General features: G+C 43.5%; 2 protein-coding genes across 4 annotated transcripts; one reads left to right on the top strand and one right to left on the bottom strand.

The window, feature by feature from the left end:
* Window positions 1-18765: 18765 nt before the first annotated feature.
* On the top strand, window positions 18766-44086 carry LOC114060874 (hepatocyte nuclear factor 4-beta-like). Its single transcript, XM_027890729.1, has 10 exons — window positions 18766-19067; window positions 25276-25447; window positions 27360-27454; window positions 34851-34957; window positions 36405-36560; window positions 37056-37143; window positions 37957-38109; window positions 39929-40165; window positions 40985-41098; window positions 42138-44086. The coding sequence occupies exons 1-10, from the start codon at window positions 18953-18955 to the stop codon at window positions 42272-42274; spliced, it is 1374 nt and encodes a 457-aa protein (XP_027746530.1). The 5' UTR covers window positions 18766-18952; the 3' UTR covers window positions 42275-44086.
* A 2050-nt stretch (window positions 44087-46136) lies between these two features.
* Window positions 46137-66102, bottom strand: ZDHHC7 (zinc finger DHHC-type containing 7). 3 transcript variants are annotated; one of them, XM_027890718.1, is made up of 8 exons: window positions 66085-66102; window positions 60363-60452; window positions 57792-58114; window positions 54643-54767; window positions 50974-51070; window positions 50607-50688; window positions 49295-49425; window positions 46137-48304 (listed from the first exon to the last, which is right to left on the bottom strand). In XM_027890718.1, the coding sequence occupies exons 3-8, from the start codon at window positions 58095-58097 to the stop codon at window positions 48128-48130; spliced, it is 918 nt and encodes a 305-aa protein (XP_027746519.1). In that variant the 5' UTR covers window positions 58098-58114; window positions 60363-60452; window positions 66085-66102; the 3' UTR covers window positions 46137-48127. The 3 variants fall into 3 exon arrangements, with proteins under 3 accessions (XP_027746519.1, XP_027746497.1, XP_027746508.1); XM_027890696.1 differs by lacking the exon at window positions 66085-66102 and adding an exon at window positions 65628-65766; XM_027890707.1 differs by lacking the exon at window positions 66085-66102 and adding an exon at window positions 65090-65164.
* Window positions 66103-71283: the final 5181 nt, after the last annotated feature.

Genomic DNA, 71283 nt, shown 5'->3' with positions numbered 1-71283 from the left:
GGGTTACCTTCCCTTATAGGAATAATGTTTTTGGAATCCTCCTCGTTTCACCTGTAATAAATCACACTTGTCTGAAGAAAACGAGCGGGGGCTCTCTGTCATTTTTCTTTGCTTTTCCTGCATTGGCAAGAGAAGGAAGTGCCTCAAGAAGAGTAATTTATTATGAGCTTGCTTTTGACATTGTTGGCAAGTCCTTGGCATGTGGCTACATAAATTACTGCCCTATCTCTGGGCAGGCAGAGCACAAAGGCACGGCTCTCTTGTTTCCAATTGTAGGTTGGCAGGACCTCTGCTATCAGGCAACACAGAGAATAAAGAGGAGAAGAAGAAGAAAGGCTCACAGCTGGATCTGAGCTCGGGTGGCAGGGCTGGAGGGAGGGGACCCCAGGTCCTGTTATGACTTCAAGCCATATTTTGTCCCAGCAGTTGCCAACAACCACACAGACAAAGTTTTCTTGCTGGTTTTGTGGCTTCTCACGAATCACGGGCTTCGTTTCCCAGAGTGGGGGAGCAACAATGCAAAGCTGCACCCAGGGCTCTTTAATTCTCTGTGAGGGGATGGCATTTGGGCTGAGGCACAGCAGAGTGACCTCAGGGAAGAGCAGGCTGATGGCAAAGAACTGAGACTTCAAAGAAGTTCTGAAATGGTTCTGAATCTTCTCATCCTTTCTTTTTTTGATCAGCTTTTCATTGAGATTTGCTGCTGTGGGCTAAATTGCTTGGAAGTGCTTGGCTGATAGAACAGCTGGAACTGGTAATGTCCAGCATCTAACAGGCTCTGTTATGATGTTGTTTTCCTTGGTTTTCCCCATGAAGTTCCGAAAAGCTTCTACAAAGAATGACTATTCTTTGCATAATCGTGACCGTGTACAGCTGGAGAAACTGAGGTTATACAAGCAGGACAGGATGAGATGATGCATCAACAAGTGGGCAATAGGAGAAGGAGAAAATAGTGTGAAAAGCTTGGAACTTTTAAGTGCAATTTCCTAGGGAAATTGTTTTTACAGTACCCTTCTCTGCTGGGAAATGAGACACAGCTACAAACAAATAGCTGCAAGGTGGCAGAAATGAAGATGTTTCTTAGGAAAAACACCTTCCCAGCACTGATCACTGTTAGTGTGGTAGAAATGCCTTCACTGGGGAACCTGGCAGGTTACTACTTGATTTATTTGAGCTGAGTTCTTTCTGCTGGGTAGTTTTGTTTCAGTTTCTTCTGTTTAAGCCCAATATTATCAGATTTTTCTGAGTATCCTGGTGTAAAGGTGTTGTGCTTTGAATTACATTTTTTCTATCATTTCTGAAAGTTATGCATATTCTGCTTTTTCTTGAGCAAGCTTTGAATGCAGTTGTGCTGCAGAGCTGACAATATATACTCCAGAAAATAAAAATGGCACAGTTATTTTAGGCTTTACAAGGCAGGAAACAGGGAAAGTTGTCTTTATTTTCAGTCTCTATCTCTCCTTAGTGAGGTTTAGGATTTACAAGAACTTGGAGGGTGTATAGTTCAGCAAAAGCACTTCCCCAGATTAGGTGATGCTCATTCTTTGGTCTCTTTTAAAAATATTGAAAGAAATTTCATCAGACCATGAAACTCAGACTGTCAAAGGAGAGCCTTACACAAATAATCCAGGTTTTGGGGATCTTATCATGCTAAGTGGGTTCTTTGGCATCGCCTGGTTTTATTATGGATGGAGCCACAGCAGAACCACATTAGAAAAGGATATTGTTACAACACTTTCAGTATCAACAATGTTACTTGAAGAGGGATAATCTATTCCAGATGGCTATTAAGAGCGCCTGTCCTTTCATTTTTAGAAGGGATTTTTTCTATTTTTTTGTTTAGTTGATTTGTTCTAATAAAATTGGGATCATTTAGATGTCTGTCAAATAGTCAGCAAACACAAAGATAATGTGATTCACAGAACGGGCGGTCTGAGAGGCTACTTCCATTTAATTCAATTAGCTGGGATTTCATATTGGGTTTATTTTATTTTGAGTATTATAGCAATTCCTTTGTGAAAGAGAAGGCAGAGCACACTTACTGCAGACATCGAAACTGCTGGGTTGATTCCAGGGGTTTTCCATGCCTTGGGCAAGTAATGGGACTGCACTTACCTACATGGGTGTAACAGCAGCCACTGATATAACAGGTGAGATTTGGAGGATCTTGGAGAATAAAAATCTATTTGTTACATACATCACACCAGCATTTCTCACAAGACCCATGGGTAAGTCAGGCATCAAACTGGATCTGAACTGTTTGAAATTAAACAAAAAAGATATGAATTTGCTCGTGCGCTGAACACAACTGAGGAAAGTGTAGATGCTGATAGGTCAAACTAAGGTTCCTGTGAGCTTACAGGTGTGAACAGGCTCTGACCCACCCTATCTCTGTGTGCTCCTCCTTTGGCTGGTCCTCTAACAACACCCATGGTCTGTATAACACTGAAGAGGACACTCTTAGTATCTCTTTTCCTGCACTGATGTCCCTCTGGACCAAATCATCCTGCACACAAGGAGCAGGAGGCAGCACAAGGCTGAGACCATCCCTGGGTAGTGTTTGGGAGCAACACCGCATGTAAAATATTCCCTGAGCAGTCTTGCATGGGACAGTATTTTCATCTCACTCCGTCTCTCTGGTTTGGCAGGGACTTCCACTCGTGGTTTCATGCCTGTCCCCAGGCACAGCAGTGTGAACAAAGGCTGTGGTGATGTGCCTCAGCTTTTTATTGTCTCTCCTTCTTAAGACTTGCTGTATCTGGGCTGTCTCCCAGCTTCTCCTTAGGCCCCTGCTTAGGCCCTTTGGATCAGGTATTCACAGGCCCCCAGAGCTCAGGGACAGCAGTGGGGTTTGGACTGGCTGCATCCAGATGCAAAGCCCTTGGTGACAAGCAGTGATAACACTCAACTCACACCCCTGCTCTCTGCATTCCCAGCAGCACCCACACATCTCTCCAACCACTGGATTTTCCCTCTGAAGAATTCATTTTGCTTTTGAGTGTTTCTCCAGAAGGCAGTAGTTAAGCCTGAAAGGCTTTTGAAGATGTTCCCCAGAGCTGAGGGCTGCTGAGCATCGAGCAGTGGAAGAGCTTGAGGAGGTTTGTTAGTCCTGGATGACCAGATTCCTGTTTCATTTCTGAAATAGATCTGCACCGGGTTGGTTAACAAAATATTATGCTCAGGATAACTACCTGAGCCACCTTGCCAAGCCAAAGAGTCTTAGTAAGGTGCCAGAAAAGCCAGTATTAAATCCAGAGGCATCAACATTAGTGAAGTAGGACTAAATTATCTCCAGCTGGTGCTGGCTCTTGCCTGAGGCACAGAAATAAGTAGCTCCCTTGAAAAGAAGAGAAGAAGAAGGCTGTGCTAATGAGGACCATAACAAAGCTTGGACCTCAGGTCACATTCTGTTTCCAGTCCCATCAAGTTCAGTGAATGACAATTTCTCATCTCCCATCATTTGCCCATCAGTCCCTCCACCAAAGCCAAATTCCTTTGGCAGGGAGGAAGAAAACCAGTCCCACTGCTGGAGCATTGGAGACATGAGGTGACCCTGCTTCTGAGCCTTGGTGTAGGTGACAAGCAGAGATCCCTTGGAACTTCTGTTGTTCATGATTAAATTAGCTGGTTGGAACGGTTAATTGCATGTTTATCATGATCAGAACTCGCTACCAAGTGCTTCTGTCCTCACTGACCAGCACAACTGACGGCAAGTCCTTACATTTTTGGGGAAAATGATGACTAAACATGGACCACTGCTCTGTGCTAAATGTGGCTTAGAATAGTGACATATGAGCAGATTAAAAATCAGCATTAACATAACCTGGATATTCAGAAACCTTCACTGTGTTTTTCTGATCAGTTCTTATGACAAAAGTGAAATGGGAAATTCAGACATGAACTATTTACTATTTATTGCTGTGACTTATAAGCTCTGGTCTCGCATGTTCCATCCAGATGCCACTGTTATTTTGAATTAAGATCCCTGGATTCTCTGGAAAACCCCACCTGTCATATGAACCTTTGTATCTGAGCAACCACGTTGAAAATACCTGTGTTTACTCTTACCAATTTACTGTTACTTCACTTATGATTAGAAACCTTTTTTTTTTTTTTTTCTCTGAAAGATTCATGAGCCCAAAAGGTCCAACCAGGGGATTGCCTCGGGGGAAGAGCTGTGTGAGAGGTTTTAGTCCTGAATGGAGGAACGAAGACAGCTAAGAAAACTTCCTGACTGTACCTAGAGGTGCAGAATCATAAAATGGTTTGGGTTGGAAGGGACCTTAAAAATCATCTTGTTCTGTTCCACCTTCCACTATCCCAGGTTGCTCCAAGCCCCGTCCAACCTGTCCTTGAACTCTTCCAAGGATGGGGCATCCACAGTTTCTCTGGGAAAGAGAGACATAGGGATTTACAGAAGTATTGCACTTGTGCAGCACTTTGAGGCCTTTTGTTGGGCAGAGCAGAGCTGGGTATAATTGAGGCATGGAAAGCATAAATCCAGTTGGCTGGGATCACAGGGTGAGTAATTATCCCTATGGGAAGACAGCAGGTGGATTAGTTACCGGGCTGCATCTGCAATGAGCAATTAAAGAGAAACATCTGTTTCACATCATCCATTTCTTCTTTTCCAGGATACTCCTCCAGTTTGTCTCTCTGATACTGCAACCTGGAGACAAGTCATTTCTCTAACGAGGCTGTGCAAACATCATGTGTTCCTCTGTGGAAAGAAGGGGAGACGCCAGGAGCAACAGGACACAGTAAGTAACATCCGGAATCATCTCCCCACTCTCTTGTTTTATTTTCTGTTCGGTTCTGCCTCCTTCCAATCCCAAATGTTTCCAGCGACTGAGAACAGTCCTATTAGAGGTGCAGAAAATACAACCAGGAGCCAGCTCTGCTCGGTGACTCATAATATCTCTGCTGCCATCTTGAGTAAGAGGAAAGTCTGAGCATCAGAGCAACCTTTTCCTGTTTGATCAAGTTGCTTCGAGTGGATTCAGTTCAATTAGCCAGGCCAGGCTGATATCTGGTGTGCAGTGTGTTGGAAAGGCTCTGTTTGCCCCAGGAAAGGTCTCCATGCTCAGCAGTGCTCCGGGGTATCCGTGGCTGATCCTGAGTGTCCTTGTGCTCGTCAAAACTGACAGTAAATGACATGAAATGGGGTTTGTGTTACCAGCGTGATTCCTTTATGTTTTAGGTGGATTTAATTGGGTTGGATTCAGTTCAAAACGGGGGTAAAGCCAGAATAACCCAGCTTTAGGTGAACTGGTGTAGATTTACATGTATATAGGTAAGGGAATGGTTTCCCCCCTAGTTTTGGGTGTTTCTCACTGGGGTGAGTCAGCCAGTAGCTGAATCTGGTTGTCTATAACTTATCACAATGTGCAGGGATCTGACTGCTAACAGAACATAGACAAAAATGTAAATTTTGAAGGTGAGGACTTCATTATTTAATTCATCCATCTTATCTTTGATTTGTCCATCTTGCCTGAGTAAGTATTGCTTTCTCTGAGAGCCTCTTTTCCTTTTTGTTCTTGTCTGGGATTTAGTTTTCAAGCAGGGATTAGAATAAACTTCTGTAAAAAGATTTAATGTACTTGATCAGAAGTGTGGTGTTTAGCCATGCATGAGTGACATTCAGTGTGCACACAGCAAGTGGTGGGTGGTTTCTTAATACCTTGATCTACACTCATTAATACACAACTGGAATATACATTTGGTGAAGAAATGAATCCACCATTCTTTACTATGACACAAAAGTAACAAATCACATATTTTCTTTAATTTACAGTGCAGCGAAATTGGTGCTTGGCATGAAGTGCTTAAATAATATTAGAAACTTCTGCCTAATCTCTCTTTTATAGATTCAAATACAAATATTTCCAGTGCAACAAGAATTTATTAAAGCAGGCTATTACCTAGGGAAATATGCCTTTGGATGTGTTTCTATCTACTCTCCTGGATAAAAAATGAATGTAATTAGTGTTGCATGATCTTCTAAGGAGAAAAATGGTCCAGAAACTAAGTGCATAAAGAGAATATTGCAACTATGGAGTGTAAAATGCTTATGGCTCTCAGGTTGGTTATTCCTGGGGGCCAGTGCAAGTTGGAAAGTCCTAAATGGAATCAAGCAGTGGGGCTGGAGATGCCCTGGAGAAAGATGTGATGACCTGTTGTATAAAATTGGGAAAGCAGAGTGCTAGAGTGACCATAAATTTCTTTTACAAACATCACACATCAATGAAATTCAGGCCAAACAGGATTGATTCCCTTCCCTGGGGATGGTGTTTCACCCTAAAGTCGTGGACAATCTCTTGGCTTGTAAGATGTTGCTAAATAACTTCCAGTAATTGCCACGTTTTTTCTTCTTTTGCATAGAGGAATCAGTTCTGTGGATCAGCTCCTTGGTGCCTCTTGAAATTAAACCAATTAGATGCATAATTAAAATCTCTCCCACGCAGTGAGATTGGTTTTGGGTGCATCTCACAATGCAGTGACTTGGTCTGGTGGGAAAGATGTGCATCTAAGACTGAGCAGATCTGTTTTCCCTCCTCATTTTTTCCCTCTTACCTCTTTTCTACTGCATTTATGATCAGCAGGGATGGCTCTTTCTGCCTTTCTGAACAGCACCTGGTCTAGAAGCATCCACCCCCTAAGTGCAGTTGAGTATAAATAAGAGCAATAAAGAGCCTTCTCCCTCTGCTAATATTTCATTGGTGTTTTTATGCAGAATTCTGGCCTGGAGCAAAATATAATTGGCAGCTTTTAACAGGGGAGGCCACAGTGACCTATTTCAGCAAGAGGCCACGGAATAACAAACCCATGTTGTGCTCTAAACAGAACTGAAATCAGAAACACAGCTTGGGTTTGAGGGCTCCTCCAGGATTTAAGGCTGGTTCCCCCATCCCTTCCCTGAAATATTAGGGAAGAAAAACAACAACAAACAAACAGGAGGACAGAGATTAGGTTATTCCGTATGGCAGTGGAAAAATAGCTGTAGTTTGAGCATATTATCTCATATTGCACTTCAGCTGTGCCCCTACAGATCATTCTCTTAGCACAGATGCTGCCCCTCCTTCTCTCCTGAAAATGATAATTATTAGTGCTGAGAAAGACCTTCCATTTGTCTTTCATTTCTTTTTCCTCTGTTAAATCTTTCCTTCACTCTTTCAAAATCTGGTGTAACCTAAGGAGGCAGGTTAGATAGAAAACCAAGGACTTTTGTATTAAGCATGTATACAAGATATATACACAATGTATATTCTATAAAATATATACAAACATCCATATAAGCCAGTAGCTAATTCTCAAAGCATTGTAAAATCCTAATTCCCCAACATGGAATATGCTCTTTTCTCTCTAAAAATATGTTGTAAATGCCACTGCCTTTTTTTATTTTAAATTTCTTTTTCTTTTTCCCCTTCAGATTTACAGCAGGTGAACCGGTGACACTGTTTCTGTGAGATTGGTGGGATTTTTCCACTGGAATTAAATTTGCACAAGCAGAACCACCAGCTAAAGTGTGACCTCTCTGACTGTCCAGGTAAGCAAGTCAAGATTTCTAGGATATTTTCCTTACAGTGAGTGAGTGCAGGACCAAAGCTGGAGAGGGGAAAAGAGGAAAGTATAAAAAATGGTGGGGTTTTTTTGTATCTTGCTGTTCACTGTTAAGCAGCATCAACTGCAGAGTTGTTGGTGTTCAGAAATTGCCTGAGACATAATTTTTAAATCCTCCTGTTACTTTTGGGCAAAGGCAAATGATAATGCAATGATTTACAGAAGAAATTCCCTTCCCTGTGAGGGTGGTGAGGCCCTGGCACAGGTTGCCCAGAGAAGCTGTGGCTGCCCCATCCCTGGAAGTGTCCAAGGCCAGATTGGATGGGGCTTGGAGAAATCTGGGATCATGGAAGGTATCCCTGCCCATGGCAGGGGCTGGAACAGAATGATCTTTAAGGTCCCTTCCAACCCAAACCTTTCTGTGATTCTATGACTCAGTTTGAGAATGGCTTTGGCATCTGGACACTTGCAGATGGTTATTTTTGAGCAGAGATCTGGCAGGAGGGGGCTGCAGGCTGTGCTATATTTCATTCAGTTCATCATTGTGGTTGCATTCATTGCCATAATAAAAAAAAAATAAAAAAAATCCCTTTCCAAAGAGGTCTGTGAAGAACAGAGATGAGCTTCCTCCTTTGTTACCCCCTTCTCAAACTGCCTCCCAAAACTCTGGGAGCCATTAGGGTAAATATGGACCTCTGGATGGGTTCAGGTCTCCAGGTTAGGTAGGGTCCTGTGTGTCAGAGGATGGCACAGGACTGAGATGTGAATGATGGAGGTGCTTGGTTCATGTCCATGAGGTAATTTTGATAAAATGAATATTTTTGTGCAACTTGCCAACTAGATTTAGGCCAGATCCTAATACATTCTGAATCCATATAATCTTACTGAAATAAGTGGATCAGATTACAATCTTCAAACCCTCCTATTCCCTAAATAAGAGGAGTGTTACAGTGTGACCTCAGGTCATGTAAATTGGTATATGGTGTAAAAATGCATATCATCTGTCCCTGAGACTGTAACATTTACTACACATTTAGGTTCAGCTGATTTGCTAAAACCTCTGCCCTGAGGGAATTTTGGCACTGTGGCAACCCACGAATGAAAAAAAAAAAAGGAGTTTACAGTTTGCTGGTTAACTGCAATTTCTCAATGATTCATTTGATGTCACATACTCTCTAAGATATGAAATAGTTCTGATTAAAGACAGGCAGGCAAAATACAGCCTATATGATGGATATAAGGAAAACATACTTTTCCATGTGAGTGGTAAAACCCACAGCCACAAATACCTCTCCAACTTGGTAGCCTCAAAAATGTATCCACAAATATTAGTCATCTCAGTGGCTCTGCTAGGATTTATCAGGGGTTTCAGCTTCCTGAAGACATCTGTGAAACCCAGAGGTTTGTATATGTGTGTATTTGGCACTTGGCAAACAGTCACTTACTTTACCTATACCCACTAAGAGAGCAGCAATTATGAGGAAGGTAGTCTGGAAGGGACTGAAGTGTTCAAAAAGGGATATTATGAGGAAAATATAGCTTGATGTTTACAATCATTTCTCCAATTTAAAGCAATAAAAAGCATCTTTCCACATGTCAATACATCTGCTTACCACTGGTTTTTTTCTTTTTTTTTCTTTTTGTGTGTGGGAGAATCTTTTAGAACGAAAAATCTGTCTGAATTTGCCCCAAATACTTTAAAAATAGCTTACCATTTTGGATGATGAAAGATGGTCTAGGTTGGAAGTGGTCTTAAAGATCATCTCATTCCCACCCCCTGCCATGGGCAGGGACACCTTTTACTATCCCAGGTTGCTCCAAGCCCCGTCCAACCTGGCCTTGGACATTTCCAGGGATGGGGCAGCCTGTGCCAGCTTCTCTGGGCAACCTGTGCCAGGGCCTCACCAACCTCACAGGGAAGGATTTCTTCCTGATATCCAATGTAAATCTACACTTTTGCAGTATAAAACCATTCCTCTGGTCCAATCACTACACGCCCCCTCCAATAGATGAACTCAACAATCCTGAAGCTCCAGGACTTGAGTAAGAGGCATCTTATTGATGAAAAACCACCACTTGCTTTATGGACATTGTCAAATCACTGTGTTATATCTATGATTCCATTATTTTTTTATGGTCACTTAGGTATTTTTAAAAGATATCCCTACTAGGATTAACAAAAAAATGAAAATCCCCCATGGGATATAGGATTGACAGCTTGTTAGAGATGGGAATTACATAAGAGTGTGCTGAACACTTTAAGGGTACAAATATGCACCCAAAAAACACCAGCATTTCTTTCCCACATTATCAGAGACTGGGGTGCCATTAATGTTCTTCAGAGCTTTGCTTTGTGAAGGAACACTGGGAGAAGTTACTGAACAACAGTTCTGGATTAAGTATTTGCAAATGATTCTCATTTTCCATCTTTTAATGTCCAGCTGAGATGGGTATTTTTTAATAATTACTTCTGGGTACAGAGCTGTAAAGCAGAGATGAGCAGTAATTCCCAAAATTGCTGGGTTTTCTCATCTCCTATTTTAAAAACAGATAAAATGGGGGCTGCTTCTGTTCCTCAGTTCTCCAGACTAAACTATTGGACTCAATGATCCTTGTGGGTCCTTTCCAATTCAGGATGTTCTGTTATTCTTTATTCTATGATTTTATGATCTTTTCCTATTGATTTTCTCATTTTTCTTTTTGACTTTACTCCTTTGATGTTATTATGACTCACAGATATTTTCTCCAAAGCCTCATCCATTTCGACACAATAAACATTTCAGATAATCCATCATTTAAAAGAAAAATTTAAAAATCAATATTTCTTTAGATTTGTGCCTGTTTCAGCTTTCCAGTCCCCCGCATAAATGGAAGATATTTCTCCAGAGCACTCAACACATGTTGGTGAAGATATTTCCTTCTTTTTGTGTGTGTGTGTGCAAGAGCTGCAAGGTCAGTTGTGCAAATTTATAGTGGATTATTGCAGCTAAAATGGACTTGACCTGGGATTTTTCTGAAGTGTCTTCTTTCTGAGCTTTTTATATTTGCCCTTGATTTACTTAGAAGACAACAGTGGAAGGAGTAATTTGGAGGAATCCCATTTTGTCCTGAAATTTGAAGGAATCCCCTATTTATCTGGAGAATGGCAAAGCTGGAAAATCTCAGGGATTAAAAAACAGAAACTGAAACTACCAAACAAAATGCTGCCTTCTTTTACTGGTAGGAACATTGCTTTCATCTTCTCACTTTACTGTAAAGCAGATGATGATTCGTGTGATGACAGCCAAAGGTCGACTCATTCTTGGTGCTTCTCTGAAACTGAGATAAAATCTGTTGTTTTTTCTCATATAACAAAATCAAACTGTGAAGACACAGAACAGAAAGTCTTACAAAAGCTTACAACAAGCAAAGGTGGATTTAGGTGAAATTTGAATCGTCATAGTGGTAAAGCTGGATCTTGATTCCACCACTGATGTCTTAAAATACAGAAAAAAACCTCAAGGAATAAGGTAAATGCTTTTGGACCCAGAACTAGGAATTTGTAAGAAACAAATCAAAATCTAGATCCTGGGTTAATTTTTGGGAATGCTGGAGATTACGGTTGAAGATATAAGAGCATGGATTTGATAGAATCCCTTAAAAGTGGTCTTTTATGTGATAGAAAAGGGCTTGTAAAATAACAAAGGCATCCCCTAAAATAGAAAGCCCAACATCAACACAAAACGTTCATCGTGCTTTCAGTGTGAAGTGAGACTTTGCACTCCCAACCTCCCACGTTGGAGCTGGGTCTTGAATAGCTTTTCTGTTTCCTCCTCAGCTGAGCTAATGACAGATCTGCAGAAGTGTCAACACTGCAGCCGAGCCAGCTTGAGGTGGCAGGATCGTTGTTCAGGGGAGAGGGGAGTCACAGCAAACACTCCTTCCAAGGTTGGTGACTGCTGACTAAACAGCGTCTCATTTTCAGCAAGAAAAGCCAAAAACTTGCCCACAGGCAGTGGAGGGTTCCAGATGAGCCCCATGTCTCCTCCAGGCAGCAGTGGGTGAGGTAATGCTGCTCCCTTCTCCCTGGCTCCTCTCTCCTCTCCCGCTGCCAGCCCTGCTTCAGGCTGGAGTATTTGCTTTAGTCAGGGTCAAGAAATCCAGCCTAATTCTTGCTGGCTCTGTGGGTCATTTTCATTCTTGGCGGGGGGAATTTGTCTTATGTGACTTCACCTTCCATAAAGTTTGCAGGTGGAGTGTAACTCACCTCCACTCCCCACGAGCTCTGTTTAGAGAGACTGGCCTTGCTCTGCAGTTCCTCCCTTGAGTCTGGGATGAATCACCCTCTGGACACAGCATGAGAGGAAACGGCCTCAAGTGAAGCCAGTGGAGGTTTAGATTGGATAGTAGGAAAAATTTCTTCATGGAAAGGGTTATCAAGCACTGGAACAGGCTGCCCAGGGAAGTGGTGAAGTCACCATCCCTGGAGAGTTTTAAAAGACCTGTAGATGTGGCACTTGGGGACACAGTTTAGTGGTGGGCTTGGCAGTGCTGGTTAATGGTTGGACTTGATCTTAGAGGTCTTTTCCAGTCTTCATAATTCTGTAATTCTATGACATGCCAGTTTTTCTTTAGTGGCTGCAGGGATACTGACCTTTCCAATCCATATATGAAGTTTTAGTTTGGGATGGTGTAAAGCAGAAGAACTGAGTTGCCCATTGTGGCAGACACTGGATGATTTGAAGCAAACCCACATTTCTCTGGCTGGTATAAATCTGGATTAATACGTGGGGAACCTCTCAACCAGAGGGCAATGGGAGATGGGAGGATGAGGAAAGAACTGGAATTTCTTCATTGATTTTCTCCATGTGTTTTGGTTCTCTGGACAGCACGATCCAATGTGTGTGTTCCACTTTATGCTGAGTGTTGAATGTTTTGACAGTTTGGAGGATTTTGGGCTGCATTTCTGTAAGACAAAGTAACACTCAACCCAAACTCTTGCAATTATTTGAGTCTGGATTTTCTGGTCTAAGCCTGGCCTAGGAAAAACTCACATGGAAAGAAGGAGATATCATCTTTGTAGGAAATTACTGGAGACAGAGCATTTCCCTGCCAGAGAGTGAAACGTTGCAAAAGTCTCACCTATGAAAAAGTAAAAGAAGTTCACTGAAACAAATCACATATTAATTTTGGTTGGTGAGGTGGAGCTTCACAAACGTGTTGATGCTTTCACAAGTTGATGGTACCAGATATGACCTCCACTGAAATTTTTGTATTTTGAGATAAAATGTGTTGCTCCCCCAGATTTGTCAGTTTTGCTGCCTGGGACATAACTTTCCTCTTAGTTCCAGAAGTTAAAATACAGCTGATTAGGATGTTTGAAATCTCAGCCACATGCGCTGAGCAGAAAGCAAAATGCCAGAGATCTCAAATTTAAGTCAGAAGCTGGTACCATGAATAACGTTTGTCAACAAAAATAAGAACTAAAATATTTTCTTTCTGTCTTTTTGGTACTTTAAATTTTGTTCATTATTGAATATTTTAATGTCTTTCCTTTTGGTGGCTTGCGAAGTTCAATTACAAATGAGAAATAATTTTGAAACCAGCAAATATTTTTTTCCCAAAAAAGTATTAAATGAAGCTTGTTCCTTTTCTTTTTCTTTTCCATAATTATTTCAAGTGTTGATCAACTCATCTCTTTCGAGAAAGGAGGAGAGACAAGAAGTCCTCTGAAACATCCCCGGGGAATACCCACTGATAGAGGTATTTGTTGATGTGAGGGAAAAATATGCTCTTTCAAAAATATTGCAGACATTTCTTATTTCTGAGAACTTATTCCTGCTTATGGAAAAGAAGAGAAATTCCAAGTGGTGCACAGAGGCATCGGGGGTTTGCCAGGCAGGAACAGGTTTGTAAAGGGAATTGGATCTTGTGTAGGGGGAAATGAGGTTTTTCACTCAAGTGTCCAAAAAAAAGGGGATTTATTTCTAAACTACTGGTAACTTGTAGTTACCAGTATCTATGCAAATCCAGTATCTTTGCAAATCCAGTTGATATTCCCAGTGGGAGCTCCTGTTTCTCAACAGATCTGAAATCAAAAGGAGCTCTTGGAGCTTCCGAAATTCCGGCCTCGGCCAAACGCTGCAGCCAAGAACAAAAGTTATGTGAACTCAGAAAGAACAAGTCATCAGGCTGCCCTTTGGTCATCAGAAGAATGTGAAACATCTCAGATTTGTTCCCCAAATCCAATTCAGGTTTTGTCTGTGCTGAACAGTCAGCACACCAGTGAAATAACTGGGAATTTCACAGATTAGTCAACCTGAAGTCACTATTTCCAGTAGGGTCTTTGTGTGATCTGTACCTGACAATTCATAAAGACCAGAGTCCCTCATTCCAACTTGGCAGGAAAAGCTTTTTGGTGTCTTTTTTTCATTTTTTGGTTGGTTGGTTGGTTGGTTTGTTTAGGAGTTACTTTTTTCAGCATGGTGACTGGAGCTTGTTTAACTTTCTATTTACTCCAAAGGGTTTTTATGGAAGATTGAACCTAATTACTCTAGAGCCAAATGAGGAAATGATAAATGAACGCTTTTGGCAGTAGTAAAGCAAAATAAGTTTGGAGAGAAAGGAGGTGAAAGTCTGATCTCCTGCTTTTTCTCCTCTCCATCCCCCTGTATGGTGGGCGATGTCCTCCCATGCCCATCACTTCATTGTCCACCTCAATGGGGACTTGAAGGATTCCTTGAACTACTTTTGTTCCATGAATAACCACCACAGAGACAAAATGTTTGGTGGAGACAACAGAAGAAAGAGCCCCTTACTGTGCTGTGAAAGTTACAGCATGTGGAAATGTTTATTTTAATAAGAAATACCTGAAAATTTGAAGAGGGGTTTTGTTGCTGTGTCACAAATGTCAAACTGCACCCAGGAAAAGAGGGAACTGATTTAATAACATCTGGTCTTGATAACTTTGAAATATCTGCCACTGTGATTACATGCTAATGATATGATTTCACACTGCTTATAATCTCAGAAGCAAACTGTTTCTAATTATACATTACCCAGAAAAGGGGCCTTGCTGCCTTCTGTCTTTAAATTATTGTTTTTATCCAGACACCATCTCTCCAAGTAGGTAATTCAATGGCTACTGCTGCTTCTGGTACCTGAGAACCACCTGAACACTGAGAGGTTTATGCTAATTGCTTAAAAATCCATTTTCTGAACCCTGCAAGTTCAGGAAAAAGTATAATTATTGCTGTATTTCAGTCAGAGAAAATCTTCAGAACAGTGGTAGGGCTTTTAAATGTGCTTCTATGAATAAAAGAAAAGTTATGTGCCAAAAATACAGCTAGAAGCTTAAGTCTACCTCGTCATTTTGCATAGCAACAAGTCTTTGTTAAGTTTTAGTGTCTCAGACACCTCTCCCCATATGCAGCATTGAGTTACTTTCCTTTAAAAACCTTTCCAACCTCCAGAGATGGATGTGCAGCTTCCATAGCTTGCAAACATCTTCTCCCACTGCTTACCTCGCCAAGGAAATGTTGTTTCTGATGCCTTGCCCACAGTACTTTGTGTTCTCTCTTAATTAATCAAAGTGCTCTTATCTTATCTGCACTTCATCTTGTCCAACAGGCATTCCCAAAAGCATCCCAATTTTATTTCTAGGAATAAGTGTGTTGTCTTATTGGGAGCATGTGTTGGTCAGAGCCTGCCCTGTGTCCTCTCTGCAGCACATCTGAGAATCCACATTGATTCATTCCCAGAGCACAAACTTTGAACATTCATACTATTTTTATTAAATATAACTCTGCTTTTTTTTTCTTCTTTCTCCCCTTTCCCCTGTACCCTCCAGCAATATCCAGCCTCACTGAGTCAACACAGGGATAAATGGAAAACACATTAAAGAGAGGATTGTGTCCATATGGAGGAAGGTTGACATCTGTGTCCACACTGAGCAGACTGTGCTGTACCGTTCAGTTTTGCCTTTGGTCATCCACACCCTTCAGATGCCTGTGCAGGTGAGTCAGTCACTGAACACCCAAGAGAAGGAGAGACACCCTCAGTCCTGTCCCCTCAGTGGAAAACCAATAAGGTGTTTTGCAAAAAATATGCAGCTCTGTCTCATTGCAGTGAATTGTGCTCAACTCACCTCCAAAAGCATCAGTTCTGCAGCCCAGAGGGAGCTCTCCAGTAGAAGTTAATTCCCTCTTGTAAGGCTGCTTGGTAAGATTGGGATGTAGGACCCTGTGGGGGGAATGTTTGCTGCTGTTGCCAGTGGGGTTTCTCATCTCAGTGGGATTTCTCATCTGCTGAGCTCCCCCCTTGCATCTCCAGTAGTGGCATCAACATCTATGCTATCCCCCCTCTCCCCCTGCTCCTCCTCTGGGTGAGAAAAAGGAGAAATAGGGGACAGGAAGAGGCTTTTTTGCTTTCCTGGTTCATTCTAGTGAAAGCTCTGGAAACCCATACTGGGGTTAATATCTCTGAATCCTGGTGGAACTACCTTTGCCTGTGGTCAGTGCTTGCCTTATGAAAGGACCTGAGAGGTCCCATCTCTTTTCTGCACTCAGAGAAGGGTAGAGATGGATGATGGAAAAAGATCAGATCCTGGCTTTGGGCCCACCAGGTCTCCTCTCACCCCAGAAGCCAGAAATTTCTCCCAGAGCCACCTACATTTAATTTAGAAGTCCTTGTTTGACCTGGTTGGCTCTTCTCAGCACTGGCATATTGCAGGGATGGCCTGTTTCCCACATCAAAGAGAGATTTGTAAGGGCAGATCTTTAATGCTTGAGGTCAACCAGAGAGATGTCTCTCCCTGGTCTGCTCTGTCAGACTCAAGTTTCACAAGGTAATGATGAAGACCCCTAGAAATTCCTGGCTGTTGGCTGGGACAGATGTCCCTTCATTGTAACAAGGAACAGTGGAGAGTAGGTGTGAGGGCACCTCCAAGGATTCCTCCTGATGCTCATAAAGCTCAGCCCCAGCTTTATTAAACTGCAGCTGTGACCCAGAAGGTGATGTAAGAAAGCAGGGAGAGGAAAAAGAAGAAACTGTTCAACCCTCAGTGAAGCTCTGTCACTCCTCAGGGATGATTTTGTGCTGGAGTGGTTTGGAACAGGGCGCTGACATCTGTTTGAAATACAAATGCCATGTGCTATCACTCCAACACCACCTTCCATAGCAAATCAGTCCTGATTAGCAATGTGGATGTGGTGCTGAAATCTGGTCCTGAACTGTGACATTTGCTCTGTAACCTTTTCTCATTCCCAGAATGAAAGTTTTCCAAGCACAGCCTCGTCGTCCAGATTCCCTTGGAAATGAGCCTTAGCCCTCCGATTGTACTGAGGGATTGAAAACACTGAGCGATCTCCAAAGCCAGCAATATCAGGGCAGGAGCCCAGATTTCTTCTCTGTGGGCCACAGCTACCCAAAAACCTGGTAAATACCAATACATGACCATTTTAACAGTGAAAAATGAATTTTAAAAAAGTTGGAATTTTAGCAAGGTGAAAACTCAGCTGCAATAGTAGCAGAGTGCGGGGGATCAGGCAGGATTGTGCCTGTAGCTCAATTTAAAAAAAAAAAAAAAAGTGCCAGATTAATGGGCACAATCAAGGCTGACATTGAGTAAGAGACAAGAAGGACTAATCAGATGTGAACTTAGCTGATGCTGGCACTACTGAGGGCCTGGGGGCACAGTCCAAGGATAAAAACATAACATCTTATCTAACCAAGGAGTCATTTGTGCACCACCAGTTACAGCACGTCCTTAAAAAAGGAAAGGAGGAAAAAGAAAATATCTATGGCACGCAAAATTATTTTATGCCCCACAAATGATAAGAAAGCTAAGTGTCCCTGCACCCAACCTTTATAAAGGAAAAGCCTATCTCGAGTTAACTCATTGCAACGTCCGCTGTAAACCCCCAGGATATGAAAAAATACTTTAAAAAGTAAAAGCGAATTAAATCAAAATTAGTATAAATAAGATTCTTAAAACCTCAGTTTAGGCATATTTCTTGCTGTTTTGAGCTTTATAGGATACATGGGCCTGGGCTGCTCTTCGGTTCAGTGAGAGTTCAGGCAGTCTGGCAATCCTCTTCTTTTGGCCAAGGCTCCTTTTCTGGCAATGCATTCCCCTGTTTCTCAAGACTCTTCTTTTCCTCCAGATTCAACAAGACATTGACCTGGATCTCACACAACAGCTCACAGAAAGGAAAGACCCTCTGACACAGAACAACGTCACTGGAGGGGGAACTGTAGTGTCAGGGAAGGCATCTGGAAGATGAATCTGGGAATAAACCAGTGACTCCAAGCTATATCACTTTAAGTGGCTGAATTTTGTTTCCAGTCATTTTCAGTAGAGCTGATGAGTCTTAATAGGGAAAAAACTTCTATGTAGAATTCAGTAAATTAAAAACCAAACAAAAAAAAAAACAAACAAAACCACCACAGTTCTGAGGTGGAAAAACTGGAATTGTGTTTCCATAATACGGATCTTTCCCAGAAAAGCCAGGCGTGGGTCAGCGTGAAATGCAACACCACCCATCTGCAGGGGAATTTGCCCAGTTCAACACCACACATTCGCAAGGGAGTGTGCCCAGTTCCTCCCAGCCTTTTCCATTTTCATCATTTGCCATTGCTTGAAACCTTCTACCGTGACAACTCACAGCCACAACCTGGTTCCTACTCAATAGGAGCTCTGGGAGTTGGGAGGGAGAAGACACAGGTGGCAGGGGCAGTGGGTAATGGGTAGGAGAAGCCACCTCCTCCACCTCCCATCTGTGAAACCACGTGTACAGCTGGAATGAAGCCTCATTTTTCCCTCCCAGCAGCAACTCAAGGTGCGATCCATGTGCGGCATCGTTGGGATCTTAGGGCGCTGCCTCGGATTCTCAGTGCTGGCCTGTCTTGACGGCCTTCAGCCAGTGGTAACATTGACTTATTATCCTCACAAGCCTCAAGTGACATCATTTGCCCTTTCCCCAGGGGCTGGGAGCCCAGCGAGGTGCCATCGGCAAGGGTGTGATTTGACGTGACCACCGCTCTGCCCTGGGAGAGCGACACATGTGTGTGAACACCTCTGCACAGCCCTTCTCCAAATGTTTGTGCAGGAAGAGCCATAAACTGGGGCTGTGTTGATCCCAAGATGCAATCCAAGTGTTTGAGTCTAGGCCTTATCTGCACTACCTTATCAGGAGGAGGGAGCACTGATGCACCCCGGGAAGGGAGGGGACTGTGCACACCAGAGGGAACGGCCTCGTCCCTTCTCCCCTGGCACGGGGAGGGGACTGTGGGCAGAGCTGGGTAATGATTTGTCATCGCAAGGGCTGGGGTGTCTCTCTTTGCAGAGGAAACCTTGGCCGTGATTGACAGCAGGGCTGTTTTCTGCCACTTCCCTAGCTGTTGTCAAGTAATAATGAAGCTTTGTCAGTCCATCATGGACATGGATATGCCAGATTATGTCGACTCCTTGGACTCTTCTTACACCATGCTGGAATTCGACAACCTGCGGGTGCTCCCCAATAACACCGGTGAGATTTTTATTCGTTTCCTTTTGAATAACCTTCACTACAAAGCTGAGATCCTGGGAAAGACAGGTGGGAGGTGTGGGGCAAAGGGTGGAAGGGGTAATATTTAAGCAGCTGATCTGTCAACCTGTTGCATCCGTGGTTGTGTTTGGGCTGAAATGCGACTCTTTCGCTTGCTGGTTCCATTTTGAGTTGTTCTTTTCCTTGGTGGGCTGAGCGCCATGTCCTGAAGAGTTTGGCAAATGCTGGTAGAGGTTTTCATGGCACTCCTCAGGTCTGTCCTCCTGTGTGGCTTATGAGAGGAGTTAATGCCAATATTTCCTCCTTAAAATGCGTGTTTCGTTTCCATCTATGACTTAGGTCGACATTTAATCCTCGGGAAAACACGTCATCCCAAACGACATTTGTCTATGACCGTGTGTCCCGTTCAAGTTGTTCCTAAGGACTTGGTCGGAGAAACGACATCCAAATCATTACCTTCCTTATATTTTTAAGGGTTGCCAAGATGGTCCAACCGTTTTTACAGCACAAAAGAGCTTGGCTGTGAGGTGGGAGTGTTTATGGTCAGGGACTTCCGCTTCATTCACAGAAATAAAGCGCATTGTGTGGCGTTTAGTTTTTTTTATTTAGTTTTTGAGCAGCCAAAACTACTCTGACATAAAGTGAATGCTATTCTGTGGAATTAACTGCTCACTGTGTAAAAATAAAGGGCTTTTTGGTCATACTGCATGAAACCACCGTGTAACTGAATGAGATCCCAATGTTAGCAAAGCCTTTGGAGAGTTTTGGCTGCATTTCATTTGTTAAGGAGCTTAGTGAAATTAAGATGGGATTTTCATGTTTGCTCATTAGCTGGCTCATCAAAAGAAATAAGTTTCAGTAGGGTTATTGTCCACGATGTAAAATGATTAGACTTATTATTGTGGGACATGGAGGGATAGTAAAGTTAAAAGGCCCATAGAAATCTGAATTTAAGGCTGACTTCAATAAAGCTCTGGCTGTCCCCAGCTAAATATATATTTTTTGCCAGCTGCAGATAGACTGCCTCTTATTTTTCTACGTCCTATCCTACTCCAGAAATGTTATTTACCACAGATGTTTCTCTTTGTCACTTGGTGCCAAACAACAAGGTATTTTTCACTTTTTGAAGTGGCACAGAGTTCCTCAAAATTCAAAATTGTTTCACAAATGAACCACGAAAGCCTGTTTGGGGTTCTCTGGTGATTTGTGCAGTGGAACTGACAGGTTGAGTCTTTTCTGAACTTTATCGACATTGGGGTTGTGTTATTTGTTGAGCTGTTAATGAGTAACTGGTTCTCTCGGGAACGAGCTGTTTTGAAATTAGCTTGTTTGTCTTGGGTAAGTGTCCTCTTCTACAGTAACTTCAAAATAGACCTGAAATGTCCATGCATGGAAATATATTGCCAACCAGATGAATTCAGTTCCCAGAGGTAACTCTAAATCACACTTCCCTCTGTAGCTTCAGAAATATTTCAAAATTTGTTAGAATCAAGAAATAATCTAATTTTAGGTACTTTTAGAATTATACTGGATTGTCTCAAGTCATATTTTTCCCAACACTTGTGTGTATTTTTTCTGTCCTAAATCTAATGGCAGCTTTGCCCTCTATAAACATGAACAGGAAGGGATGTAATATTTATTTTAATGGATTCTGGGCAGTCTCTTACGGTATGAACAATTTCAAAAGTGAAAATTAGAATATTTTCATCTAAACCCATGCTTTCTTGAAACTCTTGAAACTGATTAGTGCTGTGAAGCCCTTTGGGTGCTGTTGGTCTGAGACTTGCCTAGATATGTATTTTGGATTTTCCACCTTGAAGTAGCCCAGAATTTGCCAAATATTTTGAGACTAATTCAAAATAAAGAATAGAATCCATTATGGGAGGACTAGAACAAATTGTCTGGTTTAAATAGAAAGAATGGCAAAAGGAAAGGAACAAAAATCAGCTCTAATTCCCTCTTTCCTTTATAAAATACGTGTTGCACCAGCAGAAATTTTCCCATTCTGTACAAACTTGTTTTCTTTACTTTGGCTGGTGTTACAAGCCATATTCTCACTTAGTTTTTATGTGCTGTTAATACCCCTTTCCTCATGCTATTGTCAGAGTTGTCTCATTTTGCTTAAAATATGAAGCATTACTACAATTCTGCACTGATTCTTTAGTTGAGGGAGTGTTTTCTCCCATGGTGGTGCTCGTCCTCCTGTCTCAACGCTCAACCACCACACTGATCCTCAGGACTTTGGCAGAAGGTTGGTGAAACACCTTTCCCAGCCCCGCTGCTGACCCGATTCAGACCATGATAAAGCCCCCAGGGATGTTTTGGCCATCCCTCAGGCTGCAGGTTGTGCCTGGGAGGAGCTCTGGCCTTTCTGGTTGGCCTCTTCATCACTGTTCCTGTAGGATTTGGGAACACTAAATCAAAGCTATGTTTTAGACCTCAACCCCCCCTTGTATTTGCTAAAAGCTGCTGTAGAAAGCAGCTGACCTGCCTGTGGCCTGGGTTTCAGTGCTAACCCCCATCCTGCCCTACATTTGTGTGCACAGGTTTTGCAATGCTGGTTTTGGCCACCAGCTTTGACTGTCTGAGTGCAAACCCAGATTCGAGATCTCTTTAACATTTTAGCCCAGTACATGGAATTTCTTGGCTGCAAATTATCTGCACCAAGACTGGCTTGGATTCCTGGGTAGATCAAAGCAAAAGCCATTCTGGAAAGTACTGCAAGACCATTCTCTTTATATGATGTGCATCTAGAAGATGTAACCAGTAATACAGCTGAAAGGAAAAGCAGGAATTGTTCAGGTATCATGAGAACATCCTCACTGTCATTTCCTATCACTGCAAGACTGGCATCACGATTTCAGCCCTGGTTAGGTAATGACTTGTATACAGAGGCAGCAGGTACCAGAAATTGGGATATATTTCAGTTATGAGCTTGGCTGACCCCAAAGCTGGTGAAGCTACCTTAATACTCTCATCAGCATTAGGGATGTAACCGACAGCCTGCACACTGAGCATATATAACTCACAAAAAGTGGTTGAAATTCAGATTTTTCTGTCAGTGACCCTTGGGAACAGTCCTAGTCAGAAGTCTGGACACAACCACCGGTCCTCAGCTCAGCCTGAGGCCCACACAAGGTCAAGAGGAGTTATGGCCTTTTCATGGAGAACATAATTGCATCTCTCCAGTGGAAATTCCAGAGGCATCGTGGCATGGCTTAGGAACTGTTCTATTTACCATGGTGATGAGCATCTATAACCAATACATAACTCTCAGCAACCCTTTCTAGGGTGGTGAGGACAGTTGTGAGCTTGGCACAGTTGTTGTGAGCCGGCTGGATCCTGGCCAGATCCATCCCAGCAGCCCTCCAGCCCAGCTCTGGGTGGTGCTGAGCTCCGAGTAGCAAAGAGACACAGTGTGGGAAATGAAGCCCTGAGTGGGTTATCACCTAGTGTCAGGCAGGGATGGAGTAAAGAAGCAGATTTTACAGGCACTGGGCTGTGCTGGCAAGGATCCTGACCTTCCTCTGCCTTTCCTCACAGTGATCAGGCAGGTTTGAAAGCTGCATCAAAATATTCTTCTGGTGTGTGCGATACCAGTTGTGCCTTTGCTGTTCTCAGAGCTAATTCTCATGTGGAACTCATCATTAGTTGGTGACAGGATTTTGTAATTAAAATGTATTGTCATAATTAACATGAGCATTCTGGCTTAGGGATTTCCTTTTCTTTATTGTGGTTTTTTTTAAAAATTATTATTATTATTATTATTTCTGGTCACATTCAGCCAAGTTGGAAAGGACACGTGGCTCCTGAGCAGGGACTGAACTTTTAGCTGTGTAACACCCAACTCACTTGTAGTTTGTCTGTGCCTCCATGGGTACAAGTGAGGGCAAAATTTGGTTTACTAATTTCCATGAGCCCTCACACACACAGTGCTGATGGTCCTTCCTCAAGTAATACTTGGTTTAAGGCCAGATTTTTGATTTCTTCCTTCTATCAGCCAGCAGCTCCTCACATGTCCTACTCACATAAAGGAAAAAAAAAGTCTTTTCTTGTGAGTGAATCCTTTCCAGCATCAGGAACATTTTGCAGTCCGGACCTAACTGAAGGTCCATTGGAGACCCAAACTGGATGACCTTGGCTTGATTCCTCCGAAATCACTAGAGAAAGCACGAGTGGAGCAAAGAGGAAATTGGCCTTCTTATCTTTATTTTTGTTGTGCAATTTTTTTAATGGAACCCAGCAGACTCAGCACGTTTGTTTATGGTCATGTGCTCCTTCAAAAAATAGATGGAGCAACAGATGCACAAATGTTTAGCAGTACAGTTATCCTCAAGGGAATATTCTAGTACAGCTCATTTAATACTGAGTTATTATGTAAAATAAAATGAGGAATAATTAAAAAAAAACACCTAAAAGTCAGTGTAAATTACCATTAAACAGCTCTGACATAGACAGTATTCCCAAAGGACCCAAGTGTCACTTGCTGACAAATGTCAGAGCTGGGACCATCTTACACAGATTTTGGGAACTGGCAAATCTCAGTTTCTGTCATTATGACCTAAGAATTATTTTAATGCTGTCATTCTTTCTTGTAATGTTCCTCCCATAACGCTTCAACCTACTTATTTATTCATCCATATATCAGAAGATGAATAAAGACCAAAAGGGGTTTTTTTAGAAAGTGAAGGGAATTCTGACCTTTGCATTTGTGAAGTCTTAGCTAAAAATGTCTTAGTCTGAGCCTTAGCTAAAAAACTTTCCAATTTTTGAAAAACTAAAGCTTTATTGGCTGGATTATTTTGGGGGGGCTTTTGATTACAATTTTCATTGCATAGCAAATATTTTCACTATAAATTTTTGATGTGTATTCATACACTAAAATAGCCTTCTCTCACTCTCTGTATATACACATGTTGTGTGTGGATTACCCAGGGCTATTTTTATGCCTTATGGATTCGAAGACTCCCTCTGGGCTGTCCAGACCAGATGACAATTCCTCCCCTTGGAGTAATTTTCTCAGAGATTTCTCATTGCTCAACACAACATCAGCTGAGCTTTCCTCATCTCTGCCCATCTCTTCTGTCTCATCCCAGAGACACATCAGGATGTCTTTGTCCCTGAGACTATTCCAAGGTCACTGTAGCATGAGATCAGCTCCCCTGGAGTGCAGAACATGCTCCCAGAGGTGTGTTAAATTCATAAAACCATCCTGCAGTGAGTGTCCGGGTCAGGGCAGACTCCACAAATATTCCTTCTCTCGGTCAGATGTAAACACTCATCTGCGCCTTCGCAAGTGTCTCCTTATTTTTCCTTCCCCAAGCTGCGCCTCAAATTAGGAGGATTAAGAGGGCAGAGAGTGTGGTGGTTAAAGCCAAGGGAGAGGTTCAAAGGGGAGTCTTCAGCAGTGTGTACACACAGCCCAGGGCAGGCAGGGGCAGAGCTATTCCTGCCCCAAATGAGGGGGTGCAAACGAAGGACATGACAGAGGGCATTCATATGACCTAATTTTAGGTCCCTAATTTAGAAGGCTGATCATCCTGCACACCTCTGTTGTTTTCCAGTGGAAAGCAGTGAGCTCTTCAGAGGGAATTTCACAGCAGGAACCAGACTTAGAACTAAACTGATCCCTGTGGGAGTTGCTTTCGCTGCCTTTCAGCTGCAGAGGAGCTCTCAAGAGCAGCCTTTTATCTCCAACACCTCTGCCATGGGCATGAAGCAGCTCATCCTTTGCGCCTCTGCTACCTCTTCTCTGCTTTCTATTTATTCAAGTTAAGGAGTTTTTGTCCATTGTCCTCTGTGGATGCCAGCTTTGAGCCATGTTCTCCAGGTGACTAATTGAGGAGATGGCTCTCCATCCCTCAAAAACATGTACCCCACATCCAGGTGAGGTTTCTCTATATCTACTCAAAAAAAAAAAAAAGTAGTGATAATTGATAAATTCTCACAAGCAGTTTGGGTTATGCAGCTTGAAATCCCTCTGTCCACTGAAGCAAAGGAAAACATTGATGACAGAAGCAAAGCAGCTGAGCTACTCTCAGCTGAGGCTGGGAAGAGCATTACCATCGATTTGGAGGCTTTTCTAGCGTGGATGGGGCTGGCTCAGTGCTTTTTGCTTGCACAAAGCAACTTGGCTCTGCTCTCCATCACGGGTTGGGGGGGTCTGACAGTCCCTGTTCTCTGCCCGCAGAGGCCATTGCAGCCGAGTCAGCAAACACCAACCTGCTCCCCAACGGCGTCAGCTCCCTGTGCTCCATCTGCGGGGACCGGGCCACCGGCAAGCACTACGGGGCCTCCAGCTGTGACGGCTGCAAGGGCTTCTTCAGGAGGAGCGTCCGCAAGAACCACGTCTACTCCTGCAGGTACCTGCCCTTGCTGCCATTAAAATGCAATTTATGGGCCCTGTGAGTGGTTTCAGGTGAAGATCAGGTTGGACAAAGGGGCCTCTGTGTCAAATGCCAGATTGCTGAGCCACGGGTGCCGGCAGCAGGGCTGTAGTTTGGTTTGTGGCTGGAGGATGGGGACATGAGGTGTGAACTCAGTCCTGTCTCGTCTTGGACCCCAAAACCTTCTGTGGCACCAAGAAATCCCTTTAGTGAATTCAGCATCACTGCTTTCCCCATGGTGTAAATCAAGGAATCCCATAGACCCGAGGTTTTCCTGGTGTGTAAAATACATAAATCCACACTCCACTGGGTGTGGGGTGACACCATGGCCTTGTCACAGCCCAACAAGGGAAAGCCAAAGTGGCAAAGGACCAAAGCTCCAGAGATTTCATCTCCAACACAGTTTTTCTTGGTTTTCCCTGTAAAAAACAACAGGCATCCAAGACTCTGTCACTTCCAAGGCCTCCACACATCCCTCCCCTCACTCCTTCTCCATTTCTGTTTTGAAATAAAATAAATGATGTACACTGACATATCAGTGATGATTTTATGATCATTCTGAGAAATGAGCACGGACCAGAGATGATTCACATCCACTTTGGCACAGGTGTACATTTGAGAGGATTTTTTGACCATGAGGAGGCTATAAATTATAAATCTGCTATCTTGGTTGACCTTAGGAAAGTGGTGTTTATTTTAGCACAGAAGAAAAGGGAAAAAAAAAAAAACAAACCAAACCTGAATACAACTCAAATCCTTCATCGCTAATTAAAACCTGGAAGTTTTCTTTCTGTTCCAAAGCTCTTCCTCCTCTCAGGGCATTTCAGATTTTTCCAATGTGAGTCATCCTATTTGTTAAAAATGTTCTTGGTGTCCTTATCACTTCAGGGCACACCAGCCATGAAAGACACCTGGGGTGACAGCAGTGTCCACCCACATGGTGCCCATGCCATGAACCGTGGGATTCCTGAGGGAGGAGACTATAACTACTGCTGGTTTCTTTGGAATTTCAGCTATCAGTCTCCTGGGAGTAGAGCTGCTGCCCCTTCCCAAGAATCCATGAATCTCTGTGATACTTGGCAGCTCAGGGAAGATCCGCAGTGCTGAAGCCAAGGAAATGGCCAAGCTTGTCTGCAAGTCCTTATTTGGCCAGCTGTGCTGCATTCAGCCCAGCTCAGAGCTCTGGTACATGAAGTACTTGAAAAGCCTTTGGGCCTTTGTACCTTTGGCTTTTAACTAGTCTGGGAAACTGCCCCAGCATTTACAACCTGGTGATGGTCCCGGACCAACCCACATCATCTCCTCTCTGCACGGCAGATTCCTCTTCCATGGCTTCACCCAGCATGGCAAGAGCTGTCAAGTTAGCCTGGGCCACCCCTTGAACTGCACAGAGGTTCCTAAATCCCCACTGAAATGAGAAGGAATTAGGTGGCCCTGTGCCTCAAAACAAGGCCACAGACACAAGGGGCTTGTTGTCCATAATGCAGTTATTGTACATGAAATGGGACAGATAACAGGGAAGTCAGACAAACCCTGACAGCAAACATCCAAAAACTGTCTGCAAGTGGGAGATGGAGCTCCTACAGCAGCACAACTCAAGTCACAGTCATGGTTTCATGGCCAAAACCATCCCAGTCCCTGCAGGGTGGGTGGTCTGAAGTCGCTGCACTCCCATCTGGCAGGAGCAGCGCTGGGGAAGATGAGGAGCTGGGCCAAGCCAATGTTGATCCAATCCATTTCTTGCAAATCTTTGGCTCTTCTCTGGGTTCATGAAGAAGATTAGGGAGGTCTGGGGCTGTATTTGGGGCTGTATATGGGGCTGCTCAGGGTGAGGGGGTTGAAGGTGCCAGTCTGGTTGCTCCATGCTTTCTTTCTCGTCTCCTCCCAGGTTCAGCCGACAGTGTGTGATCGACAAAGACAAGAGGAACCAGTGCAGGTACTGCAGGCTGAAGAAGTGCTTCAGAGCTGGAATGAAGAAAGAAGGTAGGTGCAAAGAGACTTTTCCAAACTACATGCTGCTGTCTCAGGCCCTGCTCCCACTGCAGAGCATTGTGGAGAACAGCAGCAGCCCTGGCTGGAGAGATGATGCTTTTGTGTCACAGTGAGAGACTTTTTTGTTGTGGCTGAAAGCCCCATTTCCCATTTTATCTCAGTATCAATGAGAGCCTGGTGACATTATTCAGTCCTGCTGGGAGGCTGGGTTTTTAGGATATTTTAGTAGTGGGAAAGGGATGAGTTTCCTCAGGGTTTGTTTGGTCTCTAAGTGCTTTACTGCAGCAATTTTCTCTCTGTACCTGCTAGCATGACTCCTATTCCCAGCTGTGCCAATCTCAGTGAGGACCTGCCATTGTCATAAATGCCATCAGTTGATTACTTCAGACGGTATGGTTGACTTGGCTGATGCTTGTGTAGCTTCATCCAACCCTCAGGGCAAGGTACAGCCTGGGCACGATCCTTTCAGTGCCAGAGCTGGTCCTTGGTGGCACAGGGCACCCAGGAAGCGCTCCTGGAGGAGATGACTCAGGTGTCCTCCGAGCAGGGAGGTGAGTCAGAGCCAAGCCCTTCAGTTATTCTGTCCTCGTGGTGGTTACAGCATGACCATGAGCCACACCAGTAGCACCAGTACTGAAGGGCCAATCCGAACTTGGTCAATGCCTTTCGCTGCACTTCCCACTGGCTGTGTCAGGAAGGAGTGGAGCTTTGTAGGCTTGGGTGCCAGTGACCATCAAGTGCCTTTTCAACAGGCTGAAGGAAACACTGAGTGTCGTGGGGACTAATGCTAAGCATGAGAAAACCCACTGTGTTAACCTGTGCCTACATCCAGCTTCCCTGGGAAAGTCTGGGACCTATCCCAGCATTTCTGGTCTCTGCTCATCCAGTGTCTTCATAGTGGGAGAGCATGGATGACACTGTTTTACTGATTCCAAGCTTTTTGTGCTTGTCCACTGAGTGCTCAGCAAAGTGGGGGCCAAACCTGCAGTGGGTAGTACGTCCCCAATCACCCCAATGGTAGTCGGGTGATGGTTTCAACACTCTCCACCCTTCATTCGAGCTGTTTTCCAACCCGCTTACAGCTAAAAGATGAGTGAGGTAGAAAGGAGCTTGAGAGTTTCTTTCCATGTCACTGAGTTCACCCAAGGGGTGAAACTGTGGTCCCACTGAAACCGAGGGGAAATTTGCCACTCGTTTCTGGTAATTCAATAAGATTTAACTGGTGATGAAACAATCTTTCCAATGTTCTGGCCATATGTTTTCCTGCAGAAGAGTGTCTTGAAATTTGGCATAAGTCATGGATGTAGCAAAAATGCCTACTGGTTTAATTCAGGAGAAATGAAGTAAATACAGCAGAGGGAAAAATAATTAGAGTTTAAATTAATTAAGACCAAACCAAAGCTGATCTGGTCAATTCTGGATGGGGATAAAGCCGATTGCTGATGCAGCTCCAGAGCTTGGAAAGGCTGAAATCTGGTTATCAGCTCCATTCTCTGAGCTGAAGCATGATTTTTATTGGTTTTTATGGTAAAAGTTATAAAACCTTGGCTCAGGCCTTCATCACTGATTGCAGCTTGATGGATGATGACTCATTTCAAGTTCCACATGGTCACATTCTTTGAAACTTTTTTATGAGTGCACAGTTAGGTTGTGTGCTCACAGACTGCTCATGTGTTTGGGAAGGAGGATTTTAAAGCACCTTGAGCAAGTGCTTTGCAGAAATCAGATTAGCTGACCAGAGCTATATCCCAAGCACGTGTGCAGGACTGGGAAAGAAATTTTCTTGCACAATTGTGTGCGCAAAAAGAACACAGCTGTTTGCCTTGGGGTGGTTCTAGATTAATATTAAACAGAATTGCGAAGCTTTAGGGAAAAAGAGGAGCCGTGTCTTGGACAGGGCTCTATTAGGAGGCTACAAATATTTGTACAAAACCTTTTGGCAGTGCACACTCATCTGTGTTGGGAGATGGCAGTGGGGACATTCGCACTGGCCGTGCTCTGTGTCCCAAGAGCTTGACACTCTTTCCCTGGCACATCCCTGCAGAGCCAGCCCCTACAGCAGCAATCAGACTTTCCAGGGTGTGGTAATAGCATTGTTTACTCAAAGCGGAGGGGAAGGAGCTGGAAATGATCCTTTTCCCAGGGACAATACACCTGGGGTGGGGTGAGCCAGGGCTGTGTCACTGTCGCACTGAGGGTGCCCCACTGACCCACTGCTCAGTGTCTGTGTGTGCAGTGTTAGAGAACTCGCTGTTCTGATAAACTGGAATTTTGGATCCAGAGTGATTTTTTTTTTTCCCCCAGTCTTCCTGTGTTGTAAGATGTGATGTGGCACTTTTGGATCTTTCTTTTTCTGTTCGTTTGTTTGTTTTTTTAAATAATTCTAGTGGATAAGACTTTTCAGGGTGCTATGTAACCTGGTAGAAGGGAAATTTCTGCCTAAAGAAAAATCCCTGTGACCTGAGCTAGCTTTAAACTGTGCCAAGAGAGGTTTGCTATTTGGGGCAGCTGGGCAGATGTTATTAAGAAAATTATCAATAGGATCTTTAGATTGCCTTTTTTGTACACTCTGAGTTTGATCCTACCTTAGGAAAGGACAAGGACTGCCCCACACCTTCAAGCTTGTGCATTGAGACGGGACCCAGGTTCCATCAGTGCCAGCAAGACCAAGATGGAGCCTAAACTTGAGTCTTATGGAAAGTGCAGTCCCCAAACTTCTCAAAAATTAGGTCATTCAGGAACAGTCCTATCCCAATTACTTTTTTGGTGCCAGGAATTCACTTTGATAACAATCATCATAGCTGGGACAAGGGGAGAGGAAAAGGTTTGCCTGAACACAAACCCCTTCTGGTCTCCTGAAACACCTCTAAGATCAGGATTTAAGATTTTAACAGAGATTCCCTCCTTTATCCTTGTTTTGTGGTTAGGGCCAGGACTGTGCCAGGAGGGAGGGCTGAGTGTTTGGGGGATTTTCTGGCTGTTCTCCCTGGTTTTCTCTCTTTGCACGGAAGGTTCGATTTCCATTGTCTTGCTCAATGCCACCGGACAGGTTTGTGGTGGCTACAACACCAGTGTCTGAGGGGAACACCAGGTACTTAAACACACAGAGGAAACACCAGGATACTATTTTTAGCATCTCACTGAGATCATGTTTAACCTTGAATAAATTGGCAGGGTGTGATTTCTCAAGTGAGCCAGGTCATCTCCTCACATGGAGCTGAGTGAAAACCTGGAAGCCGTTTGAAATGCCAGCACTGCACTGTCAGGATTCAGTCTGCTGGTAGGAAAAAAAAAAGAGGGGTTAATATTTAACCTCTCATCCCCTTCAAAGTAATTTATGAATGTACATGAACTCCTCTAGTTTCGTGCAGAGGTAAAAAAGAATTATTTTATCACTTACTGCCATATTACAATGGGAGGGTTTGGGGCTATTTTTTATTTATCTTTGTGAAATTGGACAGGTTTATAGGACAGTTTTATTAGTGTTTTGAAGGACCTCTGTCTTGTTTCATACCTTTTGTTTGCACACCTCTTCTGCCAGCTTTCAGAAACTGGGACTGCAGTTTATTGCAAAGAAGGATGGAAAAGATAAAGGATTTTCTCCACCTGCAATGGTCATAAATCACCCCAAAAGCCCGTGAAAGGACTAAATGTGTCTGTACCACTGGGATTTATTTGTGAACAAAACATACCACACCTACAAAATCTGAGGCAGCTTGGGGAAAAAAGATTATTTGTGGATATAAATTAATCAGGCAGCAGGAGGAGTAAATCTGTTGGTGGAGACAGAAACACTATGAGCACCAATGAATGCCAGCACTGCACAGGGCACTCGCACCTCCCTCCTCCTGCTCTCTCCCTATGCCATTTATTAATAAATTCCCAACTCCCCCAGCATTAAACAAGGATGGTTTTAGTGCAATAATAATGGAAACAGTAATTCCCATACAGGCAGGGCTTTAACCTCTGCACTTGCCATGGAAAGTTACTGGTTTGCTGCTCTCCCCTTCCAGCCAGTGCTTGTGCCCATATTTATTGGACTCCCTGGAGGTTCCTCATCCCAGGCTCTAGACCTTTGTGGCAAAACCGCAAGGACACCTTGTTTAGGGGACAGGGGTTTGTTGCAACGCCACAAACACGCCGCTGTTTGCTCAGAGCCGCCCGCGTGTCCCGCAGCCGCTCGGGAATCCTTCATGAGCTCATGGCAGGAGGGTCCAGCCTTGCTCTGGACAACAAACCCCCTCCAAGGGCTCCTCTACATCACAGGGAGAGTATGTTTGTTTTCCCATCTGCTGCCCACAGTCAGGACATGCTGTAGCAATGACAGTTCTCTGGAGGGAGACACGGGCATCATCTTGCTCTCTGTTCCCTCCTCCAGGGAAAAGCCCGGCTTGGGGCCACACTGTCCCTGACCAGAAAGTGGTGGGGACTCACAACCACTGACGTCCCCACTTGGGGACTTCATGGTGTTTATTTGCTCTGGGAATGTGCAGAGGACAAGATTAGAGGGGAAAAAAACCGAGGAGCAAAGCTTTTGCCAGAAGCATGCTGGAAACAGCAGCCCCCGGGAGTCAGTTAGCACTAGAGTTTCAGTCTTTCCTGCAAGTTTGCTGAGTTTTATTGATGCAAAGCCAAGATCACACCTGAGCCCAGCACCCCCAGGGCCAGCACATCCCTTGAGCCCTCCCACTGCCTCACCACCAGTGACCTATCCCTTCCTTTTTACAAATACAATAAATATAGCAATATAATTACCACACAGTAATAGATTAATTTTTGTGGCAGGTAAAACATTAACTCCCGTTTGTATCTAATTCCATCACATCTTGGGTACTTTCAGAGATAACACCCAAATCACCTTGAGAAAGTCGCTCTGTACCATCCACTTACACTTGAAGATTGAGCTTATCAGAGCATGAGGGAAGCACTGAAATATGTGCCATAAAAAGATCTGGGAGGAAAAACAGGCTGGGATTTTTAAAGGAGTCTGTCACTGGGGACCAGGTCTGCCTGGATCTGTTGGGCTGATGTAAAATAACGTGTGTACCTCAGCTGGAAAGGCAAAATTTGTAGCTTTTCTTGAAATTGGGCAAAAAGAGCCCCATCACCCCCTGGGAGCTACGTGGGGGAGCGTCTGATATGAAACCAGGTGTAGAAGCTTGGGTGGGGACTTTCCAAAAAGTTAGTAATGACACAGGTTTGGTCAGGCTGAGTGCTGGATGCTGCTGCCCATCTTCCTGCTGTCCCAGTAAAAGCCATGAAGGGTTAATCCATTCCAGAGATTAATCACAGCTTGTGATTCCTATAACCACCTTCACCTACAGGCTGGTGAGGTTTCCTGGCTGAACATCCCCCCATGCACAGTGAGGTGCTAACGTGGGTTAGCGGAGTTTCCCCCAGGGGTGTAGTTGTTTTTTCCCTAAATTGATGACTAATTGTCTGTAAAGGCTGCAGGAATATGTTTGTGTGTTGTATCTGTCACAAACCAATGTACCCATCCAGCTTCTTGCAGGTAAGGTTGGTTCTGAGGTACAGAGTGGTTTTGGTGGTTGGAGCTCAGCAGATCCCCCACCCCAGGCACAGTCAGGTCCTGACTGACAGCAAGGCTGAGTCCCAACTCTTGGAAAATAAATACTCCTGCAGATAAGGGGAGGTATTGATTTCTGTCACTGCTGCTTGTTTTCTGCCCTTTCACTTTGTTGGCCTTTCATCAGAGGCTGGTTAGGAAAACAGAGCAGCAGCTGAGTTTGAGCTGATGAAAACTCACCTTCCCCCTCCTTGGGGAAAATGGTGCCCACTTTCCTCCTTTGCAAGAATTCCCAGGAATGAGTCCTGTGCAGACTGATGCTCTAAAACAAGACCCAGCAGTGAGGCAAAGTCCCAAAAGAATGATGGCAAATTGATTTTGTTGACTCTGGGAGGGAAAAGAAAATCATTCCCCAATGGCCACTTTTGAGAAAAAAACACACTGTTTTACACCCAAGGGGTTAAAGCACAGAATGAGTCGTGCTTTGACAGCTTTGTCTGAGTCATTCCTCCTAAATAAAGCCAAAGGAGTCTGGAATTGCTGGATGAAGGAGGAGGGATGTGTTGCACTATCACCACATGCTAAATCTTCCCGCTCCCTCTGCCTTAAGGACCTGACAACTGCCTTTCTGAGATGTCTGAGCTGTCAGGAAAACACCAACTCTGTGTTCAAGCTCCTTTCCCCAGCCCTGTGTGCTGCTGGACAGAGGCAACAGGGCTTTGGGGAGAAACCAACACTGAAAGCAGGGTAGACTGTATCTAAATTTTCCTTTTTGCTCTGCTGCTGTGTTATCTGATGGCTGCAGTGGAGGCGAGTCAGCTCTTGGAGCCTGTGTTGCAAAAATAAGCTGCTGAAGTGCAATCCATGCCTTATGTTCAGTGTGCAGGGCTGATGGAGAAGGGGCTGGATGGGCTTTGTGCTTCAGGGAAAAGGAGCGTTTAAAGGGTGGAATGGGTCTCAAAAATAAGTGTGTTTTGTGGTTTTTTTTCAAATTCACCATGGCATGGTCATAGCTTTCTGTCTGCAAAGAGCCTGGGCTGATGTTCACTCTGCTGTGGTCCCTATAGTGTGCCCAGGGTCTGTGGTATCACTGTCATTAGTAGTTTGGGACACTCTGAGCTGATTTCCAGCTCATTTTCCAGGGATTTTCAGAGGGTGGCAGCTGGGGTGGGGACAAACCCTGGCTTGGTCTGTTCCCCAGCTGTGTGCCAGTGTTGCTGCCAGGGTTTCAGGCTCACTGGAATCAGTAGCGTGAAGGGCAAGGCTGAGGGAATGGCTTTGAGGGTGAATCAGTGAATTTAAGTTTCCTTTCTTTGGACTTTCCTTAATAAGTCACTTTTCTTGCTGCCCATGAGTGGTGGAGATGTCCCCTGGGACCACCACTCGTGATGCCTCAGGGGCAGGGGACATTTCAGGGGTATTAGAGGGTGAGTTTTCCGGTGCTGCTGTAAGATGAGCTGCAGCCTCAGGAGCATCCTGCTGTACTGGGAGCTCAGGAGAGGAGTCCTCAGTGCAGACACGGCAAAAGGGTATCAAAGGCCAGAGCTCCAGCACTGTGGGTGCATTGCCAAGTGAAAAGGGTTGACATTAAATCCCTAAACTCCCCCTGAGCTGCATCAAGCCCAGTGGGAGCAGCTGACATCCCACAGGTGTTGCTCTGACTCCCAAATGGCCTTATCTCCCTCTCGGGCTTGGTCTTCTCCCTCCCTCAGAGCCTGTTCAGTCTTATTCCAGCATCCAACAAGAGTGGAGGTCTTACAGGTGCTAAAGCCTTATCCACTCCTGTTTAGGCCCCACAGGGAGCAACAGCCATGGGCTGTGGGGGAATTTTCTCTCAAGCACTGCTCACTGTCTTCCCAGCCGTGCAGAACGAGCGCGACAGGATCAGCATCCGCAGGAACAGCTACGAGGACAACGGCTCCCTCTCCATCCACGTGCTCACCCAGGCTGAGGCCATGGCACAGCAGGTAGGACAGGTGGAGACAGCCCTCCGAATGTGGCCTTCAGCTGCTCCAACCCCGCTGAACCACCCAGGTTTTCCACCTTTTGAGGTGGAATTTCTAATCCAGTTTTTTGTTTTGTCATGTATACCTTCAGCCTTTGCTCTGGTTTGGCAGCGTGTTCCTTGTCAGCAGTCATTCACTGTAAGAGAGAGGCAGTTAAAGAACAAAGGAACTTGTGTTTTAGGTTGTTGAAGGAAAGAGTCTCTTTTTTTAAAAAGCTTTACAATTCAAAAAAGTGAAGGGGAAGTTAAAGAGCTGCAAAGAAAAAAAAAAAAAAGAATCCTGTTCATAGTCAAATGATTCTAAATTAAAAAGGAAAGAAAATGATCAAAAATCCCTATCGAGTTCTTTGGGAAACAGAAATGGAGGAAAAGGTCTAAATAAAGCCAAAAGAGCTAATGTTGCAGTTGTCACAATTTCTCATATTCTATGATTGAGGAAATGGTAATCCTGAGATTACCTGAGGAAGCAAGGTGAAAATGAGCCAAAACTGGCCTTAGATCTTCTTTCTGTCCTTGGGTGGCTCTTGCACAAACCAAGAGGGAGGAAAATGCATTAGAGACACCCAAAAACAGACAGGAAAAATCCTTGGAGTGTTATCAAGGCAATATACCTTCTTGCCTTTGAGGTGTGAGGTACAAAGCTGAAATTCCAGGGCTTAGAGAATGTTGCAGACCCTGGATCCCCTATTCTCTCATCCTAAAATTGTTGCTAGACCCCTAAAAACTCCTGACATTCACATGGAAGTTTGTTTGACTGTATCTTCTCTCATAAATTCTTTTTCAGGGTAACAATTTTAGGGTGGAAAAATCATGTGAATAAAATCACTGGGCTTCAGCTAATGCTGATTGCTTTTTTTTATTTCATGTTCCACCGTGAATTTCACCCTGAGTGTCCTTTAAATTCTTATGCAAATACCCTTTTTCCACTGAAACATATGGTCCAGATGTTGCATATTACATGCAGCAATGAGTCCACTTCCTTTTCAAAAATGGTGATGTTTTAACCCTCTCCCTCCCACACAGCCCTTCAGAGATCAAAAAGGGTGTTTTGTGTCCCTTGGAGGAGAAAAGCTGGATTCATTTCATGCATTTGGCTGGGTTAAGGGGTTGATAGGAAGCTGAGCCCCGATGCTGCTAGGAATGGGAACGTTAATCAGATTTTGTCCTGAGCCACCCTGGAGAGTGGGGAAGGAGGCAGAGGAGGGACGGGAGTGTGTTGGGACTGAGCACCACCTCGTGGAGGCTGCACCAGGGGCTGTGCTTGGACAGGACACGCTGCTGAGCGGATGAGTGTGAAACCACAACGGGAAACGAGTTGTCAAGGGCCTCATGAGGATGAATCGCTGCTGTGGAGGGGGGGAAAACAGCTTTGATCTGGTCCCAATGCAGCTGGGTTGTTCCTCTTGCAGTATTTATCCCTGAGCCCAGTGCACAGCACGGACATTGCCATGAAGAAGGTTGCAACCATCAATGACGTGTGTGAGTCTATGAAACAGCAGCTTCTGGTGCTGGTGGAATGGGCAAAATACATCCCAGCGTTCTGTGAGCTCCCACTTGATGACCAGGTAAAATGCAAAAGCCTTTTCTCTGCAATCCCACTGCCTTGGATAGGAATTCCCAGCCCTGCCTTTCATCAGGAGAGTCTGACATAAATGTGAAGATCACCCTATGCAGAGTAACAAACTGTCAGGAGAGAAAGAGTAATAATGGCTAAGGGATAAATTAAAAATAACTTGAGTAGCCAAAGTCCCCTAAATATAATAGAGTTGGTCAGTCCAGTCTGCAAAAGGCCCCAGCCAAAAAAAAGACTGAGTTTCCCTTCACTGGTACCTGGCAGTTGATTGTAAAAGCTGTTTGTTTCCTAAGAAGTCAACTAACTCAAGCCCCTCCTTGCTTTTTTAGCTGAAAACAACTTCTTATTTAGTTTGCTGTGAATGTAGCAGTTCCCAAAGTGAACATATTCTAATATTTTCTAGATTTTAATAGTATTTTATCTGTAGATCTGAAAGATCTCTGCTTTTTAAATATAATATTGTGTCTTTTTTCTGTGCCCTCTCCAGGTTGCCTTGCTCAGAGCCCATGCAGGGGAGCACTTGCTCCTCGGGGTGGCCAAGAGGTCCATACCATACACTGATTTTCTGTTATTAGGTAAGGTAGTGAAATCCACTCCTGCTTTTGTAATTCACACCCCCAACTCACTGGCAATTATTCTGTCTACATGAAATCCCTTCTCCTGGCCATGGTCTGCACACTCGGGATGAGACTCAGTGCTTGGGAAGTATCTGGAGAAGAGTAAAAAGTAGCAAATAAATGCAATGGGATTTTTATAACTCTTCCCTTACTGCTTTGAAACTGTGGATGAGTTTTTATTTAAACTCAGTATTTAACTGGCATCTCAAACTGTGTTGCCTTATTTTTGTAACTGAAATTGCTAAGCAATGAGGTATTTGGATATCAGTCCTTAAAGACTCAGCAGAAAGGTCTAATAAAAGTTACAGTGCACATAGGTATTGTCTTTTCATGCAGCCCTCTGTCCCTAAAACCATAGGTGGGAATGTTCTTGTTAAAAATGAGAATGTGACCTTGAAAGCCACACACTAAAGAAAAGAGGGAGGGATATCTTTGTTTAAAAAAAACAACACACCAAAAATAAAGGTGCAACACTGCTTACAAACAGGTGCTTGATATAAGAGAGGGTAAAGCAGAGCAGAACGTGGAACAGGCCTTGTGTACAGTGTGGGTGCCCTGACATGTGCAAATGAGATAATTAAGGACCAAAGAGTGAGATCCATGGCTTGCTTCTCAACCGGGGATCAGACTAGGAAGCTGCAGACTGGAAATTTGCTGCAAATGGGCACTGGGACTACCTGGCAAACAGGCCTGGGGGTAACTGCTGGATGAAACTGAGTCTGCAGAGCTAGAGCCAACATCTGATGGTGAATTTCTTTTGTGTCTCCCCAGGGAATGATTTCATCATCCCAATGCACTGCCCAGAACTGGAAATCGCTCGTGTGGCCACCAGAATCCTGGATGAGTTGGTGAAGCCCTTGCGGGACATCCAGATCGATGACAACGAGTACGCCTGCCTGAAAGCCATCATCTTCTTTGATCCAGGTGAGCTTCCTCCTGATGGTCAAGATGGGCTTGGAAAGGAGCTGAGGGCCCGCCAATAACCGGGAAAACCCCTTGGCAGCAGCTCTGCATTTCACCCTGCCTGTGCTGTAATGGCCAACGCTCAGCAGTGCAGTTAGAAGTGACCTATTCCTGAGTGTTTTGCTGTTTAGCAAGTTAGAACTCCAGCCAGGCTGATGTTCAAGACTTTGCAGGCCCTGGAGCAGTTTGGCTGCTTCAATAGCTTGGCTTTGGGAAAGCCCATCAGCCTGAAGTGCAGGAGATGACTATTAAGGACATATATGCCTGTAGTGAATTATGTATAAGCAAAGTGAGTCAGCAGAGCAGCAGTGGAGCTCTATCAGGGTCCAGAAAGCACCATTAAAAACCACAGAGAGCTGGGCTGGTCAGGGCACCCAGAAGTACCAGGGAGCTGCTAATGGATGTTGCTGGCAGCCAGCACTGGCCCAGGGCAGGGCTGATCCACACAGGATGGAGAACGGGGAAACACAGAGGCAAAAACCAGCTTGTTTTGAAGCTTTGTTGTATCCTCATTCCAAAGGCCTGGGGGGTTCTGTCTCAGCCCAGGCTCCCTCCCCACAGGCACTGCTGCTTCTACAGCACACAAACTACCTCTTCTTGCTACAGCACTGGGGTCCCTTCAGTGTGTATTGCCCTGGAGCTCAGAGAAGAGATGGGAAAACAACCCCAAACCCAGAACAATGCCCTTTTATCCTTGGCATCTATTAGCATGGAGAAACTAGAGTATCTCCCAGTAGTTATTGTTTTCTGCTGCATTTGCTGATTCAAAACCAAGATCCAGGAGTTTTAGAAACAACCACAAACTGCAGCTCTCCAGAGAGCGAACAGAGTGAGGGTGGTATTAGCAAATTGAGTTTGACAGATCACCTTCTCAGCTGATCAATGTCTCTGTGCAGCTTTGGATCAATGTGACAGTGAGGAGCTGAGGTTTCAGCTGAGAGGAAACACTGTGAAGCTCTACAGAAGTGAAGTTCATTCATGCTAACGAGCAGGCTCGTCCTCAGAGCTGCATGCTGACATGCAATCATTTGTTAACCACTTTATCTCATCTCTTGGCACCATGATCCCTAAAATGTGGTGCCTGTGGTTTCTTTGTAGACAGTGAAGGAAATGGTGCAGTGATCCAGAAACCTCAGTTTTAGCTACCAGCAGAGACAGCAGTGGAAAGCCATAAATCCCAGCACTTCACCCTACCCAAAGTCACATTTACTTGCTTGAACAAAGCTGGACCAGTGACCCATGAAAAATAGGATTGACCACAGGTCACAGACAGGAGAGCAAGGCAAGAATCTGTTGCTGCACAGGGTGTGATTACAACATATGCAGGCACTAAAACTGCGTGGATTTAGTGGTAGTAGTTGGGACTCAAAGTTTTCAGGGGAAAATTCTGAGGCCCAAAAAAATTTAACTTCGTGTCATTTTTCCCTCGTTAGTTGTTTGGTTGGAAGAATAAATGTGGTTTAACTTCTGAATCTTTACTAATAGTGGTAGGCAGACATATGCACTTCAAGCTTCTATTTTCTCACTCTTTCCCTTCAAAGTCTCCTCAAATTATTGTTTCCCCTCAAATTACTGTTTCCCCTAAAATTCCCCTTACTGCTTCCCTATTCCACATGAGATATGAAGCAGTGGCATCCCAGTGCTAATCTATCACCTCATCTTGGACTCTGTCAGAGGATCACTGGTGTTTGATCCTTTTCCCTCTACAGAGCCTGACTGACAGGGTAATGTTTCTCTGGTTACACAGGCCAGCAGTTAACTTCATTTTCCCCCTCCCCAGACTGCAAAGGCCTGAGTGAGCCTGGGAAGGTGAAGAACATGCGCTTCCAGGTGCAGGTGAACCTCGAGGATTACATCAACGACCGCCAGTACGACTCCCGGGGCCGCTTCAGCGACATCCTGCTCCTGCTGCCCCCCCTGCAGAGCATCACCTGGCAGATGATAGAGCAGGTCCAGTTCATGAAGCTCTTCGGAGTGGCCAGGATCGACAGTTTGCTGCAGGAGATGCTGCTGGGAGGTATGAATGCTGCTGAGGAGGGACACCAAAGCTGGATTATCTGAAAGGTTTTATTTACGGGGCTTCGTTTGTGTCCTCTGGAGGGTGTGGGGTAGGGAGAACAGGGATGTTTTTAGACTAAGAGTAGATTTGAAATTAGGAATAAATTACTGTGAGGGTGGTGAGGCACTGGCACAATTCACCCAGAGAAGCTGTGGCTGCCCCATCCCTGGAAGTGTCCAAGGCCAGGTTGGACTGGGCCCTGAGCAACCTGATCTCGTGGGTGGCATCCCCACCCATGGCAGAGGGTTGAACCTACATGATCTCTAAGGTCCCTTCCAACCCAAATTATTCTAGGACTATGAATTGTGGCTTGAACATGGGTCCCTCTCACTCCAGTTCAAACCCAGAGCCATTTCTTTCCAGTCTAGCTCTAAAAATCTGTCAAGTTTTATAGCAGTGGGTACTCTCTGTGGTGTGCCACCAGTGGGGCACTTGACTTTTAGGCCCTCTACCAAGGTGAGGCAGTTTGCAAGAAGACAACATGCAAAAGTTATAACTGTATGGGAAACCCTGATAAGAGCAGCAATTGGGACACACACACAGACAGAAGAACAATGTGGTTGGATATTGAAAGCCCAGACATCCCAGGAGGTTGTTTCTAGACAGTGAGAGGCTGAGAGCAAAGAGGGCAGCAGAGCAGGAAGGATGCAAAGATGAGCCATTAACCTTCACCCACAGAGGTCTTCCACATCCCCTCAATAAAGAAGATTTAGCCCAGAGCATCTGGTTTCTCGGTAACTATGCAAAGAATGATGTCTTTTCCCACTTCCTCTGCAGGAACCACCGCTGATCTCCAGTACCAGTCAGGACCTCCCAACCTCAACCTGGAGCCACTGCCAGGACACGTCCTCCAAAACAACATGAGCTCTGTGATTCACACAGCTCCAGACCGTAGGTGTCCATCTTCACACTGTCACTGTCCACATAACCGAGGGGCTGGGCAGGAGAAACAGTTAAGGAAAAGATATTTAAGTTTATTTATATGAAAAAAAATTTCACAGCCTCTCTGACTCCTTTATGTGCTTCCAAAGAGAAACTGGGATTCTCACATGGTAGCATGACCCAGAGGGATTTTGAGATGTTACTAAAGCATCATAAGCTTGGGAAAAACAAACAAACAAACAAACAAACAAACAAACAAACAAAAGAAATCCAGATTAGGGATTTCTCAATGTGTTTCTATGGTCGTGGGCAGCACGGTGAAATGCCACAAAGCAGGACACAGTTAGTTATTAGTGGCAGGAGTTCCCCGTGTAAAGCTGGTTGTTGAAAAACTGAATACAAGACTATCTTCAACCACTCTGGGCACTGCTGCCAGGCCATGGCTGTTGATTAAGGCATTTATCCACTGTAGGACCACGCTGCTAAAAAAAGAAAGTAGAGCAGGAGTTGTAATTTAACAACTGCTGCTGTGTAATCACAATGTCTTACACACATAGTCTCCTTCTGCCACTTACAATCATATACCTCTCGTAGTGTATTTTTGTTTCTTGTAGTGTATTTTGTTTCTCTGCCATATAAATGTCGGCATCATGTATTTTAAGTAAGTTGTTTTTATTTGTTTTTTTTTAAGCCACCTTAAAGCATAGGTTAGGGAGATGTTGTGTTCTGGAAATGTGGTACAGTGGCCTGCAGGTTTGAGCTCCCCTCTGATGAGGAGAGGAAGGATTGAAAAGCAGTTGCAGGCATTTACCAAATGCAAAATACTGAGAAGAGTTGGCACGTGCTTATCAGTCCACCCTGTGCCTCCTCACAAACCAGGAAGGAAGGAATATGCCAGAACATGCCTGAATTTGGGATGGATCCCCCTCCCCCGTCCCCCATACTCCTGTTCCTTGGTTCATTGTATGGTTTGCTGACTTCGTTTGGGCTCTGCTCTACTGAACAGCATCCAAGCCCACGTTAATTCTGTTTCTTTTCTCTCCCACAGCATCTCCTGAAACATCCCTTCCCTCTCCTTCTACAAGCACAGGCAGTGAAGACTATAAACTAGGCCCTAGCGCAGGACCCAGCGCCGTGGCACAGCTCTTGCCTCAGACAGTGATGCCCAAGCAGGAGATTTTATAGGGAGAGGTGGAAGGAGAAGCTGGGAGCAATGTGGAAACCATGCTGACAGTGAAACGGGCCCTTTCTCTTTGCAGAGGCAAAGCACAGCAACCCCCTGCCCGCAGCCGGACCCGTCGCTCACACCCTGTCCTAGCTGTGACTCAGACACCAAGTCCCAGCCTGCAGCAGGATCCTCAACCTTGGGAATTCCCACCACCTTTGCACAAGGGATTGGGGTTCATGCTCTTCCCAACAGGACCAAGACTGCAAGCTCTTTGGAGCAGGGCTTCTGACTGTGTTTGTTATTGTCTTGCTTGGTGTGATCACGACCCTTTTAAAGCCTTCAGCCACTTTCTTCATCCAAACAATTGCCTGGCACAGCTCCTGGTAATCACTTACATGTACAGTGTGTCCTGAATTGCTATGGAAAGGTCTATTCCCATCAAAAAATTTAATTACACTCCCATTTCTCCTGTTGCTCATTAAGCTTTAGGAATATCTTCATAACCTTTAGCAGGCCAAACGTTTCTTATTCCACACAGAGGTGCCTTGTTCTACACAGACCAGCCAACATTTAATGCCCGTTAGTTATTATTTATGATCAGGAATGCCAACATTTTGTCATTTTCAATCATTCCCAGTATATGTGGAGCCCAGTTATAAGTCATTTGATGGACCTTCTACTTTGTGAGCACTTCTAACAGAGCTCCAAGAAGGCAGCAAGGAGCTCTGCCCCACTCTGTAGCTGCTGGTCTGGGAAACCCATAGCTCAAGGAGCTGTTGACTTACCCCATCCCTGCTTTGTGCAACACACATAACAAAAAAATGCCCCAAAATGCCTTTTCCCAGTTCACAGATTTGATTTTGCTGTAGTATTGTGTTTCTTTGTGGTATCTGCAACCTAAACTTGAGAGCTCCAAATTAGCCAAGAGGACGAGGCAGATCTTCCGTGAGCCACTTACAAAAAACTCTTATATTTAAAAGATAAGGTGTTTCTGCATTTAATGTAAAACTTAATCAGTGGTAGGTGACCAACCATTAACCACGTTACAACTTGTTAATTAAGCCTAACCATGACTGTACAGCCTCAAGTCGTCCTAAAGCATGGTATTTGTGGAGTTGATTTCAATGGATGGGACTTCATTAGAAAGCAGAGTTATCAGAGTTCTACAAAACTTCTGCTCATTTGTACAATGACCTCTGTCAGACAGCTCTGGAGGGAGCAGGAGTGGCCACACTGAACATTAGGACGTGATGGAAAACTCTTGGTTCTGTTCCTCTGGATAAAATCCCAACCCACACATTGCCTTGTTCACAGCAAAACTGAAATGATGGTGCCCAGTAGTGGCTTTTTGAAGCACTTGGAGCTCCCTGGGGGAGGACACCATGGAAATGTGATCTTATCAATCGAAAGAGAAGTTGGGAGGAGCCTCTGAACTTCCACCAGAAGGGGAACACTTAGTATTCATTCCTAGGGGAGACATTAAGTGTTGCCATTCTACAGCACCAGTGAGATCTGAAAACCATCAAAGACTGGGTTGAATTTCACCTGGATCACAAATGTTTTATTTTTCTCCTGCCTGTGATGAATTTGATCTGACATTATATGCTGATAACTTCCATTTGAAACAGCTCTATCTGGAAAGCAGGTTCCTCTGCAAGCATTCCTGCTGCATGACAGATGCAACTGCACCGAGCTAACATTGCTCCCAGTTCCTCCAGCAGGTCGATCACATTCCTTTTTGAGACATTAAATGTACATTTATACTCGTTAATGGTAAGAAAATAAATCTAGGGGGGAAATAAATTCCATATTCTCATATTTCATATGGAGTTTGCCTTTTGTCTTTCATTCAAAGCCTTTCCCCAGGTTCTCTACTGATTTCTCCAAAGCAAATAGCTTTGGGAATTATTTTTCATAAAAAAGAATCATCTACGGCTGCAATGCCCAGCTTTCACTCGAGATTGATGGAATTCACAATCTAAGATATTACAGAAGAAAATAAAGTTGTCCAGGAACCAGTGGGTATCAGATTCAGCCCCCAGTGTTCAGCTGGTTGGAGCAAGAACAATTTATTTCATTAAGGCCCAAAATAGATTCACAGCAAAAACCTCTTTCTGGCTTCCCTATGTCAAACCCCACTCCAAATCAAACCGATATTCTTATGCCTTGGAACTGACTATTTCATTAGATTTATTGGAATGATGATTTTGTTCACAAAAGAGGTTTCAAGCCATTATTTAAAAATATTCCAGTGGCTGGGCAAGATGCCACTGCTTATGAGAATGGTGCATCTCAGGTAGTAAAGTCTTTCTTAAGTTATCTGTTTCCTTGCCAATTCTAATATTGGGTTTCATTAACATTGAATTTAGGTCTTATATTAACTTTCTCTTGCACTACAGCATTAAAGAGAAACTGCAGCAATATTTTGGAGGTGCAAAGTTTCACTTATGTTATTAAGACACTGAGCCTGTGATTGCTTTGATGCCTCTTGGCTGTTTTCCAGAGCTCTAGTTGGGTATGACAAGACTGACGTGCTTTAAGTAGCACATGTGCTACTAGAACACAGTCAGGAAAGGCTAAAATAAATTAAGACATTCAGAACACACACACACACACACACACACACACACACACAAAAAGAGTGACAGAAGCAAAATAAAAAATTAATCTCATCAATGAAGAAGCACCAACTCCCGTTAAACCACAAAGTGTATCCCAATATGGACCTGTAACTCTGTTCAGAAGAGTAACACTTTAAAAAAATATACAGAACCAATACTGGTGCACTTCATTTTAGTGTTATTAACATATTCCATCATCATTTTACAGTCCAGTTTCTGTATTCCAAAACCCCTTTCCTTCTCCAGTAGCAATACATTCACATATGACCATGGTACCAACAGAAAGAAATGAGAACAACTGTAAAAACACAACATTTGTGCACACAGCAGGGCATAATGTAGCCCATAAATGAATTGCTGCTTGCCCAGGGTTCACAAAACAATATTGACATTACTACTAGAAACTAAACAAGAAAATAAAGAGGAGATAAATTGGCAGGGTCCATCTGCAGAGACGTCTGTTCCCTTTGGAGAGCAAACAAGCTCTTCCCTAAAATATATGTAAACACAGCCCAGCCCGACTGTTGTGGTACACAAACATCATCAAATCATTAACCTGCTTATAAACACAAGCAGCACTGGCACAAAGTCTGTGTTCGTGTCTTTGGAGCTATTTTCTCCATAGAAATAGCAGTGTAGAAAAGTGTGATATTAGACCCAGAAAACACATCAAAGTATTTTTTAGAATTATTTCCAGTCTCTCCATCCTTCCCTTTTGGAAACCTTGTTCCTCCTCACCCTTGTTGGGGTGGACACTTGTGAACTGCTCCTCTCTAACCTGCACCTCAAGCTGCAGAACTAGTGGAAAAAGCCAACATTCGCACAGAGCAACTGGGGAATCCAAAGATGTGTTCTACAGAAACACCTTGGAAATGCAAAGCCTGAAACACCATGCTATGTTTTCACATGTTTTCCCACTCTCCTCAGACAAACAGGGATAGAATAAGATGATCTTTAAGGTCCCTTCCAACCCAAACCATTCCATGGTTCTATAACAAGGATACAGGAAAGGAAATGCCCAAGAGCTAAGCATGTAGCGCAGCTTAATCCCCTTAATAAGCAGAGGAGCATCTTCAATTTGGAGCAATATCACCTGTCACTTGATATAAACAAATACAAATCACAAGCCAAAAAAGACAATTACCCTGAAGTTGTTCAGCCTAAATATGTGTGAATACAAACACAGATGTGCAAAAAAAAGTGACATATAGAGAAGTTAATCAACTAAGACTTCAATTCATCAGTTTATTTTTTTTTAACATTAAAAAAATTACAACAGAAGGGTTTGAAAAGCCAAGTAACCTGGATTTCACACACACACACACACACACTTGCTAAGTCACAGGGTTTAACCGCTTGGAGTGATATTTTCTGATTTCCATCATTAAACAATACACACATTAAGAGCCTCATGATAAAGCCAGACACATTTCCCCCCCCTCCCCCAAACTTTTAAGGTGTGCAACTGAATATGCACAGATTTTTGTGGCACTTCCAGCTTTCCCCTCAGCTACACGAGACACTTTTGTTCGTTTGACTGCAATTTCAGTGGATTTCCACCTAGGAACTCTCCAGCATCACACACCATCCTCCCCCTCCAGCAAAGTGAACATATTCCATAGTATTGCACAATTTTGTTCACAGGGTCGTAGATAATTAATGGATCCCTCAGGAATTTCACCCACCCAGTAGTACAAAACCTGACGAAGCTGAATCAAGTTGCCACAAACTGCTTACAAAGAGATGGAGAAGCAGGTCACTGAAAAAAGAAAGTACAGCTTGTGCAGTGCATAATGTAATGCAAGATTCTTCAGCAGGTGGAACTGCTGGAGGTGGGACAGGTCATCAGTGCTACTGGTTGAGCAAAAGCAAGAACAGGACAATTTTAAGGCAAGTCCCAAAACAGGGAGCTATTTACTTTCTAGGCACGATTTCAAGCTATGCATCAAGGCTCCTGCTTTATCCTTTATATTGTCAGTGTTTGTAGATTAACAGTAATACAAAAAAAAAATAGTCTAAATGTAATTTTTAAAGAATCCACTTTTAGCTGAATTTCATTACTTGCAGCTTGCATTTCATTACTTGCAAATTTATGAATGTTTCTTAGCACTACTGTTGTTTGTCAGGCCCACTTAAGCAGTTCTAGATCTACATTGCTCTCATTTCCTCAGAGTAGTTTTGGTTGGACATGGTTAAATTCAAAATAATTTGTTCTGTTGCAGATGTTTCTACATTTAAGATGTGTTGAACTTGAGAAAGAGGCAACACCAGTCGTTCCCCTGATGTCTTTGTCCAAGGGATCATAACAGCTTTCCTTCTAGGAAAAATCCGTACAATAAAGACGGGGCAGAACGAGACCATACAAAGCCAACTGTTTTCAGTGTATTCCCTCCATCTGCAGTACATTCTTTTAATCTCACACAGCAGGACACAGTCACTGGTCCCACTCATCCCTGCACAGGCCTAGACACAAACTACCCACATCCAGTTCCCCCGGAATCAACGCATTAAGGATTTGAGGCAGGGTTTGGCCCGCAGCCAGGAGTTACAAGTGTTGTTTAGTGAAGATTTGGCATTTCCCAAAGTGCCAGAGGAGATGAACAGTGCCAAACACAGCCACGCTTCAGTGAGCCTGGGAAGACATTGGGCAGGGGGTGCCAGTGCCTCTGCCGTGCAGTGCCGTGCCGGGCACCACTCCTGGGAGCCACTTGCATATGAGGAATGTGTGCCTGGAGTGGGACACAGGAGTACAGCTCTGTTTGTCAGGACAAGCTGAAAAATGAGAACTGAACAAAGCACTATTCCCTGAAATCTGGATTTAGAAGGCTAAGTCTCACTGGAGATCAACTTCCACCCTAATGCTCCTCCCTCTGATTGACAACTGCACCTAAGGATTTACTTCTTATAAAAACACACAGGTAATTCCCCAGACATTTATCAAATAAAAAGGGTTTAACAAAAAATGGGTAAGTAATCTCATAAAATAAATTACAGTAGCATGACAACATTTGGCTTCTTTAGTGTGACCACGTGCTTTTCCTCTGGTATCTCGCTGTTCAGACCATTGCAGATCCAGTTCCTGTCTCTGAATTAATGAGATGTCTGTGACAATAAACGTAGAAAACTCTGCTTGCTACAAGCAAATGTCTGATATCAGTTTCACCTGGTCACAGATTATATGTAGACAGCCTTCTCTGGCCCCAAAATAAATATTATATAGAACTCTCGCAAGTTCCAGCATATTTAGGCTCAAACAGAAAACTCGGGTCCTCCTTTCTTGCCTCTCAGTAGAAGTCGCCTGATCCGAAATCCTGCAAAGGGATTGATCCACAGGAGTGAAGGCTGACCCCCAAAAACTGACTTCATCCCTTCCCAGCGGAGTCTCCTCTCCCATGTTGGCTTTTCACTCTTCAGTCTCTCAATCTCCTGTACAGAAACATGCACTGGTGAGCCCAAAGTTTAGCAAAATCCAATATCTGTCATCAAAACTCATTTTGCATTTTTATTGTAGAGTTACTGAGCTGATTAGTTCCTTATTATTATATTTATTTAGTAAGGAAGAAATTAGCAACGTTTTTTAGCCCTGTGGCTACAGGGCAGAAGACTTAAAATATTGCATCTGTACAAGAAGGTTTGTCTACCTCTATTGCTTTCCCCCTCAAGCTAGAAGGTAAAATGACCAGAAAAGCTGATGTTACAGTAGAGAATCCACACATAATAAACCTACACTACAAGTTGTTTACTCAGTTAACGAAACCAGACAATAAGGCTCCTGCACTGCAATTACTGAAGCCAGGATTACTCCCCCAAATGCATTATTTTGATGATAATTTTTTGTACTTCCCACTAATGAAGGCTCAATATTTACCAACTGTTTTTCACAGTTACTCCTCAGTACAGAAGTACACTTTTAAACAGCCTCACAGGAGAAAATACTGAACAGTCACAGGTTTCAAATTCCTTATGTTTCCAGTTAATTGCCTATCCCAAAACATTCTCTGAAGGTGTAACAATGCAGATCTAAGGCCCAAACTATGCTTATCCTGTAACAAAGTGTATCAAGGTGAGGCGTGAAGGGCTGAGACAAACAGCTACTTCAAGTGTAAACCTGAGAAAAATCAGACACTCCCCATGACACATCTCAGGAGTCTGTGAGAGTTGAGAAGTGAAAGTCAAAACTGAAGTCAGAAAGCTGTGCAATCTTTGTCACTGAAAACCTAATTACAAAATGTGTGTCAGGAAAGCAAACAGAGCACTTCCTTCTGTCAGAAAGCAAGTATTTCAATTCTTGTAACTGCAGAAAATAAAAGTGAGCTATTTCAGGCTTGCAGTTTTCTCCTCATGCAATAAAACAACATCTAATCACATCTCCCCAGAGTTACTGTTACAGGATACAAAAAAGCAGAGGTTTTTTACCGTTTCATCGTTGCATATTGAGTGGATTTGGGTGCCAAACATGACTGCAGTGAAAGTGAGAAACAGAAAACCCTCAAGGCACAAGAAGATCATCAGGATCACAGTTACAGGTGGGGAGAAGTCACTGCATTCTGTGAAAATGATACATGTAGTTATAAATAACCCAACAAGAAAAAAAAAAACTACAGAGCATGTTCTAAATATCTGACACTTGAAACACTATTTCACAATTAACACAAACTTCTAATTGCTGGCACTGCAGCAGCTCTATTTGCTGAGCAAGGAAATAAAGAATTTCATGGCAGTAACACTTCTGGCTTCCTCTAAAGCGCATGGTACTGCATTTCTGGTATTTCAAGGATATCGAATAGATGTTTGCACATGAAGTGATTTGAGTGCTCAGAACTGCACATGTGAGAGCAGCTTGGAGTTCCAGGCACGACAGCTGCTGTAAAAACCATCCCCACTGCCAGCTCTGACTTGCCAGTTAATACAGATGTTCCATTTGGCTGTGATTGCTTTATTCTCTTTCTTTTTAATTCACCACACAAAGTAATCAGGTTCTGCCTTACATTTGACAGTGACATCTCTGGAGATCCTCTGATCAACTGATTAACTCAACTATGCTTAAACAAGGAAAAGATGGGATATATACAGGAGGCTGAACGTTTCAAGTAAAAAATGGACTAAGATTTCACCCATTTAATGGAATATTTAGCAAAAAAAGTGTCACATGGATTTCCCCTGTTGCTTCAGATACCAGGAAGAACATATAATCAACCATCTTCTGTCAAAAGCACACAACCTGAATGAGCACCATTGGAACATTAAGAAATGTAAGTCAGAGGCCTAAACACAAAAACTGGGAGAGTTTAGGAAATTTCTTTTCTACAAGAGCCCCACACTTGGCTCCAGCAACAGAATGAGGGAGAAATTTATCTAAATTTCAAATATAATTCTCAGCATTGTGGTGGGACACACAAAGCCCAGCTGGCAGCTGTAGGTGATACAGTGCTAAGGTGGCTGAGGACCAGCTCTGTTTCCTTCCTATTACAGAGGGAGTAAATTACTACTCTGTGTAAACGGTGTAAGAATGCCCTTGACAGCCACAGCTCTTACAGTGAATGTCTAAAGGAATGAGGGGAATAAAACAACCAAAGAAGAACAGGAGAAAAATGTAAAATTTGTTCAGGACCTCACTTAAAGATGTAAATCTGTAATATTTCCTACAAGGGACTGAAATAGGTGGAATGCTATGGCTTTTCCTTAATATCTGGTAGATTATGATAATGCAAATTAAGGATTTGCTTACCAGTCCATTGCCCTCGGACACAGGAGAAGAACTGGAACCCGCAGAGGACGAGAGCATGAGCTGAAATTAGGGCTATGTACATCTGCAAACAAGAGACAGCACCATCTCACTGACTGTTACTGCAGAGAACACAGCAAAATTAAGGCTGCTTAAAATAACAGCATTGTACAAGATTTCAATGAGTATGAGGAGAAATACCTTCCTGTTTGGAGAATATCTGGCATAGAAGGAAAAAAACACCCAACCAAAACAACGCCACAATTGTGCCCTTAAACCATTAGCTGGTACTAGGCACAACCAAAATCGTTATAATTAGGGTAGGTTTGGACTGAATGTTGATTCAGACTGAATGTTGATTTTCACTCACCGTAAACAGAACAAAAAACCTCTGGTTTTTCTCCCCCACACAGTTGTTCACCCAGGGGCAGTGATGATCCATCTTTCGGATGCAGCGCTTGCAAATACTGGAAGAAAGGAAAAAAAAGGCTCCTGTTGGGAAATTATACCTCACATTTTAAAGCAGAAACAAGGGTATCCAGTGGTCATATGATGATGAATATTTCCTAACAAACCGTAAAACAGTGATTTTATTTGCATTTCTTTATAGAAACTGTTTGTTTGCTCACAACTCGGTTTTTGGTTGCTACAAAACTAGCTGTAAGATATTCTTCCCAAACCTTCCCCCAGTATTAATATGAGAATCATTCCAAAACCAAATATACAATCAAGCAAATCCAGGCACTTAAGACACTTGTGGCACTGACAGACCAAACCCCACATTCCCACTGCATCTTGTTTTACGGACATTAAAGACGATCCATCCTCTGGTGCAAATGACTTTTTAAACAGTGCCTGTTACATCTGGAAATGCCAGTACCGGAACTAAACACTGCAACAACTTTCTGGCACAGAAAAACAAGTATCACTCAAGGGAAGACATTCAGGAGGCTCTTCAAAGGATTTTCATTTCACCACCTGCTGCTGCAAATTCAGCCTCTCATTTTCCCGAGCTCTGTGGAAGGTGAGTTAACTGCAGGTACCACAACCAACCTGTGCTGTCACTCTAAAAACAATATTAATGTGAAGTGCTGACTAAAATCATACCCAGACTCAACCAAGCCGAGTGCTGGAGGATGTGAGGTGGGCAAGACTCGCTTCTGCTCATTCAGAATTTCTCACAAGCCCACACAAAGCCCTCCAAGGCATGAGAAGTCTGGAACCCTGCCTTCATTCCCAATCTCACACTAACAAACTCACAGCAAGGCTTAAAACCAGTGGTTCTGCCTTCATTCCCAATCTCACACTAACAAACTCACAGCAAGGCTTAAAACCAGTGGTTCTGCCTTCTTCCTATCCCATCAACTTGTATTTTATTCCTTCCACAGTGCAAGTACAGATGTTTATACAGCAGGAGTTTGGGGAAGTCTGAGTCGTTTCACTCCCACCCTGCACAAGAGGCAGGAGCAGAACTGGTGGTGAGAACAAGGAGCTGTGGATGAAGGAAGGTGTTCTCCAGCTGGGCACTGCTGCTGCAGGAACTCAGGCAGGTTCCACTGCACTTCTGAAAAACCCAGCTAAAAATTGGTCTGGATAACAGATATCCACAGGAAGACTGATGGAAAGATCTCAGTGATTTGAGTCTCAGTGACAATTCCCCAGACACAAATGCAGGTGCTCAGAACAGGCAGGAATACTGACACCTGTGCTCCTTCAGTGAAATCCAAATCCCATTCACTCAGGACAAGGCTCTTCCTTAGGGTGAGAATGTTAACTGCTCAGGAAAATCTCGGTTTAATGTATTTCATAGATACTTATCTGTAAACAGAAGTTTCTTGTCCTTTTTCCCAACACTAATGTGTATTATGAAACAATTTTTCTTCCTTAAAAAAACGGTTGCAGTGTTGCACAACAATTTTCATAACTACTTCATAAGAGTCTCTTCTGTTAATAATTTACTACTCAAAACATGCACTGTGGCTTTGAGTGTAAGCATTTCCCAACAGGAACCAACTTCAATTTCCATTTTCAAGTCTCTTCTATCAGCAAATTGCCACTTTAAATACTTGGGACTAGACCATCCTTTTAATGTCCTTGGAAAGGGTTTGTAAACCAATAAAAAATTTGGCAGTATAATCAAAGAACCCTTTTTTTCTATTTGATAACTTCTGCAGTGATATATCTAGGGCAAAGAATCAGATTAACAGAAACAAAGACAACTAAACCAGAAATCCAAGTGCTGAGAAAAACATGAGAGCAGCCTTTCAAAAGGATACCACATACACTGTGAGCCTCTGGCTTTCCCTTTCACATGTTTTGCCCTGAGCAAGCACTAAAATACATCCTTTGCCCATGGAACATCTTCCTGAATATTTTCCCAAGGATTAAACAGAACAATTCATAAGACACACAAAGCTGGGTCCCTAAAAAGGTGCTTAGGGAAAACAAACCCTTTGAAAGTATCAGAGATTTCCTTCCTTGTAGACACTCTCCATTCTTGCTCTGCTTTAACAAGAAATGTTGCTCAGCTTGTCGCTATAAACAATGTATTTGAGCCCCAGGCTCTCTGATATTCCAGGTTTTTTTTCTCCCATATTGAGAGTTCCAACATATGATGTCTTCATTTAGGGCTCCTTCCTTCTAAATGAGTAAATCCTACCAGGACTGAAGATGTGGGAAACACTCTTTACAGCTACCTGCGAAGTCTCTGTGGGAACCTGCCTAAATGTGAGATGAGAAAATCAGCAAGATCCCAGATCCAACCTACGCTCAGCTGAGCTCTCAGTTGTCCCTTTGGCACATCCCGTGGACACGATGCCAGGCCATCTGAGCAGACTGCACGCAGCTATTTTGGATCCCCAGGGATTTACAGCTTCTATTCTGCCCCAAGAAAGCAGCTGTGCCGCTTCCACCCCCCAGCCCTGAGCACAGCTGTGCTCAGGGAACACTCCCGAGCTAATAAAGCCAAAGGAGCAGACTCACCGCACAGGGCAGCGTCACTGCATCCCTGATGAACCTACCCAAGGTAATTCCATACTTGACTATTTATCCGTGAAACTTCTCTCTTCACACTCCAGATACAAAAACCCACTCACAGCTGAGAGAAGCTCAAGCTCCCAGGGCCAAGGCTGAGTGTTCCTAATAGAAGGAGCTCCTCAGGCGTGACGTTCACACGGATTAGTGACACGCACCCAGACTCTGCATTTACAAACCACAGACCTGCAGAACAGTCTGAGAGCCCTGACAAGGCTTCACTCTCTTCTTTTGACAGGCACTAAAATTCAATGCTCCTCACAATTCAATTCACAGCACTCCCCACACCTAAAGAGAAGCCACCAGGAACATTTACATATTTATGTAAGTCCTGATTATGCAGCCACTTCTATTTTCAGCTCTCACACAATAAACACTACAAAAGCAAATCCACAGTGCCTGAAAACTCAAAAGATTTGAGGATTAATTTAAAATGGATGCATTTACTATCTCTTCCATAGCATGTTTAGTTCAAATTATCATCACTCCTGTCCTTTTTAAAATGAATTTTCAATTTATCCAACTATTTATACAACCTTGGGGAAATAATCTGCCAATTCACATATAACCTCAAATGCATATGAAGAAATGACACAAATTAAAGTGATTGTTTAAAATTACTCTATTTTGTTAATTTAGGATTGCAGGGGTCATTTCTTCAATCAGCTTCTCTCAGAAAATTGAGATTCTTCTCTTTGCCCTGAATTACCTGCATAACAGCACAGTATTGGAATGATGAACAGGACAAAATACTCACAGATCAAAAAGTATTTAAGACACCAGAGCACAATTATTGTCAAAACTCTTTCTTCTCTTTTCTCCTTTCCCCTCATTCACATTCATTTTTAGCCATAGAATATTCTATTTATAAAATACTCTGCAATGTATGAATTTGAAAGTTTATTGGATATTAAAAAGAATTTGTGGGGAGAAAAATCAACATAAATACCAGTTGTTATTTCACAATTCAATATGCAGACCTGCTTTAAATTCCCCCCTGGCCTACCTGCAATGGTGTGCACGCTCAGGTTTGATACTACAGCACTTGGGACATTTGTAGATCACTTCTCCTGGTTTCAGTTGCAAATTATCCATGTATTCTTTAGTGGCATTTCCTTTGGGCACAGCCCCCTGAAATCATTTCAATTAGAGGAGAGAAAGCTTCTTAAATGGCATGAGAGCATTTAAAAATACCTTTCATAGACTTCATCCCAGCAACCTCAGGATAATTGCTGAAATAAGTTCATTTATTCAAAGCTGATCTGCTATAAGCCACAATCAATTCCAAATGAATAAATTACCTCTGCTTGACCTCAAATTCAGCTTCATTTCAGCAGGACTCATCTATGGCCAAGTATTAGCATAATTCTCATAGAATATACTGTCACCAGCTGACAGAAATGAAGGAGACACATCTTTACCCCCAGGTACATTATTTGCTGAGAAGTTACTCTGAATGTTTGTTGTGACATTTGATTATTGGGCCAAGCCATATACAAAAGTTAAAGAAGCAACTACTTGAAAGATATTATTTCAAGTCTCTGAACCAGGGTTTAGCCACCTGTCCCATGTAGACAAGTTTTTTATAACCATCATCCCTTTTTCCTTAAACTTTTAGCTTGGATGCTGTTGGCAAGAACCACCACTGGCTTCTTTATTCTACCTCTTGTACCCCTGCTATCTTCTGCTCCTGACAAAGTTTGTGTAGTTTCATGGTAAAGAGGGGAAGGAACTGATTCAGAAGAAAAATAACCCATCAGGAAAAGAAACTGATTTGTAGTGATTAGTTCTGAGCTGTTCATCACAGAGCTGCTGTTTGAACACAACGAGGAAGAGGATGGTCAGGAATTGCTTCTTCCAGGAACAATATTAACCCAGAGCCTCCTGAGTTCAAAATCTAACTGTGGATTAGTGAGAAGAGAAAGGACAGCACCATCGTCCCCTTGCTCATTTATGGAGCTAAAGGCTTATCTGGGAGAGGAAGTAATTATGAAATAAACTGGGATGTGACAAAGGGCAGTGGCCTCTCTGTACCAACCCCTCCAGGTCAGCACCTCATTCCCCCAGGGAGAGTCCTCTCCAGGTTAGCTTAAAAATCCACAGCAACGTTCTGCAGTTCACCCTCGTTCAAAAAAACCCCACTGGGAACACCCTCACTTTATACAGACAGCTGAAGGAAGTTCTGGGACAGAATTAAGAAGTCAGCAGGCATTCAGATCCCATTCCAAAACACCTCTCTGCTTAGGCAGGAATTTTTTGTTACCTATGGCCTGGAATAATAAATTTGTGTTTCTATAATATGAGACACGGCCCAAGCCCTACCCCAGAAGAACTCTTTGGCCAAGTGGTGCTTCCAACTTGAGCCAGATGGCCCTTGAAGGGGTACAAAGTGAGAGAGTTCCTTAAACACTCACGGTGAACTCCTGAAGTGTATTTTGCAATATTCATGTTCTCATGGAGGGTATTACTTTGGTGTAAACATGGTGAATTATCTCAGAGAGAACTTCCAAAGCACAGATTTATCTTGCTCCAGGTAAATTTAGGCTCATAAAATGTCTCAAATTGCCCTATTCACCTGCCACTAAGGGTAATAACTTCAGGCCACACTTTAAGCATTTTGCTGACAAAAATATGCCCCATTTCAAAAACATCTTTTACAGTCTCAGTCAGTCACCAATTCCTTTCCATGAACAAATCCATTTTTGTACTTATAGGAGGAAATTTAATTCACATATGTTTTGAGGCAGTTTATTCCTTTCTTCCTTCAATCTTAGTTTCTATCACACAGTCGAGTCTTCCATTCTGGGAGTCAGCAGAAAAGGAATAGAGGAAAAAAAGCAGTGACTCATCTCAATTTTTATCATGTTTTATCCATAGAGAACAACACAGGTCTAGAAAGACACCCAGTTTTACCAGAACGTATTTTTAAGCCATCAATCCTTAAACCATTAACTTTCTTATTGTCACAGCATGTAGAAGTTGTAATGTTTCATCACTGGGTGTGGGGTCAGAAGTAAATCAGAGACCTAGAAAATCATTAACTACAATGCCCTGCTGGTTTTTTGAACACTCCCAGAACTTCTCTCTACATTGTCACTGTCCTAAAAATCTGGAGAAAATAGATGGGCTTCCCCTCAGCTCGCTTTCCCTGGATTTATTCTCTAAAAAAAATTATAGATTTTAGTACAAAATGAACTATTTAATCTCTTGGAGAGTAAAAGTCTTGTGAAAGGAGCAATTTCAAGAGCTCTTACACCTACACTGTTTCAATGCGTGTTCAACGTAAATCTCCCTTCCCTCTGACTCCAAACACCTACAGACAATAATGCAGGAATCGTGTAGGACAGTGGTTCTTACTTCATGCCAGTGTGTGACTGGGGTTTTGCAGCTTGTCTACCTCTGAAAGCTCTTTCATGTGCCTTAAATGGAATTAAATGAAATGGCACATCCTTAAATGTGCCATTTCAAATGGCACAACAGGATGAAGGTATGCAAGTTTTGAAAATATATCTGATGAAAAAATACTAAAAAAGAATAGGACAGAGAAGACTTTTAGTCTTCAGCTTCATTAGCTTTTTCAGGGCCTGGGTTAATATTTTACAAATAAACTGTATTTTTCATGAGTCTTATACTCATAAATTAATTTTATATTGACAGATCCTTTACGGTTTCATTAACAGAACAACAGGACAGATACAGATATCATGCCTTCAACCTTGAGGGGTTTGAATCTAACACTCCTTTTCCCAGCAGGAGAAGAGTGATCTGGCTTCTCCAAACTTTTCTGCAAATCACAGAGTCAGCGAATGTGCTGAGTTGGAAGGGACCCACAAGGATCAGGGAGTCCAACTCCTGGCACTGCACAGGACCATCCCCAAGAGTCACATCATGAGTCTGAGTATCATCCAAACTCTCCCTGAGCTCTGTCAGACTTGGTGTTGCGACCACTTTCCTGGGGAGCCTGTTCAGTGCCCAACCACCCTCTGGGGGAAGAACCTTTTCTAATATCCAATCTCAACCATTCCTGACTCATCTTCAGGACATTCCTTCAGGTCCTGTCACTGGTCCCCATAGAGAAGAGATCAGTGGCTGCCCCCTTGTTCCCCTCATGAGGAAATGGAACAATCCAATGCCAAGGAGCTCTTGGATACTTACTGGATCCGTCAGCATAGTCCTCAGGTGTGACGACAAAGCGAGGACTGCCAAGCAGTTAAAGAGAACCCCGTTGATCACTGAGTACCAAAAGTCTTTGGAAGGCAGCAACATGACAAAAGTCACTACAAAGTCTGCATAGACAACCAGGAGCCAGGTCATGATGGCACAGACCATCCCACAGCCATCCCTGATGAACCAGACCCTCTCTGCCATGTCGGCCTCCGAGGACGAGGAGTCGTAGCTCTCATTGTCGCCGAGAAGAGGGTGGTGCTCGACATCCCGGAACCTGTGCCCTGATGACTGCATGGTTTGCTGGCCTTGCCCTGCAGGAACCAAAGAGACCATTGTTATTATTATTATCATCCTCATCCTTTTTGAAATCGAGGTGGTTCTCGTCCGTTGTTTCTGGAAGATGAAACATAGCCAAGTTCAAAACAGATAACTGAGACTTTTTTGGGGTCCAAACCCGAACAATCCTGTGGCTACATAAGGATGAAATATGAAAGAAGGGATTTAGTTTTCAGTTTTTTAGGTTTTAGTTTTTAAGATTTCGATTTTGTTTCTCATTATTCTACTCTGCTTTCATTGGTAATAAATTAAGCTGAATTCCCCAGGTCAAGTCTGTTTTGCCTGTGACGGTCATTGCTGAGTGAGCTCTCCCTGCCCTAATCTTGATCCATGAGCCTTTGTTGCATTTTCTCTCCCCCTGCCCTTATCTTGACCCATAAGCCTTCTGTTATATTTTCTCTCCCCTGTCCAGCAGAAGAAGGGAGTCACAGACCAGCTTTAGTGGGAGTCCAGCCAGGAGCACCCCATCAGAAACACAGAGCTTTAGTGCCTCACAAAGGGATTTTAGAACGGTTTCATTTTCACCTTGCTGTGCCCATAAACCCTTCTTCCTCATCTGTTAAAAAACACAACCACTCCCTTCTATCTCAAACTAAAATGGCAAAGTCTTCATTAAATGAAATCACAGCTCATGTCTCCCTGAAAACAGCAAATTATGGCACCAGACTGTTGACTTCTCATTCTGCTCCAGCAACTGAGGGAAGAGCAGAAAGGAAAAACAGAATGGAAATAAAGCTGTTCTAATACGTTGCTCACAACAAACAACACAGCAAGTTAGAAAGCAGCTAAATTTGTTGACAAGAGTGCTATTGTTTTGGAAAAACCACAAGCCTGTTACAAAGATATATTGGATAACCTACAAAATGGTCTCAGATCAGACCAAACTTAAAGGGAAACAAATGGTAGTGGTTAAATTAGCATGGCAGTGGATTACATGAATCAGATTTTCAAAGAACACATTAATTAATTTAATTTTTTTAAAACTCTTCTAGGGCTTTGTTGTTGTTCCAACCTGGAACAAAAACAAGACTTGAAACCTTGAGAGTTCTCAGGAAAACAGAATTATTTTCCAGACAAGCAAAGATACAGAATGGCAGAACTGAAGTGCTATCAACAAACGGGAGACCAATTAAAGCTTAAACATTATGCCTCAAAAATACCCTGCTGCTTTAAAAGTATACTGTGTTCTAAAAATCATATTGATTCATGCTATTAAAGGCCACGTCTGAGAGAAACCTGAGAGCATTTATATTGATTTATGACAGCCATGCAGAGCTCTCTGTTCTTCCCCCTTATTAATGGCAGCCTATTATATGACTGGTAGGAATTATGGCACTTCAATATCCATCCCAAGACCTTGAACATGGGATCATTTTGTTCCTCTAGAATGGTCCAGGTGACCCTTACCAGGTAAAGAGACTCACACTGAGGTCAGTTTTGATGAAGGTGTGTCTGTCCACAACCTTAAAAAACCTGTATCAGGAATCAGAGAAACATATTCTGCCCATAAATCCTTCTGATTTTTAAGCCTTAATGTTAGAACCAGGCAGGAACAACCCAAGAAACTGGAAATGAAAATAAGCATCTGCAGGTTGCAGCAGAGATCTGAGAGCAACTGCTAAAATAGCTGGGAAATTCCTGGGACACAGTGAGGTCTGAAGGACACATTCCCTGGTTGTGAAACAGCACAACTGAAGCACAGCTCTGGCGCATGGATCTGTTAAAATTTCCAGAGTCAAACTGTGTTTTCTGTCCACACATTGGGTTTTTTATGGACAAAAATCCCCCTTCCTACCAAAGTGCAGCTCCTAAGCCATGGCTGAAGGTAGTCAAATAAAATACCTTAAAAACTAACAAACTCCACCTCACTTGAAAGCAAGTCAAGCTTGACTTAACGTAGATAAGGTCCTCTTTTCAGCCACTTCAAATTCTCCTAATCTTTTTAAGTGTTTGCAGTTCGAAATTACAATCTATGCCAATTAAGTTCAATAGCACTTTGGGATATCCACCACCCTTTAGGGTCAAGCAAATTCAAGTTTCACAACTCTACGTAATTGGCAGCTGGATATGAAGATAACAAGACAAATGAGTTATTATTTCATCAAAAACGGGTTTATACAACTTTTGAGAAATGTTTTACGAATGGAAATGGCATAAAATAACTTTATTCATTTTGTTTTACCAAGACATTTTTTAGTGCAACAGAAAACAAACCCCACATACCTCCCAAATGTTTTGTATGTTATTGTGACATCCTGTCCCTCCTTCGGGCTATCCCAGGCTATTCATGTATTCGGTCATATCTGATGTAATCTGAAAAGACATCACACCAAACTCATCAGTAAAGCTTCCTCAGGAAAACTGTGTTAAATGCAAATAATAGACATCAATAGCAGGACTTTACTCTGCAAGTACTTACAATGAAAATGTTTGCATTTTATTTTAAAAAGGAGGCACTTGAAAGCTTGAAATTTTTAGCTGTTAGCTTTTGGAAATCACCACATGGCATTTGGAGCAGGACTGCAGCACAAAACCTTGTGTTACATTTCTATTTGGGGAAGAGAACAGAAGAGGTGTGGGCCTGAATTTCTGTCTGACTAAAGCTGGCTAAAGAAGTATCCAGGTTTGTTTCCTCAGTTGTTTTATTTTCCAGTATTTAAAGTAAATTTTTGTGACACGGAAATCACCCTCAGTTGGAAGGTTAATTCAAATTACTATATTTTGAGGGTAACAGAAAGATTCTGACATTTAAGAAATATGGAAAATACAAAGACCCTTTCTTGCAAAGCAAAGCTTCTGAAACCAGCTTGTTTGAAAAATACAACATTTCTGGTGGAACTCCTCAGTATTCATTTTCAAATTTTCCCAATTCAAGGGGAATGATACAAATGCAAACTTCCCCTGAAAAAGAGAAGCCTCTTGCCTTATTTAAACAAACTCATATATTCCACTGCAAGACTAAAAGGCGATGCAAATGCTTCTTATCCACATATCAAAATTATAGAATAGTTTGGGTTGCAAGGGACTTTTAAATGCCATCTAGTCCAAGCCCCCTGCAATGAGCAGGGCCATCCTGCTTCCACTAGAACAAGTTGCTTCAAGCCCCATAAAAAGCTGGTCTCGAACATTTCCAGGGATGGAGCATCCACAGCCTCTCTGGGCAACCTGTGCCAGGGCCTCACCACCCTCATTAAAAAATAAAGTTTCTTCCTTATCTCTAGTCTAAACTGACCCTCTTTTAATTTAAAAATACTTATATTACACAGAACTGCACAAAGCTACTGATTGCTTTCCGGTTTGCTTTACAAATAAGCTTTTATATCTTTGTTAAACTTCACAATATTGTGAAATCCCCAACCATTAAGTTGTCAGTGACATGGCATTTTGAGGCAGTTGAGCAGAAACACAGCAGCAGCCAGGGTGAGTGTATCACATTAATTTGCAGTGTCACCCACCCATTCTGAGCTGGAGATGACAGGCAATAGAAGATGCCACCGCTCAGCCTCTGCAGGTGAAATATTCCAGTCACAGCAATCAGCTGGAATTGCAAACAGAGAAACTATTGACTAGAACGGGATGTGATTTGTTCTGTCAGTTCCCTAATCCCAACTGCAATCCCGTGCAAAAGCTGGGTTATCACAGCCCAGCCACTTACTGTTTATGTGGAAGTGCCACCCCAGTTCAGCTTTCGCAAGAATAAGAGATTTAGTCACTCTCATGTGATTTTCCCCTCTCCTTCCACCTCCCGGGCTCCTCCTCAGCTGCCTAAACCAGAACCCCCCACCTTGGTCCCTCCAAGGATGGAGGATCAATGTTAGAAAGCACTCAGACTTGACCAAGAGCTCAGCATCCCCACTGCGATGTTCCCAGCTCTCCTCCACTGTTAATTTATTTGCTATTTTGTTATTTATTTGCTTCAATGCCTGTCCTTACCAAATTTACACTGAGCCTTTGTTGTGTACTTCCAGCACAAAAGGACAAAGCATTACTCTTCAACCTAATACTCCAAGCAATAGCTTTTAATTTGACCTTTTGAATATCTTTATCTGGCACTTGAAGATAACACTAAATTATTCAATGCCTCATGCACAATGTCATCTGTTTGCACAGATGGTTATATTAAACCTGATCCCATCCAGTTCCACTCTCAAGGGTTTCCCAAAAATTCTCAGGTTGAGAATGTCTCATCTGACCCACACCTCACTGTAAATGAAACATAAGCCTGAAATGCAGACACATTATTGGAATAAAAAACAAACCAACTTTGAAGAAATGCATTATAAACTCACGATCACTGGGAACATGGTCCTGTAAAATGACTGTGTCTAGAATGTGTTTGCTCAAAGCTTACCAAGGGCATTAGGAAGACAAATGGCACAACATAACTAATTGTATCATGAGGCCCCTGTGCTGATAATTAAATTTTTAAAAAGGCACTTCAGGGTTAAGCACAGTCTTTTTCCCTGCTCTTTTTTGAGGAAGAAAGGAAAAGCACTGTTGCACAACCACCTCCCCCCAACTTATCTGTATTTTTAAAACAGATACACAAATAAGAATTCATGCACAGGCTAAAAATCCATCAGCTGCCAAAGCCTGAATCTTTTTTGGTCACCTTTTCCTTCAAGCTACACAACAGACAGTTCCTAAGATTCCTCACATTTCAGCAACAATGCCTTAATTTCAACATTTCTGATTGTATGTCAGTAAGTCAATAACTGTAGGGACACTAACACGTATTGCACAGTAGGCTAATAATCCTGCTTGCATACATAAATCCTACCTAAAAACCACAGGTAAAAATTTAAAAATCAAAATTACAGAACTCACTAAAAGGTTACAGCATAAACATTAACTTCAGTAACTGCAGAAATTCTAAGTAAACCAACCAGGCAAATCTTCTACTGCATCCAATTCCATGGGCAATTTGGACCATTCACTGCTGACTGATAAATATCCATCAGATAATGACTGTACACAGTCACGCCTAATTTAGATGAATAACCTCCTTTCTACTACAGATCCAGGCGAGCCAAGCTGCAAAGCCATTTAACAAGTAAACTGTGGCTTGTTTCAATTCTTTCCCAGTGACTGGTCCAGCAGACACCTCCCAGCAAACAAATAAACTACTCCAATAGCTCCATCACGCAGTAAATGCACTGGAAGCCCTTTAGCTCAGCCCCAGCAACAGCCTCCCCTGTACCAGGACTGCCTGCTACGGTGCCAAACTCTGCCAGGGGAGGTTTAGGTTGGATATTTGGAAGAAATTCTTTACAGAGAGAGTAATCACACATTGGAAAGGGCTGCCCAGGGTGGATTCACAGCCCCTGGAGGTTTTTAAGATGAGACTGGACGTGGCATCAGTGCCATGGTCTGGGAATCACAGCAGGGTTGGATCAAGGGTTGGACTTGATGATCTCGGAGGTCTCTTCCAAGCCGGTATATTCTATGAAATCTATCCCATACCCTCAGTGGCACAGCTTATCAGCTCTCTAAATCCTTCTTGCTTTTGCTCTATTTTAATGTATTTTGTACTGTATTTATCTCTTGAATTTCCCACTTATGCCTTGTAGTCCTTTCCTTGTACTGGTCCATATCTGCTCTACTGCAGGCACACAGGGACACTTTACAATGGGAACATGGAATTCATGTGATGCTGTTTACATGCAACACATTCAACAGAATCTTCAGCAAGTACATATTTAACACAGTTAAGTTTCGCCTTATGCCAGTCTCTTATTACACAGCCAGGGCCAGACAATGGGGAAACACTGGAATTGTTTCTTTTCAGCTTCTAAATAATCTCAAAAAAAAGGGTATATGGAAGTACTGAGGCATAAACATGAATGTCTTACTGGGAAGCTGATCATCTAATTACTCGTGTCTTTTTTCAAACTGAAAGGAAATTTAGTTTAGGTAATAAATTCTTCCCTGTGAGGGTGGTGAGGCCCTGGCACAGGTTGCCCACAGAAGTTGTGGATGCCCCATCCCTGGAAGTATCCAGGGCCAGGATATGGAGCTCTGAGCAGCCTGATCTAGTTGAAGATGTTTCCACAAGGGAGTTGGAATAAGATGATCTTTAAGGTCCCTTCCAACTCAAACTAATCTATGATTTATGCCAGCAGCATCTTCATAAACACCCACCAGCAACGAGAATTCAGGGTAAAACAAGTTATGAAAAATTAAAGAAAAAAAACCTATGCATGTCTTCAGAACACATATTTATACAAAGTATTAGAGAACTTTGCTCTAAGAAATAAAACCAATAGATTTGTGATACCAAGTCACTTTTCCAGAAGCACAAAGTAACACCAGACATGTTCAGGAGGACATTTTCTCAATAACACGATTTTCCCCCATGTGAAAGAAAATATCTCTCACAAGACTTTAGTGCCAGGCAAAGAAAGACACTATCTGATACACCAAGAGTTCACTGAGGTACAGCAGCAAGGACAGAGCACTTCTGGATTGAACAACCTTCACCTGAGAAGGACACCAACACAATGCATGGCTGGGCTTTGAATCCGACCTCCTTTGGAACAGGGCCACAGGCTCAAATTCAGATTAGACTCCACAAAGCTCACAGCAATATCAGCACTGTTACGTGAAAGCTGGAAGTTTTACTCCTTTGCCAACAGCAATCGGATGGATCACACTCTACTTAACAGTATAATTTTTTTAATTCCAATTTCTGCCTTCATCAGTACCTGCTCTACCCTTACACTCCACTGAGACAATTCAGGTATGACATACACTGATTGCACTGGCATATCAAGCTGGCACATTTTTATGTCAGCTATTATATACACATGACTCTTCCTTCCAGGTTCCAAAAAATAATGTTAGAGGTCAAAGTTGAACTCTTTTCACTAGCAACTTTCAATATTGATTAAAGGAATGTTTAAAGCCTTTGTTGCAATAGTTTCTCATATCAAACACGTATAAAGTCTCACGTTTCCTCGATGTTCCTCATCTTCAGCCTTTTACCTGCTGCAGAATTCTATCAATTCACTTTCCTTATGAGTTCCCTGCCCTCATAAAAGGCATAAAAAAGAAATCCATCAGATCTATACGATACAAAATATACTGTTAGAGAGAAACCAAGGAAGTTTCAGACAGATGAAAAGTGTTATCAATTCTTTTTAGCCACAAGGAGCTTTCAGCTATTTAATTCTAATCTCAAACCGCTAAAATTTCAGTGTCATCTCCTAATGAATCAGCACAGCCCCTTTTTATCTGTAAATGTTCAAAGTTGGAGAGCATCCACTTCAAAAGGTCTAATTTAAGTCTGTTAATGTGAACAGTCACGGCGACTTCAACCTAATTATGTCTCCAGCAAAGCAAACAGTTACATCACTGCAATTCTGCATCCTGATACCACCACACAAGTGTATATTCAGCATAAAAATTCAGTATAGAAAGCAGCCAACGTTCTCCCAACCCCTTTTTTCACGGCACAGGTCGCACTCACGCCGCGCTGCACCAACCTACCCTCTCATTCAGGAGCTATTTGCATCCCCACTTCCCGCAAGCGCCGTCCTTCCCTCCTGGAAATCAGGAAAACCAGCACGGCGCAAATCAGCGAAACTGCCCGGAGCGAGAGCCGGGGCACGGCCGGGGAGGGGAATGAGGAGCTGCTCCCTCCCCTACCAGCTTCCCCGACACCCCGCGCTGGGGCTCGAGGACACGGCCGGGCGCCGGGCTGGTTACAAATTATTTCAATATATAAATAAATAAATAAAAAGCGGCAGGACACCCCAAAGCACCCCATTAACTGACCCCAAACAGCAATAAAACCACCAGCAGCACCAGCAGCAGCAGCAGCGCGGGCGCGCCCAGCCCTCAGCCCGCCGTAGGCGGCTCATCCCCCCCGTAACCTTCCGCGCTCGCCCTTCGCGGGGCCACCGCGCCGCCGCCTCCCGCGGGGAAAGGAGGGGAGCGCAGTTACCTCAGCAGCAACAGCAGCATCAACACGAGGAGCCGCGGCGGCGGCCCCGCTCCCTGGGCGCGGAGGGGCGGCCCCCGCCGCTGGAGCCCCGCGCCCGCCACCGCCACCGCGCCCGCGGAGCCCGCCGAGCCCGGAAGCGGGAGGGGAGGGGCGGCGCTTCCGCGGGAGGCGGAAGGGGCGCGCGCGCTGCGGCCGCGCAGGCGCGGAGGGGAGGGGAGGGGAGGGGGGAGCAGGGGAGGGGCGGCAGCGCCCTTGAGGTGCCCGCCCTGAGGGGAGCGGAGGGAGCGGCCCCGGGAGTGGCATCTGCTGTGCTCCCGTGGGTCAAATCGCAGAGTCACGGAATGGGTTGTGTTGGAAGGGACCGCAGAGCTCATCCAGTTTCACGCCCTGCCCTGGGAAGGGGCGCCTTCCATCACACTGTCAAGCCCCGTCCAACACGGCCTTGGACGCTTCCAGGGATGGGTCGGCCACAGATTCCTTGGGCAACCTGTGCCAGAGCCTCACTAGTCTCACAGGGGAGAACTTGCTCCTAAATATCTCATCCAAACTTACCCTTTGTCAGGGCAAAGCCATTCTCCTGTCACTCCGTGCCCTTGTCCAAAGTTCCTCTCCTGTCTCTCTCCATCTCCCTTCAGGTACTGGAAGGCCACAATTAGGTCCCCCCAAAGCTTCTCTTTTCCAAGTTGAACAATCTCAATTCACTCAGCCTTTCCTCATAGCAGAGCTGCTCCATCCCTCTGATCATCTTGGTGCCTCCTCTGGACTCGCTCCAGCAGATCCATATCCTTCGGACGTTGTTCCCCAGGGCTGGAGGCAGCTCTGCTGGGGAGTCTCACCTGAGTAGGGCAGAATCCCCCCTCCCCTGCTACCTATGCTGTAGGATCAGCCCAGCATTTGGGGTTTCTGGGCTAGGTTCATGCCCAGCCCCTCACCCACCAGCACCTCAGGTCCTTCCCCCAGGGCTGCTCTCCATCTGTTCATCTCCAACCTGGATTGATCCCAGGGATGCCCTGACCCAGGTGCAGCACCAGTACTTGGTCTCTTTAAACCACATGAGATTCCCATGGGCACACTCACAATTTGAGAGTAGAATTGGATTCGTAGGCTACCGAGTATCTCCTCATGGTGTTACTGCTTCCCTGTGGAAGCAGGCACTGGTCACAGCCCTGCCTGCATCCCTTTGGAGTCTCCATCCCCAGCAGCAACGCCTCTACCTGCCCCTGCCATAACTGAACACAGATGCAGTCGGTTTTACATCAGTTCCTCTATGAAGGGTTGTTGCTTTATGTCTACACATGTTTTTGTGGTCCTATTTCATTACAGTCCCTCATTACCTCGTTACAGGGATGGAAACCTCATCCCTGGACAAGTTGGACAGGGCTTGGAGCAACCTGGTGTAGTGGAAGGTGTCCCTGCCTTTGGCAAGGGCTTGGAATGAGATGAGTTTTAAGGTCCCTTCCAACCAAAACCATTCTGTGATTCTACAATTCTACTTTAAGGAGTCTTAGGAAGGTGACTTGGCACCTAATTCAAGAGCACGTTCAGCAGTTGTTCACTAAGTTGGTTAACCCAGGCTTCAACATCAGTAGTTAAATTGTTTTATATGGACATAATACTACATGACACTCATTCAGAATCTTCCACTGCATATTAGGAAAAATATATACCAAGTAGCTTTAAAAATTATATGTAAAATAGCAAATCCTGCAGTGTGTGAACTGAGGATATTTTATACACATAAAAAAGCTGAAGGATGACAAACAGAAATGATGACAACTCAGGCACACTTCTGCGTGTTTTTTTTCCTTGTAGCATGACCACCATCTAGTGGGACACGGGCAGCCAGTGCATAAGGGCTTGTGTGTGCTGGTAAGTGCAATAAAATCCAGCTGCTCATGTGCCTATGTTTGTCTCTGCTTCTGTGCTGAAATACTGAGGACTTCAGAAAAGCTTGGGTTTATGTGTAGTCTTCTATTTCCCAACAGATGGGTTTCACATGCTAACAGAAATCACTCAATACCAATGTCTCTGCTATTCAAAGACATCAACATCTGTAGACACAAAATCACAAGAGCTGATCTTTTTCTAAAACTCCCTTTTCCCTCTGTGTTTTCCTTAATGTAACTAATAAGTCATTTATCCAGGAATAGAAGTGAATATTATATTATATTCTAATTATATTACATTATATTATATTATATTATAATGGCCGAAATACTACAATTCCCCAGGAGTTACACAAAAAGTTAGATACTGTGCTGTCTTTTTTTTTTTTTTTTTTTTTTTTTTTTTTTTTTTTTTTTTTTTTTTTTTTTTTTTTTTTTTTTTTTTTTAGCAGTATCAGCAACACTGTTGAGGTTCTGGAGTGTGTCCAGAGAAGGGAACTGAGCTGGGAAAGGGTCTGGAGCACCAGGAGTAGCTGAGAGAGCTGGGGAGGCTCAGCCTGGAGGAAAGGAGGCTCAGGGGACACTTTATTGCTCTCTGCAACTCCCTGACAGGAGAGGGGAGCCAGGTGGGGATTGGTCTTTTCTCCTCAGTAACAAGTGATAAGACAAGAAGAAATAGCCTCCAGTTGCACCAGGGAAGGGTTAGGTTGGATTTTGGGAAAATTTCTTTCCTTAAAGGGTTGCTAAGCCCTGGCACAGGCTGCCTGGGGCAGTGGTGGAGGGATTTAAAGGCCGTGTGGATGTGGCACTTGGAGATTTGGTTAGTAGTGGCCTTGGCAGTGCTGGGAGAACGGCTGGACTTGATGATCTCAGGGGACTTTTCCAACCTAAACAATTCTATGATTCCATGGCAGGACTGTGCCTGTTGTCAGCAGTTCCCACACCTGCTCCATCAGTGAGAGCTGCTAATTCAGCGGAAGTTTTGCAATCGTTTTGGTGGAACTGATGTTTAAGAACTCCTCTCCTCAGTGTAAGTTCTGCCTTCGGCCACTGGATGGTGCATCGCTTGTTTCTGCAGCCCCGGGGCAGCCTAAAGAGTGTCATCCTCAGCGTGTGACACTGGCAAACAGTACCTCCAGATGCCAATGCAGGGAGGTAAGGTGTACAGACAAGGTGGTTATTCGGCAATTTTTAAAAGAAAGATCAATATAATGACATATAACTTGGATACAGACTGAAACAAGGAAATTCTCTCCCAGATCTGAGCTTTCTTGAAGTGCAGGCTCAGCTGGGGCTCACGCTACAGATGTGAGTCCAGCTGTTAATTCTGGATGTTCTTTTTGAAAATTCAGACCACGATGCATTTTTTCTTGTCTTGGCTCTGATTTCTGCTCAAACACTTCCTGAGAGATGTGACAGCTTTGCACAGCAAATAAAGTCAGTGCTCACCCCACTGCAAAGACCTTGAGAACCAGTTTGGACCTCAGAGCTAATCTGATTCTGCAGGCCCTCGTTTTCTGAGGGTGATAAGGTGGTTTTTTTCTCCTGGAATATAGCCCTGACATACTCATTCCCTGTGCCAGGCTGCTGGATTTAAAAGAGGCAGTGCTGTTTGAAGTGTTCATGGTGCAATGAGAAGTCTGATGGTCAATATTGCAGATGGTTAGGAGCAAGGCAGCAAATTTATGCTAACCAGAAATTCTTAAATTCACCTTGCTTTTTCTTTGTATTTTGGTAGAGTGCATCAGTCACAGGTTCCTCGTTTCCTCCTGATCTTACAAACAAATAAACCAGTTGAACATTTTCCTCCCCATGCTTTTGCTAAGCTGTGCAGCAGCTCTTAGGCTTGTTCTAATACACAAAGTGTTGGTGTTGCCATCCTAAAAAACATTCCTAGACTTCTCAGGACTTTGGTTCCTCTGCAAGTCCCCGTGGTTTGGAACCCATTCCCCCCACAGACAATATTGCCAAGCTAAATTGTTTGCCAGAGATAACTTCAGGTCCTCAAACAAATTACCTAAGAAATGTTGAAACATAACTGCTGCACGAAACAAATTGTTTCCATGCTTCCTGTCCTCTTAGGAAGGAACAGGAGCTTATCTCTGTTCCAGATTCCACAGAGACACACACAATGCCTTCACGTGGGTTGGATAGACTCTGGGAGTTTTGGAATGCTTCACATATCAGAGGAACATATGAAATATTCACGCCCCATTTATCCTCCCTTCAGAAATGCAAATAATGAAATTCAAATGATTTGAGTAAGGACTCCCAACAGTTTGGCAAAAGGCAGCAAAGCTGCTCAGGGGCTGCACTGGGAAAAAAAAAGGATGAGTTTAGAGAGATCTGTCATTTGCTGTAGCCCCTTCCATCTCAGGCAGACTGTAGATGCTGAGAGTTTAATTATGTGCGTGTTTGTGAAGTCCCAAAGGTTTGCCATTTGTGTAGATATTTCCCCACTGAATCCTGCTTTGTGTCAATAATGTGTTTAAATTCTAACTAATTCTAGCTAAAAAGAAAAGCTGTTTTTCATAATCCATTCCCGTTGCAGCCTTTCTCTAGACTGAACCGCATCTGCAGTGCTGCAGGTGCAGGGTGATAACATTGTGACACATTTCCTATTTTTAGACCATTTTCAACCCCTCCACAACACAATCTGAAGTAAGAAAATAACCTTATTATCTCTCTGGCTCTCTGCCTACCCTGTGTGGTTAACTTTAGGATGTACCCCTTTGATATTAACTGAAGCAATGGTGATTTACAGAAATTAATTTCTGAATCTCATTGTCTGAATCTGGTTCCTTCTGCCCATCTCCTTTTGAATCGCTGTGGTCCATGGGCAGCAATAAAGAAACACAGAACAGTTGTGCTTGGTCTCAGAAAAGGGGAACTGTGTAAAATTGAGGAAACCTTTTAAGGTTTGTGTAAAAAGAGCACATAAGAAGCTAAAAGCTTTTGAAGAAACAATGTAAACGTGATCACCGAGGCAATTTAAGTGCACATCGGTATCAGGAAAGACTAGATAAAGGGCAAAAAGGAGCAGCAGAGCTCAGGAGGTTGTTAAAACCAAGTTACATTCAGAGAAGAAAATCGAAAGAACCATAAGCACTGATCCGTGAAACACAAACCGCAGCAGAGGTTGTTATAAAACCAGACTGAGGGACAATTGAAACAAGGCATAAAAAGGTACAATAAATGCTTTTTCGAGTAACAGGGAGTCTGCTGAGAAGTCTGTAGAGCTAAAAGTGAGTCAGAACACTCAGGAGACAAAGAAAGCATGGGTTCTGAGAGTGCCAGCTTTCTCTGAAGTGAG

The sequence above is a fragment of the Empidonax traillii genome, unplaced genomic scaffold (assembly GCF_003031625.1).
Source record: "Empidonax traillii isolate 1590-97213 ecotype Southwest subspecies unplaced genomic scaffold, ASM303162v1 scaffold13:size3042203, whole genome shotgun sequence".
In the NCBI taxonomy this organism is placed as follows: Eukaryota; Metazoa; Chordata; class Aves; order Passeriformes; family Tyrannidae; genus Empidonax; species Empidonax traillii.
Note: the sequence above shows the minus strand (reverse complement) of the source record. Positions and strands in the feature narration are given on the sequence as shown.

Coding starts and splice junctions, on each gene's coding strand:
- LOC114060874 (XM_027890729.1), top strand. CDS start 18,953: ATGAAGCTTTGTCAGTCCATCATGGACATGGATATGCCAGATTATGTC. Junction 27,455..34,850: donor AGCTGGAATGAAGAAAGAAG/GTAGGTGCAAAG, acceptor CTGTCTTCCCAG/CCGTGCAGAACGAGCGCGAC. Junction 38,110..39,928: donor CATCATCTTCTTTGATCCAG/GTGAGCTTCCTC, acceptor CCCCCTCCCCAG/ACTGCAAAGGCCTGAGTGAG.
- ZDHHC7 (XM_027890718.1), bottom strand. CDS start 58,097: ATGCAGTCATCAGGGCACAGGTTCCGGGATGTCGAGCACCACCCTCTT. Junction 54,768..57,791: donor GGACTATGCTGACGGATCCA/GTAAGTATCCAA, acceptor AAATGATTTCAG/GGGGCTGTGCCCAAAGGAAA. Junction 51,071..54,642: donor GAGCGTGCACACCATTGCAG/GTAGGCCAGGGG, acceptor CCTTTCTTCCAG/TATTTGCAAGCGCTGCATCC.